Source organism: Peromyscus leucopus, chromosome 2, assembly GCF_004664715.2.
Source record: "Peromyscus leucopus breed LL Stock chromosome 2, UCI_PerLeu_2.1, whole genome shotgun sequence".
Classification (NCBI taxonomy): Eukaryota; Metazoa; Chordata; class Mammalia; order Rodentia; family Cricetidae; genus Peromyscus; species Peromyscus leucopus.
In genome coordinates this window covers 98,950,671-99,022,759 of record NC_051064.1, presented here as the reverse complement: position 1 = coordinate 99,022,759, position 72,089 = coordinate 98,950,671, and the positions used below count along the sequence as shown (strand labels likewise).

The window sequence follows — 72,089 nt, the reverse complement described above, 5'->3', positions numbered from 1 at the left end:
TCAACCCTCTTATTTCACTCAATAGGTCATTTTTCTGGTTTTTGGTGGAAGGGAAAGGGTCCAAGCAGCCTTTATCCCAGACTGTGTCTGTCAGCTTTCTCTCACTGAAACATTATCTGAGATGAACAACTTCTCAGGAGGAAGCTTGGTTTGGCTCATGGTTTCAGAGGTCTCAGTCTGTGGTCATGTGACCTGTGCCTGAGGTGACACAGAGCATTTGTTGAATGTGTGTGGTGAAGAACATGGCTACCTCATAGGGACCAGGAATCAAGGAAAGGATGTCTCCAGATTACAGATATCCCATCAGAAGCACAGCTCAAATGACCTACCTTAGGTACACACCTACTTAATAGTCCACCACTTCCCAATAGTGCCACAGTTGGCAACCAAGTCTGTAGGTAAAACCATTGTCAACAATGAGCAGAAAGTAAACTACATATATTCAGGTTACATGACCTAGCTGAACACTGTCACATCATTCAAGTTTCCCAGCTAAGTGACTGCTATCTCCAAGGAAGGACTAGATATGAGCACAGGCAGTGCATCTTTGAAGAGATGTACACTTCGGTGATACTATGAGAGACAAGTTAGTAAATCCTACCTACAGATTATGTACTCCCCTGGATGGAGGGTGGTGACCATAAAGGAGTAGGTTTTCCCTTCCCAAATTATTATTCCAATAATTCCAATCTTCCTCAGTCATTGAAATTCCCTATCTTAGTTTGCTGTTTGTTACTGTGATAAAAACCATGAGCAAAAGTAACTTGAAGAGGAAATAATTCATTTAGCTTGTACTTCCTGATCACATTCCATCACTGACAAAACCAAGGTAGGTCCTCAAGGCAGGAACCTGGAGACAGAAACTGAAGCACAAGCCATGGACAGGTTAGTTTTATTGGCTTTTCCCCACGGATAACTCAGCTTGCTGTCTTATACCACCTAGGACCATGTGCTCAAGGGTGGAACTTCCCATAGTGAACTGGGCCCTTAGTAGAGATAAATAAGGAATGAGAGAGGGTGGAAAATGGAAAAATGGGAGAAGTGAAGTGGATAACTACTGGTTTTCCAGTTCAAAGACCTGAAAGCCTTGAGATAAGACAAACTTATGATGCAGCCTGTGCCTGAGTAACCAAAAGTCTCTGCAGAGGTGGAGAGAGCTGGAATGTGATGGTCATGAGCAGACACAACAACACAGTCACAGGGGTTCAGGAAGAATCAGGCCTGCCAAGTGGCTAGTGCCAGCCTTCTGGATGCTATCCGCCATGCTCAGGACAGGTCTTTCTTCTCACTTCAATGTCCCACATGCTAGGAATCTCTGAAATGACCTCATAGACAGACCTTGATTTTCTGGGCATCTCTCAGTAAAGATGGTCACTGACTTGGTTACTGTTCTATTGTCGTGAAGACACAGGCCGACTCTAATAAAAGAAAGCACTTAATTGGGGGCTTGCTTATACTTTCAAAGGATTAGTCCATGATCATGATTGCGCAAAGCAGACAGGCATGGCACTGGAGCAGCATCTGAGAGCTTTACATGCTGATGCACTGGCAGAGAAGCACAGAGACAAAGAGACAGAGAGACAGAGACAGAGAGAGTGATGGGGCTGGTATGGTTTTTGAAACCTCAAAGCCCACTTCCAGTGATACACCTCCTCCAAAAAGTCCACACCTCCAAATTCTTCTCAAGAGAGTTTCACTCCCTGGTGACTAAGCATTCAAATATATGAGGTTATAGGGGACATTCTTAATCCAGGTTATAGAGGACACACTAGTCAAGTTTACCTATCACTCAGGCCAAGGTTTAAATCACATGCTCCATGTTGAACAACTAGTTCACACCTGCCCACCCATGCTCAGAGAGAGGGAAGAGGCTGTTTCATATAACTGCCAAAGGAGGAAAGCTTAACTTCATGACAAGGAGTGGTTTAGTCACAGTCACATAGGAGGTTGCAGACGGTCAGGTTATTAACCCTGAGTCCTAATGTTGCATGTCATGGTATGTGGCTCGTTACAGCAGAATTTCAGGAGTTCAATGGGTTGTTAGCCATGCTATTTATGGCAGGCAACAGGAGGAGCATGTGGAGAATATACATGAATGAAACATGATGGCAAAAACCACAGATGTTACATAAGATACTGTTACATAAGATACTGGCATCATCATCATCATCATCATCATCATCATAACACATTTATATTTTCTGTGAACCTTTTTGGGTCTGCTTTTATTTTATTAATAATAGTTCTGTCTAAATACTAGTCTAAGCATCTTTGTTATAGTCTTTATAGATTTCTTTTTCCTGACTTTTTCTTAAACTTATTTTCATTCTAAAAAAAATTTTTTTGGAAGAAAGAAAGCACTTAGTGGTGGGGCAGACAGCTCATTTGGCAAAGTGCTTGCCTTGGAAGCGAAGAAAATAATTTGATCTCCAGAACTCACAGAAAATTTTGGAGCATGGTACCATGTGCTTATAATCCTAGCACTTGAAATGAAGGGTCTCTTGGGACTTATTGCCAGACCTACAGGGCACATAGGACCCTCTATAAATATGGGGGTAGGGGTGGCACTTGAGGATCAACACCCATGGCTGTCCTCTGACATCCACACACAATGAGCACACATATGAACAAACACATCCACACAAGCATGGGCTTAAAGATGAATTGGGGACTGTGTGGTGTCTTGCAGTGCTGTTAGGATATGTGAGAAGGATGTTCACTGAGGAAGAGAACAGTGGAATGCTAGGGTTGTCCTGCATCATCAGAGATCAACCATGTGAACTCAGATATTCAATAGAGAGACTGACATGTAGATTGTAGATAGGCTGGATATAGACACAAGTATATATGTCGATACATGATACACACACATAGATATAAACAACATGTGCATGTGTGTATGGCATGAGGTGACGTAGAGCAATGGCTCCCAGAGTTGTGAGAATGCCTCCTGCCCAGGTCTTAACTTCTACATATTATTCAATGCAAGGGCCAGGATACCTGGGAAAATAGCAGTTTCCTGGACTGGCAAAGTAAAAACACATATCTAAGGTATATTGTTATGCCAAAGGTCAGGATCTATCACCTTGAATGGGACTTTAATGGCCAAATCAGGAAGATGTTAGACATAATCAGCTGGACACAAAGTGCAGGATCAGCTCAGCATTTACAGCATGAAGTTGGGGACACCAGTCCCTTGATGAACCAAAGTCAGTTGAGAAAGTGACTCATCTTTGGCTTTTGTCCTACAGGAAAGAGAGCTTGCCTGGGAGAACAATTGGCCAGAACTGAGCTGTTCATTTTCTTCACTGCTCTCATGCAAAAGTTTACCTTCAAGCCCCCAGTCAATGAGAAGCTGAGCCTGAAGTTCAGAATGGGCCTGACCCTTTCCCCAGTCAGCTACCGCATCTGTGCTGTCCCCAGACTGTGATGCTGGAAAAGGAAAGAGAAAAGAAAAGAAAAGAAAAGAAAAGAGAATGGCTTACACTTTAAACCCACTGATGTGTACACACACAGGAGGACACGGGATGAAGGCAACTGAGGAAAGATGGAAGGAATTGGAGAGAGGAAATTAAATCAGATTCCTAGACTGCTGGACTCCCAAGTTGACGCTGCTTATAGGATTTAGGAGCTCATAAAAGTTGCTAAAGTAATAATGACTATTTCCATTTTTGAATTATATGTAAAATGACATGATGTATTAAAATGCTATTTAAGTCATAACTCAAATCACAAGGGTGTGCCTTCAAGTCTCTTCCTTTCTCCTGTTGTACACATGGATTTACTCCTGGACTTTTGAAAGGGTTCATTTGGAAATGGTACCAAAAGAACATAAAAGTTAGAACTGGGCTTCTGGGAGCAGTTACAGAAATAAGACTTGAAGTCTCTCTTGTTTGGAAGGCCTGTAACTGCCTTATCTTGCTCTGCCTCTGAGTGGTCCTCCTGGAAGTCAGGTAGAAAGGGATGATTCACTCATCTCACACAGACAAAGAAAACTCCATTGAAACAGTTTCTGTGATTTATATATTATAGCTGGATCTTACACTCCGATTCAGGGCCAGAGAGCATGTAGTTACCAATAAGCAAACCATAGAAGCAAGTTTGGGGAGATAATAGGAAAGATTTTCTGTCTTCAGATACATGAGTCAATCTGGGGACCTTGAGGTTGTTGGGAGTTCTCTATCTATTGGTTTTTGATGCTGTTGATCTGGGTGTAAAAACCATGGCTCTCATCTTAAAGGGAATAAGAAATAGTTTATTCTGGATCCATTTTGAGGGACCATGGCCCAGGAACACAGGTTTAGGTTATCACAAAGTCCATGTTCCATCAAAGAAGCAGTTGCATCAAGTTTTATGCTTTTACAAAACAAAAATGCCATGTATCAAGACACATCTAAAATACTCTAGAGGTGCATCAGAGAAGTGATTACAACAAGATGGGAGAGGTTTCTCTATAGGCCTTAGATGTGTCCTAATGACATTCTCCCCTTTTAATTTGGTGGAAGACAGAGGATCTGAAAAGTACATAAATTCCAAATATTTTTATCTATTCATCTCAGGATGTGAAGTCCCACACAAAATTTAGCAAGGAATGGCTGGATGTTCCTGGGGGTTAAAGCTGGTCCAAGATAAGGTAATTAGCCTTGGACCTGTAACATTCCCACCTCTCTCAAAAATACTGAACTTCTAACCAGTCAATCAGTCTTTGCAGATACAGCTTATTTTTAGGAGTTTTTATTCACAGTGCAAATACTAGGAAGTTAAATGACAGGTCACTGGGGCTACCCCCATCACATTGATGGTGTCTATCTTGATATGGTGTCCATGTGATGACATTATACCTCTCCCTTGGTCTCATTTGTCTAGTAAGTTTGGGGCCTGGTTTTCCTGATAAGATTTCAGTATATCCATATGCCCCTACAGTACCAGTTCAGCCCAATGAATTAACAGGGTGACATTCTTTCTGCAAATAGCAAACCACTCATCAGTCTGTGCTGTTTGGGTAGTGATAGTCGGATGGTGCTGCTCATGCAAGTCCACAGTCATCCTCCAGCTTCAAAATAGAGTCAAAAGCTGCTTGTGGAATGAAGTCTTTCTAGGCAACAACAACAACAAAACCATTATTTTACAAGGTATGGAGTGTGAGATCAGAACATAACCTAATCACAACACACTAAATATAATTAATATAAAAATTTTAGGAGCATCAGCCTGATGCCAGAAAGTAATGGAACACAGGACCAAGTATCATGTAATTGAAATGAACCAGAACCTTTGGAAGACATTTTCTGTGACTCCTAATGGAAATTTCTACCCATAAAACATCTCCTATGGGACTGAGCTAAGCCCTCTGCATGAGGAGACAGTTGTGTAGTTTGATCTGCTTGGGGGCCCCTGGCGGTAGGGTCAGAATCCATCCCTGGTGCATGAGTGAGTTTCTTGGAGCCTACTACCTATGATGGAACACCTCCTGCAGCCTTGAGGCAGGAGGAAGGGCTTGGACTTGCCTCTACTAGATGTGCCTCTCCATGGGAGGCCTTGCCTTCTTGTGGCAGGGAATAGGCTGGGGGGCAAGAGGAGGGAAGGGGAAGGTGTGTAAAATGAATGAAAAAAATTCTTAATTAAAAAAAGGACAAAAAAGTCTCCTTTTTCTAAGTTCATTGGATATTCTATAAAGAATAAGTCTTTTTCCCATTCAAGAATTATACAAACATTTTGTGAATGTAATATATAGCCATCATTCCTCACTTATATTTGGACAATATAGTTAGTACCTTTCTGCTCTTCTCTTCTACCTGACACCTAGTGTACAAAGTTGTCTCAAGAAGTGAATCTTCTCACCACCACCCTCCTAGAAAGTGATGTAGACCAACCATGCTGCAGTGAGTATTTAAAATAAGGCAAGACTTTGAAGGTTCTTAGAATAAAGAAGGCAATGTGTCTTACTAGGTGTGGATGGGTTTCTTGTACAAGGCAGCAGTCTAGGAAACCACAGGCTTGAGACAAAGCTGGCCTAGTAATACTGCTTCAAAGAAGGCTTCCTGAGAGGAGAAGTCAAGTAGTTGGGGCAAGGTGCTCCAGAGATCTTCTCCTAGTAGCCAGCCTTCGTCCCCTTGAGTTCATTCAAGCCTGAAGGGTCAACTTATGATCTGAGCACCAAAAGAGCAAGATGAGGAATCTTATCATAGCATGCTCAAAGAATCTCACATCTCCGTCACACAAAAACAGTGCAGTATCTTTTGGAAGTAGAACTGCAGTCACTCCTCCCAGACTTTCACAGACTTCTTCCAACATGCAGCTTTAATTCTCTATGTGCCTCTAAATCCTGGCACTCTAGAGATGCTACAAAGCACATGGAAGTCTCTCACCTGGTGAAAGGATCCATGCCTCTACTCTATACCTACCCTACCTACTCTACACATGAATTGGAAGATAAAAAGTTCCCTCCTGGCATTAAAGTAGTTAGGAGAGGCATAACCCACAAGGAAGCCAGCACCTTCCCAGACTCATTAAAAGCTGGCTGATCCCCCTGATACATGAGGGCTAATATTTACTCCAGAACATTTTTTTGGATGGTAGGTCCCACACAGACAGGCTAAGATTAACCACACAAATTGCAAGAAGGTCCATCAACTTTACAGGATATTACAGTCTTTGTCACTACTGAGGGATGTCAAGAAACATGGAAGAATTCAGTTCTCCATCAATAAGAGGGGTTAGCCCAAAAAGCTTCTCCTTTTCATTGCTCATGAGGGGAGGATGGATAAGGGAAAATCTTCAGAGGGTGCTCTGGAGTGGAAGACAATGTGTTACTGAACTTGTGGGCCACTACCTGTGCTCCAAGCCAGGCCTCACCACCCTACCTAAATAAGCCAATAAAAGAGCTAAGTTAAAGGTGGGAAACATAAAAGGACCATTTATTAAATTTGGTCATATTGGGAAGAGAAACAAAGAGATCCAGAAACCCCCCTGAGTCATCCTCAGGGTCCTGTAGTGAGATGAAAGTGTAACTAGAGAGCCAAGTATATGTAAACACAAGCAGTCTCAGTCAAGGTGTAGTCCCAATCTTCATTTTTGCCAAGTCTATTATAGAAGGAGATATGGAAAAATGTTCCAATATATGTTACTTTAGTCATACAGACAGGAAAAAAGACACCCCTAGATTGAATCAATTTGTCACAAGCTTTAAAAAGGAAATGCATGCTGTTTTACTGCACTGGCTTAATCTCAAACTGGAGGATAAACAGTGCCCTCTAATGGAAAATATCAATTACAGTATTATTTGTCTGAAGCGTGGATGGCACTCACTCATTAAGGTTTCAGACTGTGTTCCTCCACTTGCAAATAGGCTGACTGTGAGTTTAGAGTTTCAAAAGTTGGTCCTCAGCCCCACACTAGTCAGTGATGATCTCAAGTTAGACCTGGATAAAAGAAAATACTTCTATCATTTTGTTCCTCCTTGATTGTGAGTGCCAAATACCACATACTCTTGACCCTATAACATTTAGAAACCACAGAAGGTGATCTGTCAAAATCAATTGTTCTATCTCTAAAACACTCTAAAAAAACAGAAATGCTTTCTATCTCTTGTCAACCCCTGTTCCCAGTACATAACCAGGCAGATGATACTATCCATCTAGACAAACCTATATTGGTTATAGAAGGACAAATAAACAAGGAAAAACTGTAAGTGTAGCTAAAGAAAGCATGATATGCTGGGCGGTGGTGGCGCACGCCTTTAATCCCAGCACTCGGGAGGCAGAGGCAGGCGGATCTCTGTGAGTTCGAGGCCAGCCTGGGCTACCAAGTGAGTTCCAGGAAAGGCGCAAAGCTACACAAGAGAAACCCTGTCTCGGAAAAAAAAAAGAAAAAGAAAAGAAAAAAGGAAAAGAAAAAAAAAAGAAAGCATGATATAAATTGTAATTGGTTTCTGGACTTGTAATATTCTAACCACTCCAAATTCACTGGCAACCTTATCAGATGATCAGCCTTGTAGAAAGTTCAATAAAAGGTTTGGTTCACCTATGCTCTGTGACTCAGTCCAATAAACACATTGATTGGACAAGTTGGGCATTGGTAGATCAGTACTTTGTTCTTTCATTGCTGTCCTATCTGAGGTGAATGGTCATTTGTCTACATCTTCCCAGAAAAAAAAATGTAATATCTTTATTATACTGTGCTTAAATGAAAAATGGATATACAGTTATCTTTATTGCATCCTGAATTTTATTCCTCTAGGTGTATGCCCAGGAGTAGAATAGCTAGATTATACCTAAGTTCTATTTTTAGGTTTTTAAGGATCTTCTATATTTGTGTCCGTGGATTAATTATTTACATTCATTATCACCAACAGTCATTAAAGTTTCTCTAACTGTGGTGACAAGAAGATCATCTAAAGGGTCAAATGTGCACCTGCCACTAGATTGGCTATTAAACTATTGAAATAATTGTCCCCAAGGGATTGGCATTTCCCCAGAAAAGTCATTCTGGCAGAAGGAGAGGGATGAAGAGGAACTTACATCCTGACAACTTGTCAGACTACTTCGTAGGAGACACTGGTCCCCAGACAACTATTTTTAATGATGGGGGATTTTAAACCTTGGCCAGGCATTTCTTGTCTTCCACTTAAACCTCAACCTGATGATAGGAACCAAGATGGGTTTGGGCAATCAATAGACCTCTTTACTCTTCTTCCCAACATGACCACATTGAATGAATCTCCTTTTTCTGTGTGTCTGTTCAATTGTCCTATTGAGGACAGGTGACCACATCTAGAGTCTTAAGGCTGCCAGAGCCTGAGGCTCCAGTGCTAACAAACCCAGAAACAGTTCATTACCAGTATAGGTTGCTTTTGTTTTAGAGATGGTAGACATTCTGACTTGGGTAACACAGCATCTCAGTGGAGTTATCATTTGTATTTTCTGGGACTGAACAAGGTGAAAACCTTTTCATATGTTTATTAAGCATTTGTATTTCTTCTTTTGAGAAACATCTGTTTAGTTTATTTGTGAAATTTATTGGGTTGTTTGTTAGTACTTTATATAGTCTGATCATTAACCACCTGTTAAGAGAAGAATAGAGAAAGTCCTTATTTTTTCCCTATTCTATAGGCAGTCCCTTCACTGGTTACTTATCTCTTTTGTTGTACACTCCACTAGTATGTCTGGCAGTGATTAATATATTCAAAAGAAACACTCATGCCTCTCTCTTTGGATTTCAGATTATTGAAACCATGGACCTCAAGACATTGGAATTAACTGAGGAATCTCCTACTAGAGAAGACAAATGTGAAGCCCTGGGGTTTGGTCAGGGAACAAATTTACCTTCCAGAAAAGGATCTCATCTCCTGGAGAAAGATTTACAACTTTTCAGTTGAACTTGCTAAGAGACTTTAATCTGAGACAATGGTGGGTGGAACCACATCTTGGCTAGATGCTTAGCTAGCCATATCTCTTGCCTCATATTTAAATGTTAGCTTCATTTCAGGACCTCAATAATGGGTGTGGAATAGGAATTATCTAGATCTCTCTGCCCCAGTTTTAATTGTGACCAAATTAAATAAATCTCTTGTTTTCTGCCTTTTACATTTTTTTCTGTTACATGGTTTCTCTGCGTGACAGCCCTGACTGTCCTGGAACTGGATTTTTAGATCAGGCTGGCCTGAACTAACAAGAGATCCATCTGCTTCTGTCTTCCAAGTGCTAGAATTAAAGGTGTGTCCCACCACACCCAGCTTGCTTTTTACTATTAATCGGTTTGTTTAACTGGCTTATCCAGGAAATGTAGCCAACCCTAGCATGTTAGTGCACATGTCATCCTTTGTCTGTAGCAGTGTGGATTTAAGTCTGTGTCCTCTATTCTATTCTATGGTCTATGTATATGTTTTGTGCCAATACAGCCAATACCATGTTTATTTGGTTACTATGGCTCAGTAGTATAATTGTACTATAGTATGTGCAACAAGTGCTCTTCTGTTCAGGATTGTTTTGACTTACTGGCCTTTTGTGCTTCCATAGGATTTTATGATTTTTTCCCTATATCCATATAGGTATTATTGGCACTGTCAAGGAGAGCACACAGATTGATTTTGGTAATACAACAAATTTCAAATACTGATTATTCTAGTCCATGAATATGAAGGGTCCTTCCATTGTCTAGCATCTTCTTTAATTTCTTTCTTCTTGGCTTTGCAACACCTTCACTCCATTCCTTGATGGGGTTATTCCTAGGAACAGGTCTGATTGTTTCTGATGTTAATTTTGGTTGGAATTATTTCCCTAAAGTTAGCACCAGCCTTCCTAGGTTAAGCAATTGCCTTTTGGGGACAAGCAGCCCCTTAGGCTTTCTCCCTTCACAGGTTGGCTGCTTACTAGGTGGGATGTTGCTCTTGGGCACCCTTCCCTTTGTTTCAGTGCAGAGCAACAAGCCTTTGTTTAAGATTGCTAACCTTCTTAACTATGACAGCCTCTTTCAGCACACGCCTTGACTCTACCATTAAGCCTCCTAATGTTCTTTTGCTCTCCAAACTATGCTTTGTACTTATTTCTGGGCTACTTCATCCTTTTCATTGTAGACCTGGATAAGAGTAATCTTTAATAACCACAGACTCAACATCATGCTGTTTTGAAATCTCCTCTGTCATAGTAATGAATCCATTGCTTTTAAATTTAGCTTCATATAAGTTCTGATGACAAGGGCAGATGGCAGCCAGACTCTTTGACAGAATATCATGCAAATGACCTCTAACCCATGTAGTTGCAGACCTTGCTTCCCTTTGAAACTTCATGAGCTGCACCCCCTATTGTATATTATACTCAGTACTTCTGTCTTCTGTGCTCCTACAAGAATAGCTAATTAAGCTCTGATTACAGTAATGAATCATTTTGCTAGTTGCAAGATCCAATTTCTTCCACATTTCTCTAAAAAGAAATGTATGTTCTTCTTATCAAAAAATTAGTTTCAGTATCAATGTAGTAACATTCCCTTGTTGTAACAGAACTATGTGACCAAAGACAACTTAAGAATTAAAGAGTTTATTTTGGCTGTGTTTCCAAAGGGAGACTCCGATATTGCAGAGAAGACATGACAGCAGGGACCAGAGTCAGAAACTGAGAAGTCACAGTTCCATGAACATGAAGGAAGCAAAGGGAGCACACTGGAGTGAACCGAGGCTATAAACACTCAAAGACATCCCCAGAGACATTCTTTTCCTAGCAAACCTCTACCTCCTAAAGGGTTCATAATTCTCCCAATCACCACCATCAACCACAGACCAAGTGTTCAAATATGTATGCCTATGAGGGATATTTTTCATTTAAACCACCACAGATGCCAATAGTGCCCAAGTATTCTCGGTCTGCTGTCCTCCAGTAGTATTTCTGCTCTGCATGTTTCTTCATATGCCAGATGACTGAGAATATCCTTGGGGACTCCTGATCTTCATGGAGTTCAAGAACTGAGTAGTAAGGGAGCCAAGAAAGCTGGGGAGTGGGCTCTGCCTTGCCCAACCATCCAGGTGTCTACACCATCTTACAACCCTCAATTCGGGTTGTCTCAGTGACTGTTACTGGTCAGGTTGGTGATGATAATCTCTGCTAAACAAATTTAGCCTTCAGCCTCTGGGTCCATCTGTGGAACTTAACATTCCCTGATCCCTCTGAATTGAAGTTTGGATGGACACCAGCATAGTCGGAAGTTTTCTCATTTAGAAATTCATCTATACCCCAGTAAGTCCTAACAAGCCCAGCTTGTCCAACCTTCCTCAGTTGGTCACATAAACAAGACTTCAAGAAAAGAAAGAAAAGGATATTTGTTTATTCAATGTAACACATTGTGAAGAGGATCAAAGAGGTCCAGTTTCCCCAGCTCCAAATCCACCTTTAGATTTCTAACATGAGGTTTGAATTAAATATGGGTGTAGCTGGAGTTTTTCTACCTTGCCCACAGTTAGGACCTCTGTCACCCGCCAGTCCCACAGCCGCTCAGACCCAACCAAGTAAACACAGAGACTTATTTTGCTTGCAAACTGTATGGCCATGGCAGGCTTCTTGCTAACTGTTCTTTTATCTTAAATTAACCATTTCCTTTTATCTTAAATTAACCATTTCCTTTTATCTTAAATTAACCATTTCCATAAATCTATTCCTTGCCACATGGCTGGTGGCTTACCGGCGACTTCACATGCTGCTGATCATGGCAGCGGCTGCAGTTTCTCTCCCTTCATGGCGGCGACTGCAGCGTCTCTGGTCATGGCGGCGGCTGCAGCGTCTCTCCTTCTGCCTTTCTGTCCTTTTATTTCTCCTCTCTGCTAGTCCCGCCTATCTTTCCTGCCTAGCCACGGCCGATCAGGTTTTATTTATTGACCAATCAAAACAACTTGACATACAGACCATCCCCCAGCACAGCCAAGTGCAGACCATCTCAAACACCTGCACTCAGGCCCATGGTCCTAATCATCCTCTATACGGACCTGCTGGGTAACGCCACAAAGAACCCAAGAAGGGCTCCCACAGGACTTACAGAACATCCCACAGCATATGGGCCCAGAGATACACATAGCTAGGTAATGATGGGATCCCACTCATGGTCATTGTCTTAGCTCCAGTCTCTGTTCTAAGGTGGCTTGACAAGTTGTCAGTACCAAGTGAAATCCCTTTCTGGGAGACAAACCCTTCCTCTGTTTGGCATTTAGCTCCTAGTCTTTTCCTTCCTCGAGAAGGTTCAGTTCTTACAATGCAAAGTCTCAGTAGTTTGATAATGAAAAGAGGTGCCCAAATGTCTCCTGAATATCTTCATTCCTGCCAAGATGGTTACATTTCCCTACTCTTGGTTTTTCTCACTAAATCTTGTGGTGAAATAGGCCTCACCAACAAATATCACAAATAATACAAGTAAGAACACAGAGCACATTCAGTTAGTGTTAGAGTAATGAATTGGGTTTCCCTGATGCCTAAGGATGGTGAGCAATTCCTTAAATGTCTTTCAGTTATTTGAGATTTTTCTGTTAAGTAATTTTTGTTTAGATCTGTACCCCCTGTTTGTTTTCTAAAGACTTAAAAAAAAAGTGTGGAGTCAGATGGATGGGGGGTGGGGAAGGATCTGGGAGGAGACAGAGAGGGGGAACTGCCTCCAGAGTACATTGTATGGATTTTCAATATAAAAACTGTAAATGTATTTAAAATTACTGAACTGTATCCTCTGAAGTGCTTAAGAAAGTTTATTTCATGCTTCATATATTTCATCAAGCACTTTAAAAAAAGAGGTCATTTATAATACTTTAACATAAGCTAATACTTAAATAAACTTTGACTTTGTCAAATGTCTGAAAAAGTTAATAGTACACAGAGTACTAAATAGTTTTTATTATTTTTAATATACTGAATGATGTGTGTGTATGTGTGTGTTTGTGTGAACCTGTGTATGTGAATAATTTCTAAGACTTGGGTGTCAGGGATCCAATCCAGGTGGACAAGCTTGGAAGTAAGCACCAATACCACTGAGCCAACCTCCCAGCCTCTAAATTCTCTTTTAAAGATAACCCTATTCCCCAGCTGTCAGTCCCCAGTCTGTGAACTCCCACTAGCTCGGGTCAGCTGTCTCTGTGGTTTTCCCCATCATGATCTTGACTTGAACCCCCTTGCTCATAGGATCCACCTTCCCTCTCTTTAATTGCTCTCCAGGAGCTCAGCCCAGTGCTTGACTGAGGAGGATCACTGCATCTGCTTCCATCAGTTAGGTTCTATGATGACAATTAGGGTAGTCACTAATCTGATTACAGGTGAAGGCCAGTTCAGGCACTCGCTCCACAGTTGCTAGGAGTCTTAGTTGGGGTTATCTTTGTGGGATCCTGGGAATTTCCCTAGCACCAGGTTTCTCCCTTACCCATAATGGCTCTCTGGATCAAGACATCTCTTTCATTGCTCTCCCTTTCCATCCCTCCCCCAACTCAGCCATCTTGATCCCTCATATTCCCCTCCTGCAACCCCTCCCTTCTACTCTCCTCCCAGTTTACCCAGTAGATCTTAACTATTTCCCTTTCCTAGGGCTCTCCATGCCTGTCTCTCTTAGGGTCCTCCCTTTTACCTAGCTTCTCTGGGGTTGTGGATTGTATCCTGGTTATCCTTTGCTTTGCATCTATTATCCACTTATGAGTGAGTACATACTGTATTTGTCTTTCTGTGCATGGGTTACCTCACTCAGGATGATTTTTTACTAGTTTCAACCATTTGCCTGCAAATTTCATATTATTGTTTTTTTAATGCTGAGTAATACTTCATTGTGTAGATGTACCTCATTTTCTTTATCCATTCTTCAGATGAAGGGCATCTAGGTGGTTTCCAAGTTCTGACTAGTATGAATAATGCTGCTATGAACATAGTTGAACAAGTGTCCTTGTGGTATGATTGAATATATTTTGGGTATAGGCCCAAAAGTGGTATTGCTGGGTCTTGAGATAGTTTGGTTACCAATGTTCTGATAAACTGCCATACTGGTTTCCAGAGTGGCTGTACAAATTTGCACTCCCACTAGCAGTGGAGAAGTGTTCCTCTTACTCCACATCTTCTCTAACATAAGCTGTCATCAGTGTTTTTGGTCTTAGCCTTTCTGACAAGTGTAACAGCTCAGTGTCTTTTTTATTTGGGTTTCCCTGATGCCTAAGGATGGTGAGCAATTCCTTAAATGTCTTTCAGTTGTTTGAGATTTTTCTGTTAAGTAATTTTTGTTTAGATCTGTACCCCATTTTCTAATTAAATTATTTGGTATTTTGATGTCTAATTTCTTTTTGGAGTTCAGCCCTCTGTCAGATGTGGGGCTGGTGAAGACATTTCCCCGTTCTGTAGGCTGCCATTTTGGAACTGAACTAGGCCCTCTGAATGTAGGCGACAGTTGTGAGGCATGAACTGTTTGTGGGGCCCCTAGCAGTGGGACCAGAATTCATCCCAGTTCATGCACTGGCTTTTTCAAGCCCATTCCCTATGGTGGGATACCTCGCTCAGCTTTGATGCAAGGGGGAGAGGCTAGGCCCTGACTCAACTTGGTGTGCCAGCCTCTGTTAACAACCCAAGGGAGGTCTTACCCCCTCTGAGGAGTGGATGGGGGTTGGGATGGAGGGAGGTGGGGAGGAGGGAGAAAGGGAGAGAGGGAGGAACTGGAGATGGTATATAAAATGAAAAAAAAAACACTTTAATTAAAAAAAATCAGTAGCATGAAAAGTACTATAAAAATCCTAAAAAATAAACAGTACTTTTGTTATACTCAACCTAACTACAGATAATTCTTTTCTTTTAAGATTTATTTCTCTACAAGCCTTATCAATTTCTTTCTATATTCCAGACAAATAGTGAATGGCATTTATAGACACAGCCATTGTGCATTCAGTAGAAACTTATCTAAAAAAATGAAAAGTAAACAGACTTTTTACATTTTGTTATGCTACATCTGTCAGCATTATACAGATTATATGTATGTATGTGTGTATATATATATATATAATCCTGCTGATATTCCAAGAACATTTTCTGTTGCAAATACAAATATTCTTTTTAATAATACAATGAAACAGAGACACTAAAACCTAACACTGCCTTCTTGTGATACTAGTTTTATCTTGATAATTTTATAATTTGTACACCAAGTTAGATATTAAAATGTTGGCTCATAACTTTATTTACAACAATAATATATGATCAATTAACAATTACGTCATGTAGTGCAGGACAAAATACATGTCAGTACAGACAAAATATATGTCCATCTCATATAGAAAAAATTCCCAGAATTCATATAAAGGGAGCTCTACACTCAGGCTGATTCTAAAATTAATCTTTCAAATTTACATATTAAGTTTGCCAAGCAGAAAGCATTTTAGCCATTACATTCCTTCCATTTCTTTTGCTTGGATGTAATACTCTGACCTTCCAAAACATTGATTTAGAGAAGAAAAGGGTTTGTTTTGCCTTATACTTCCAGGGTATAGAGTTTGTCATAATGGTGAGGGCATTGCACAGGGAGTGTGAGGCTCACCCACCAGGCAATGGGGAGGCAGCCAGACCATATTTAGTATTCACATGGGAAGCTGAGAGAGAGAACAGCAAATGGAGTCAAGCTGATCTAACTCAAATCCACCTGGAGTGACTTCTCCTAGTATAAGCATACACCTCCTAAAAGACTCTAAAGGATTTGTATGCAGACACGTAGAAACACACACACACACACACACACACACACACACACACACACACACACACACACATTTTCAATCACCAAAAATCTCAAATTTAACAATATTTTCAAAAGTAAATGCAGAAATGAAGTGGCTAGAGTGTTTGGGTTTTTTTTTTGTTTGTTTGTTTTGTTTTGTTTTGTTTTGTTTTCAGGAACTCTGAGGGACGGTTGTTTTCACCCTAACTATCTTAGAAGCCAGCCTGAGCTTACAAAATCTAATCTGCTATAATTCAGGGGATACAAAAATAGGAAAAAAAACCAGCATTATCTATGATTACACAAATGTCAATAGCAATTTCCTCAAAGTACTCATGAATGGATATTCCTATAAAGAACTTTCCTCAATGCATCTTCTGCAAGGCTGATTAACTGATTGAACTGTAATGACTATGCAGAGGTTGAAGTGCTGCAGGCCCAGGGCCCAATACAGATTATCCTTACTAGTCACTAATAATTGGCTTTGTATATGACCAAATTGCAAACTTTGGGATATATTAATTGATCAGAGGACTGACTTCCACCAACCAAAAGACTGAGATCATCATCAGAGGGTAACAGCCTCTGGGCCTCTATCACAGATTTCTGAGGGAGTCCATCAATGTATTTGAAGAGTCCCATGGTTTATGACTTCCTTTGTCTATTATTATAACACATCATGAAATTGTTACCACATTGGAACATGGAATTTAGGGATAACTGAATCTGTGTTCCTGGACCAGTGTTGCTGGACCATGGTTACTCACACTTATGTCTAGAATAAATTAAATCCTACTCTTTCATGTGAAATTTGTGTTTTATGTCAACAGTTATGGTGCCCAAATGTGGAAACCTCCAAAATAAACCACTTTTCCTTGGATGAGACAGGCACCAATATGGATCCCCTCTATCCAAACTACCAGTATTATCTCTTCAGGTGGATTTTGGTGAATGCTTTCTGTGGCTCCAGTCTCACTTGATTTGGTCAACAGTCAAAGAAAATTAACTATTTTCAGACTCATACCTCAACTATCATCCTCTGACCTTGCCTCATCATACTTTATCTCCAAGGGGAGCAAACTTCCCTTTCAAAAGAGAAGATACTTACAGCTTACTTCAAGATAAAAACAAAAGAAGAGGACAACCTACTCTATGCTTAAAAACCCAAAGGCTGCTTCCCACTGGGAAGCTGTCTCTCACCTCCATTTGGATGTCTTAGTCTCCCTTTGAAGAGCTTTCTTTCTCTTAACTCTCATGCTTAAGCTTTCATTAAAAGTTTTTTTTTTTTTTTTTTTTTTTTTTTTTAACTATACCACAAGTCAAAAATCCTGATAAGGCATAAGTTGGGTCCTGGAAAGTCTAGTGGAATTCTCCAGGTTGCTGTAGATGACAATGTACAGTTATGTATCTGTCCCAACTACGATTTGTAGGTGCTCATACCAGAATCCGTCTTGAAGCATTATGAGTGATTTTGCCTGACCATCACTCAGCATATCCTTCTTGCTAAGCATGATGTGCAAGTTACCTTGGGTTCTCACTTAGTGTTGAAAAGTACCACTATTAGGATACCTGGCCACTCCTCCATTTACATGACCACATATGCACAGTTTAGTAGCCAAGTGAGGGGCCTTGTGTCCTACATAATCCATGTGCTGCATGATCACACAATCTGTGTATTCATGGCGTATGCCCATATATACAGTGCAGGGGAATCCATAAGAAGCAGGACACAGACCCCTCCCCTTCCTCCTCTTCCTTCTCCTTCTCCCTCCTGCTCCCCTCCCCCCACCCACCTCTTTGCACCTGTCTTCCATAGCCTGGTCACTCTCTTTTGTCTCTCCCCTCTCCTAATAAAACTTTTGATAGTTTTGTCATGCCTCATGACCTTTCTCGCACAGTAATTAATATTACCCCTTGTTAAAACCAACAACCACTGGCACCAAAGATAGAAATCTAGACCCATCCAAACCCTATTCCTGAGTAGATGGAATAATATGTGACTTTTCTAGGGACATCTTCATAAAGGTTATGTTCCCAGATGTCCTGAGCCACTCTGGCCTAAAAGAGAGAATCTTGAGACAAGATGGGGGCTGTGCTTTCTCAAATCACATTAGGGTGGTTATGTCTTCCCTAAACTACCCAAGGGACTTTCTGCTCCTTCCTTATTTTCATGTTTTCTATTTTATGGAAGGGTAATTGCTTAGACAAACGAGACTCTGCCTGCTTCCCCACCCCCATGATTTTCTGAGAAGGGACTGAGTCCTATAACTTTTAAGGCCAAAATAGGTGAAATTAAACACAATGTTTTGGTTGTTTTTTTCTTAAGAAGATAAAACTCCAGCTGTCTTTAGACTTTATATTAGATGTGCATTAGGATCTTATCATGGTGGGGAACTTAACATATGTTCCCCAAATTATCAGTGGATGGAATCATTTTCTGATCAATAGGGACACTAGGGATGTCTAGAGGGAAAAGTAGCCACCTAAGCACTAGTGATGACCAAATGTCAGGTAAATATGGGACAGATCATCTTTATGTAGACCAGGATAAACTACAGGCAAGATTGGTACTAAGCAAGTAGCTGATAACCAGTCCAGGATGCTATACTTTCATATAGTTCCCTTCTTTCCTTTAGATATGCAAGCAGGAGTGGGAAATGTAGCTTAGTCCTGCTACAAATTAAAAGAGAATTTTTTTAACCTAAATAACATTAAGTGTGGTTGCTGTGGGATGGTCTGTATGTCAAATTGCTCTGATTGGTCAATAAATAAAACACTAATTGGCCAGTGGCCAGGCAGGAAGTAGGTGGGACAAGGAGAGAGGAGAATTCTGGGAAGCAGAAGGCTGAGGAGAGAGACACAGCCAGCTGCCACCATGACCAGCAGCATGTAAAGATGCCGGTAAGCCACCAGCCACGTGGCAAGGTATAGATTTATGGAAATGGATTAATTTAAGCTATAAGAACAGTTAGCAAGAAGCCTGCCATGACCATACAGTTTGTAAGCAATATAAGTCTCTGTGTTTATTTGGTTGGGTCTGAGCAGCTGTGGAATTGGCGGGTGACAAAGATTTGTCCTGACTGTGGGCCAGGCAGGAAAACTCTAGCTACAAATGGCGCCCAATGAGAGGGCAAGAGTTTCCACCTAAAACCTGAGAAAAGATCCTAAAACGGAGCTAAAAACAGCTTCTTAATTGTCTCTCTCAAATGAGCAGCAGCTGCTGGTTTGAGTTACTGGCGGGTTCCTGGCATGTGTGTTTGACCTGCAGTATGGCGGGAATGAGGCCTCTGCAAGTGGCACATTGAGCTGCATGGTGGATTTAGCCTTTGCTAGTACAAAACAAAAAGAGGTTTCTGGGCTACACGCTGCTTTGATAAGAAGCATAGACCCACTATTTCTGAGAATTGATGGCTCCCAAAGCTGGTGGAAAACGTACCACCGCCATGTTGGGAAGCTGAAGTGGGCGGAGCCAACAGCCACAGCACCGTTTCAGTCTTAGAAGGCTGCAGTTTAAAGCAATAGGCTCAAGGTAATATAAAATATAAGCCACATAAAGATGGCTACCACACAGAGAATCTGGATTATGTTCTCTTTGATATTTGTAACTGAAGAAAAACATTTGATTGCAAAAGCTGTTGAGTTATGCCAAAATGTATATTTTAAAGGTACCTTGACTTTGAAATTTGGCTATAAGGATATGTTGTTTTGGAAAAGAGGCTCTGCTTTTGTTTCTACAGAAAGCCAGAGGCTATGGATTTGTTCCAGATTAAGATACATCAGGTTTGACCAGCCAAGACCACCTGAAAGGTCTCCGATGACACCATGGCCCAGATGATCCAACATCCAGAATCGTTTCAAGGCAACTGGCTCAGACGATACAGACTCATGGACTATTCCATGATCCTAAAATTTTCTTTGTGTCCCCATAGATACAGTGACCCCCTCCAGCAGGAAGTAGTAAGAGAAGCTACGCCCAAATTCCCAAATATACCAAGCTGGCTTTGGAGATGTGTAAATGTTAAAACCTTTTTAAAAAAAGAAAAGGGGAAGTGCTGTGGGATGATCTGTATGTCAAATTGCCCTAATTGGTCAATAAATAAAACACTGATTGGCCAGTGGCCAGGCAGGAAGTAGGTGGGACAAGGAAAGAGGAGAATTCTGGGAAGCGGAAGACTGAGGAGAGAGACACAGCCAGCCGCCACCATGACCAGCAGCATGTAAAGATGCCGGTAAGCCACCAGCCACGTGGCAAGGTACAGATTTATGGAAATGGATTAATTTAAGCTATAAGAACAGTTAGCAAGAAGCCTGCCATGGCCATACAGTTTGTAAGCAATATAAGTCTCTGTGTTTATTTGGTTGGGTCTGAGCAGCTGTGGAATTGGCGGGTGACAAAGATTTGTCCTGACTGTGGGCCAGGCAGGAAAACTCTAGCTACATGTGGTAGTTTTATCTGTAATGACATTTCACCCTCAGATAGTTAGCTCTAATAATAGAAAAGGATGTTATCTTAAGTCCACATGATAAACTTGACCTTTTGATCATTTTACTCAGCCTTCCACATATCATAAAGAGATAGGATATATGAACTTTCTACTTGGTTATTTTACTGGGCACAGCTGGATTGCATGTAATTTTGACTAGTCTAGCTATGATAATTATTGCTACATGTTGTTTTGTGTCCCACATAAAAACTAAGTGACAGATCCTGTGACCACTTTAATTTTTTATTTATTTGCATTGAGTACTGTATATACATATATGCATATATGTAGAATGCTCAATTAAAATGCACAAGTACATATTTATAAATGTGAGTGTTTGGGTTATTTATTAAAAGACTTGATAAATATATACTGCCTTATACAGGTAGACTAAAGTTCTTAAAATTTATTAAAATTGTATTTGGAGGTTGATTAAGTGTTTTATAAAAACCCTAACATGTTGTTTGTATAAAACACCAATCATCGAAATTGTAGGACTAATGTTTCATTAAGCTATAAGAGTTAATGTTATTCACATAGATTTGACAAAGATTTTCTTCCAAAACAGGTTCTAATAAAAAAATTGATTATAATTTTATTTCAATTAAGTAATAGTCATGGGAAAAGTAAGAATTATATGGCACCAAATGTTTTATGTTAATCAAAATGCCTCTTACAAATGTACTTTAAAAACCCTTATTGAAATAGTTTTCAAAATTATTCCTTTTTTATTTAAAGGTTTTTTTTTTTTCATATTACATGTCAACTGCAGTTTCCTCTCCCTCCCTCCCTACCTTCTCCCCATCCACTCCTCAGAGAAAATAAGACCTCCCATGGGGAGTCAATAAAGTCTGGCACATCAAGTTGAGGCAGGACCAACCTCCCCCACACACACACACACAGCCCCTATTGAGGCTGAGCAAAGTATTCCTCCATAAGGAACGGGCTCCAAAAACCTGGTTCATGCACTAGGGAGAAATCCTGGTCCCACTGATAGTGGCCCAAAAAATTGCCCAAGCCACACAACTGTCACCCACATTCAGAGGGCCTAGTTCAGTTCCATGCCAATTCCCAAGCTGTTAGTCCAGAGTCAGTAAGCTCCCATCGGCCTAGGTCAGCTGTCTCTGTAGGTTTCCCCATCATAATCTTGACCCTTTGCTCAGATAATCCCTCCTCCCTCTCTTGGACTGGACTCCTGGGAGCTCAGCCCAGTGCTTAGCTCTGTAAGGAAGGCTCTTACTGAGCTGTAATACATGTAAAAAGGACATATTTTCGAAAATCTTTTTTATTTTAAAATTTTTTTCTTTTCATGATTAGGATTTCAGGAGGGAGATAGAATCCCAACAAATAGTCACATTCAAAACTTTAGTATTTCAAAGTTCTTATCTCATCCAATTTATAGTAAAAGAAAGAAATCATTATTTTAAAATGAAGCTGTCAATGACTGCTCAACCTGCTCAAAGCCTCATCACTGTACAGGCTGAGTTAGGGGTCTTTAAAAATCAAGTTTTCTGCTTAGTATTGACTCACACCTTTAAGAGTATAAACTTGCAATTAACAATTGCTTAAAGCTACCATAAAAAAATCCAAATGGTGTAACTTAAAACTGGCAAGTTACAGATGTAAGTAGAAGCTACAAAATCAGATTTGACAACCAAGAACCCACCTTCAGTTACAGCTATGTGCATCTATGTACTGTCTACACGTGCTTAGGTTTTCTATCATGTACATAGTGCCAAAGTAGTTTATAAGTAAGTGTAAGTTATAATTACTAAATTAAATCCAAATTAGTTCGTAATGTAACTGAAGTTTGAAGGTTAATGTAGTTAAGCTTATGAAGGGGCAGGGCAGAGAGCTCTGAGCTTCCTCTTGGGGGTTGGGTCCTGGGGTAACAGGAAGGAGTGGCTAAGATCTCTGTTTAGAGAGAGAGGGGTGGGGCTGTGAGGACAGGGTGTCTGTGCTGTCTGAGTCAAAGGGCATCAGAGGGAAACGGAAGGGTGTGGTGGAGAGGAGACAGGAATATATTTAGCCGAGAGCCCTGTAAGTCTAGGAGCCCTGAGCCTCAGCTCAGACCCTCAGTCCTCTGGAGTCTGCTGGAATACCAGCCATGCTCGCCGCCGCGGGCTCCCTGGTGGCCACCATCTGGGCAGCGCTCCATCTCCGGACTGTGCTGCTGGCTGCTGTCGTCTTCTTGTTTCTGTCTGACTACTTCAGAAGCCGGCGCCCCAAGAACTTCCCTCCAGGGCCGCGACGCCTGTGCTTAGTAGGCAACATATTCCAGATGGACTTTAAGCAGCCCCACCTGGCGGTCCAACAGGTAGGAAGGGACAGTGCCAGGCTCTGCCATGACCTAATCCTGAACTTCCAGGACTGGGGTGGGGTGGGCGGGGCTCTAAAGCTCATGCTCACAGTGGCTAACCCCAGGCCAAAGAGTTAGCTTCGGTGAGTGCTCATTTAAGAAACACAGAGCTAGGCAGAGCAGTAGTGGCTCAGGCCTTGAATCCCTGCAATCAGGAGACAGAGGCAGGTGGATCTTTGTAAATTCGAGGCCAGCCTGGTACACAGAGCCAGTTCCCAGACAGCTATGGCTACAGACTGAAACCCTATCTCCAAACACCAAAACCAACCAAACAACCACCCACCACCACCACAACAAAACCACGCAGCTAATTTCCAAATAATTGGAGGATTTCTTATCCTTGACATACTTCCAGGGTGATTCCACTGTGGTCAGAGAACACACTGTATGATTTGAATTCTTTAAATATGCCAAGGTCTGTTTGATGACCTAGTAGTAAATTATGATAGAGATATACACCCTGGCACTTTAAGAAATGTGTGTAAAACCCCTGCAACCCTGCAGTTAAAATAAAACGTGTCTGTGTGTGTGTGTGTGTGTGTGTGTGTGTGTGTGTGTGTTCTACTCCTCTTGACTAGAGTTTTGTATAGATGTTAGCTCTCTCTTACTGAGCCTTATTTTTTCTACATCATTACTGACTGCTTACCTACTGATGTTATCAGTTACTAAGAAAGCCACAGCCAAGTCTCTAGCTCCACTGGGAGAGTGTCCCTTCTCCACTCAGTTCTGGAGCTCTCCTTCATTTAATTGGAAAGTCTGTTCTGTGTACACAGTACACATTTAAGATTGGCAGGTCATTTGATGACTTAACCATGTGACCATGTAATGACCCTCTTTATCAGTAGCGTGAAAGGCATATGCTTTTTCAGTCCTTTTATTTTTATCTATTTACAATACTAGAAATGCATTCATCTTGACAACATCTAATTGAGCAATTTTTTATTATTCAAATCTCATCATTAATTGGGGAAGCTAGAACACCTCTGTTTACAGTTTATATATAAACACTTAAACCTAGTGTTCCATTGCTTTGTGGTTTGTCTATTTGCTCTGTTTTCATTCTTGGTTTCCTATCTTCCCTTGAGCTTCTTGGACACTTTCCGATTAGATGCTTTGCCCCACCTCAGAATGCCTTTCCCCTCCATTCCCACACTGTCTTTCCCCTGATTTAGGACACTAGGTTGACAATCTGCTGCACTTAATGTTCCCCTTCTGTTCCCTTGCTGGCCTTGGTGGTTTCACCATAAGTCTTAAAGTTTGTTGTTGTTGTTTTGTCTCTCTGCTTTGAAGAGATTTTGTTTTCCGTTTCCATATTGATTGTGGTGGTTTTGCTTTACATGTGGCTTTATGCTGTTGGGGTCTTCACAGAAGGTTTGTATTTTGCCAGACTAGGAAGTTTCCACCATTCTTCAAGTATGCTCTCATCTACATTTTCTTTATCCTGCTTTTCAGGACATTGGTGCACAGCTGTGACATCTATGGTACTGGGTCTTGCTGTTTGCCCTCTGCTTTCTGTGTGCTGTGCATGGTAGACCTGCTTCTCATCTCTCCACTGCCCAGGCCTGTTCTCACGTTACTTCTCTGCCAAGCTTTCTGTTCACATCTCCACTTGGACCACGGCAGCTGTTGGTCCTCAAATTTACCCCTTTGCTTCTCTTACCTGTATCTTTCATTTCCCTGTTAAGATTTCCCACTATTTGGAATAATTTTGTAATAACTATTCTGAAATATTTATTTCTCCCATCTTCCCAACATGTGTGCCATCTCAATAAAATTGAGGTTCTCTTGAGTCTTAGTGAATGAACTAAGTAATGTCAGACGGGACGTTTTGTGTGGTGTACTGTAAGACTGATGCACACACTAGGGCCATATTTTACTTACCGAGCTTTTGAAGCTCTGGGAACTCACTTTTGTGAGTGGCGATTCAAAGGGAAATTTAAGACTTTGTATATTGATCTGAATAGCCCCAGTTTGTGTTCAGCACTGCTGACTCCTCAGTCTCAGCAGCACGGGCTGGTAAGCAGGAAGATAGCTGCAAACTGCATGGCCCCATCAGGATAATGCAGCTGCACCTCACTACAGGACAAATGCCAGTGGTCATCCCATAAGTGTCCCATAGGGAAGGGATGTCCTTATTACTGCAAAAGAAGAATGTGAGCCATAATTCTTTCTCGGGCTTCTGTGGGAATTCTGTGCATAGCAGTTCAGCTGTAGAAGTCACAGTTCAGCTCATAGACTCAACCCAGGACAGACACATAGGTACACCAAGTGACAAGATGGCAACCATGAACCCCACCATGGTAGCCCCTTGTAGGGTCCCATATTGATGGTGTTCAACTCCAGGACATAGAAGCAGAAAGTTAAAGAGATCTCTGGCCTGTTGAAACTCATTTTTCTTGTATTTTGGCAAAAGAGAGTAAATTTTGGAATTTTGCTCCTGGCAAATGCTGTTATAGTTGCAAGAATAAAAAGACGTGCTTTTATTTTATCTTGTCAGAGTTAAAATATTCGATCTGTATCTTCCTACACAGTCACCTGAGGTTGGGTGATGTGTCCCTTGGTGCAGCAATGGGAAATGATGACACTGAGGCTGGGAACATCATGCCAGCCCAGTAATATTTCATTCCTTTATTTTGTATTTTCTATGGGTTTATGTTTTGATATCTGGTTGTAAAGAAATAGAATTAAATGATACAGTTTAGGCAAATTAAAATTTAATTTTTCCTATTAGGAAACAATCCTCACAAGCTGACCCACGGCCTTCCCTTTGGGTTTTGTGCTCCCCTTCATTCAGACTCCATGATAAGCACACATGGAGTCACGTTAGCAGTCATCTACTAGCATTCCATTTTCCACTGAGTAAACCTGTTGAGGAAAAGGGTGATATGATGCCCCCTTGTTCAGTGAGATAATGACAATACAAGGGCTTGAACCTACATGGTTTGACTCAACACTTACTGTTTTTACATATCCTTCCTACGCAGAAGAAAAATGGCATTTGATAACTAGAAATGTTTATTCCCAGACTTAGCATGACAGGCAAAACACAGAATAGTCTATGGTCAAATGAGTCCTATGGATTCTGGTAATCAATGGTGATATCATATGAAATCTAGATGGACAGGCAGCTCTGGGCCTAACCTTTGATAGAAAGTGAAATCAATTGTGCAGTGCTTAGAAGGAATGTTTAACAAGTGTCTAGTGTAGTAAAGGGATGAGATATTTTAAATCAGTTAAAATGGCATCATTTAAAACAGGATGAGGTCAGTGAAGAAGCTGGGCTGCTTGTTGAGCATGTGTGAACTGTACTTCTCTCCAACTCATAGTTTCTTAGCTTTCTCTGTAGTAGTTCACAGAATTATTATAGGAATGTTACTCAAACAAGAGAAAGTCCTATCATACTGAAGTGGGCATGTGATACACAGGTTAGATATTAGCATGTACTTCAAGCTAGCTGTAACGATGGGACCCCAACATACAATGGTCCTAAGTATACCTTATATGATCGTTGTATGTAGAAAATTACTTAATAAATTCCAAGTCACTGTTAGGATGTCTTATAGGAGTTGATGCTCATTCCATTCTCTTTCTTTCCCTTTTATTCATCTTTAACTTATCAGATCAGACTCCTGAAAACACACTTGGATATTTGCATATTAGGCAAGGATTTTGTGACCTGAATGCTGCATGACCCATCCTCACTGTCTCTGGGCTCTGCTTCTCTGTCTTTCTGTTGCTTCCATTACCAGAGCCCTCCTCTAAATCACATTCTCTTATTTAAATTGCCATTTATTTTGGTATTGCTTCTGCTATCAAAGTTATTTATGCAAGCAAACCATTAAAAGATATTTTTATTTACTGTGAATTCCATGCTTGCAAGCCAGAGAGGTAGCTCAGTGAGTCAGGGCACTTGCTGCAAAACTTGGTAATCTGAATTCAATCACCTGGGCTCACACAGTGAGAGGAGAGAACAGACTCCAGAAAATTGTCCACTGACCTCCACATGCACAACACCACCCATTACACACACACACACACACACACACACACACACACACACACACACACACACTCACACACACACAAACATATGAGACACATACACATACACACAATCACACACACAGGAGACACACATACACACAATCAGTCAATCAATCGATGTAAAAATATTTTTTCTTATTCTGTGCTTGCTATAGCAGACTTGTACAGACAGACCTTGGTCTTTGGCAGGTGGCATACACTGTGTTCTCTGCCTTCCCTAGACTATAGAATGCTGGATGTTAGAGAATTTGCTTATTTATTGAAATATTGTCCTTAAGCCTTCTTCTAGGGATACACATTATAACATCATCCACTCATTGATTCATGTTAATGAATTTGTATTGGTAAATTCCATTCTTGCAGTGAATTTGAGTTTAGTTAGTGGAGTAGCAAAGAAAAGAAATTCAAAACCATTTCCACAAACCAAGGTTGTAGATGAATTTCTAAATGGTCTTATTAAATAAAAATCACAGAGCAAATAAAGGGGGGAAGGCCTCACAGAGATCAGGGAAATAGGGAGAGCCATCAGCCAACCTTACTTCACCAACTCTGCAGCTTCCAAATAAGAGCTACTTCCTGTCTACCCACGCCTTTATCGTCTAGCCTCTATCGTCATTGACTATCTTAGCCCAGCTAACTCACTTCGTTGTCACTGTCTGTCTGTACAGACCTCCAGGTCTCTATGGTTCGTACTGGGATAAAAGGCGTGTGTTACCATGCTTGGCTATGTTCCCTAGTATGGCCTAGAACACAGAGACCCTGCCTGATAAATGATCGGGATTAAGGGCGTGTGCTGCCTGACTTCTTGTTTACTTAAAATGACTGGCCTTTTCCCCTGATCTCCAGGCAAGCTTTATTAAAGCACAAATTAAAATATCACCACATTTCAGCACAAATAAAATATCACCATACAAGGTTTATCATTCACAGGGAAATGAGGATTTGTCAATATGATTAGCATTTGCTACACATGTGCCTACCGTCCTTGGACACATAGGTATGAGCACACTCACCTCTATTGGAATATTTTACAGCTTGTGAAGAAGTATGGGAATGTCATCAGTCTGGATTTTGGAATCATGTCTTCAGTGATTATAAGCAGTCTGCCTTTAATCAAAGAAGCCTTTACTCACCTGGATGAAAACTTTCTAAGTCGCCCTAAATTTCCTATGCAAAAACATATCTTTAATGAAAATGGTAAGTCTTTTATGTGTTGTTGTAAATTTCTAAATGGTCTTATTAATAGAAAACACAGAGCCAGATACAGGAGTGAAAATCTGAGCGAGATCAGAGGAATAGGAACAGCCATATGCTAACCTAACCTCACCACCTCCGCAGCCTCCAAAATCAAGATATTTCCTGTCTACCCACACCTATATGCCTTGCTGTTCTGCCATCTGATTTGCTCTCTCTGTCCAACTACATCACTTCCTCTTCCTGCCTTGCTCTGTCACTTCCTGTCTATCTGTACAGACCTCCAGACCTCCAGACCTCCAGACCTCCATGGTTAACTAGTGTTGGAATTTAAAGCTTGTGCCACCATGCCTGACTCTGTTCCCAGAGTGGCCTTGAACTCATAGCGATCCAGACAGATCCCTGCCTCCCAAGTAATAGGATTAAAGGTGTGTGCTAACATTGCATGACTTTTGTGTTTACTTATAATGGCTGTTTTTTTTCCTCTGATCTCCAGGCAAGCTTTATTTATTAGAGCACAAATAAAATATCACCACATGTTGTAAGATATATTGTAATTTTTATGATACATAAAAGGCACCTATATGCCTTATTTATCCAACACTCCCATAAGCCAATCCCTTCATGAAATGCCATCATTAATGGGAGCTGTATACCACATTTCTTGAATGAAAGCACCCTTAAGATGATTTATAGTGTATCCTAGTAGAGACCAGGTGAACTCACATGTTTATTAAAACTAACTCTTGATGATTTGATAGTAAGTAACCACAGCACCAAACACAGCCAGACACACTGTGCTCTCACTTCCATTTCCCCACTCTAACCCTAGGAAAATGGATGGAAGTCAGCTTCTCCTTTCTACTACATCTTGCTTATAGCTGCTTATACTTTATCATTAAAGTCATGAGAACTCTAGGCTCCTGGCTAATGTTACAATTTATTAGTATGAATACTTTATCTTATCATCAAATAAAGTCATAAGCTGAAAACAGAATTTGAAATCTATTAATCCAAGAAAATAGCATTTTAGATGCTTCTAATTGCTCCTTGAAATAATTCCACATCAATTCACTGTGTTGTCTGCTATAAGAAGATAAGTGCTAGACACATGTCTTAGAGTTACTACTGCTGTGATGAAATACCATGAGCAAAGAAACTTGGGGAGGAAAAGGTTTATTTGGCTTATGCTTCCATATCACTGTCCATCATCAAAGGAAGTCGGGACAGAAACTCAGGGCAAGAACTTAGAGGCAGGAGCTGATGCAGAGGAAATGGAGGAATACTCCTTACTGTCTTGCTCCTCATGACTTTTTCAGCCTGCTTTCTTAGAGAACCCAGGACCACTAGCCTAGACTTGGCACTACCCACATGGGCTGGACCCTCCCACACCAAACACTAATTAAGAAAATGCCCTACAGGCATGCATACAGCCCTATCTTAAGTAGACATTTTCTCAATTGAGACTGTCCACTCTAGAATGAATTTAGCTTGTGTGATGTTAACATAAAACCAGACAGCACAGTATAAGTTAATAACAGGATTTAAATAGTAAAGCACTATCAATTATTACAGCCCAGGGAACCAGTTTCAGGCTGCAGCAGGGCAAAACTAAGACTTTTCTATTGAGCGATTTTTAGGGACTAGGGGGAAAAAACTCATACATTCTCTAGGTGGTTACTTGTCTTAATTTCTCATGTTGCCTTTGCATTGTCTTTGTTCTTCACAGCTATATATACCCAAACAGAATCCTTCAGGCAATATAAAACTTGCATTTGAGGATCACATTTCATTTCTTAAGTAAATGATAAGAAACAGAGTTGTCCTGACAACACACATGTAATAATTCTCAACTTCTTAATTAGTAAGGGTGTAATTGATAGCTGCAATTTCAAAGAAAGAACAAGTTATTTGGAGTTTTTAAAGGAGTTACTAAATTACTGAGAATTCTAAGAAAGATAAAGAAATCAGGCACATATCCTATATTTCTAAGTGTAGTAACATTTTAAACTAACATTTTGTGATTAACAATCATAAAAAGGTCAATGTCTCTTAGCCTGGGAGTGTTTACAGAGAGCCGTGTCTTAAATGCTTTGATTGGAACTCAGGTTTATCTTACTTTTCTTAATATAAACTCACTTTGGCATCCTCCAAGGCACAGTGGCATTAGAATCATTTTAAATCTCAAAGTATATTGCTTTTGTCCTGCGTGTCAGTTCTAATTATCTGAAAAACACCTGCAGCCCTCATTAGGCTCTACAGAGAAGTTATTTTCTATAGCTTAGACTAGTCACAAGATATTTTCACAAATTTTGGTGGGGAATGGGTGCAAAAACTAAATCATTTGCCAGCTAGCAATAATTAGGCTTTTTGTATTTACATCCTAGCCAGATAGCTAAGTGTGCTGTTGTGAACTAAGACGGAATATTTATCTAAAAAAAACATTAGCAAGGGACCTGGTCTAATCTTAAAGTTACTTTGAAGCTTTGAATCAACTCATAGTATGAAAGCTGTCTTAGAGCTGGGGAGATACAACTATTTTCCTATTTCAGCCTGAACTATGATTAAAAAAAAAAAACTCTCAAGTACTTATAATTCCTGACTTGTGTAGCATTACTTTGTATTCAATTATTTATCAAAACTCTGTATAAGCTAACATTATTGATATCAAATGGACAATACAGCTTAAGGAGGAATCATCTTCACAAATAAAGATCCCAGTAGATAGGGCTGCATTCATGAGAGACATTCATTTAATGACCTGAAAGAATATTACTCAAGGGAATATAATATCCTTGAAATGACAAGAAGTAGAGAGTGTTGAAGAACTGAAAGACATCCAGTGTCACAAGTATGGTATTTAAAGGACATAATTAAGTTCACCTGATATTTCTGAGCTTGATAAGAAAGAGAACAAGCAGTGTTTGCTGAATGTTAATTTTTATTCTAACAGCTGGGAAAGATTATGAATGTATTTTAGCAGAGACCTTAGGATATCAGATAGAGATGGGAGAAAAGACATTGGGAAACTTGTTTTCAATATGAAGTTACACATTTCAGTTGCAAAAGCAGACTATGTATTAGATAGTCTATGCCAGGATGATGGCATTGAAGCCTTATCAACACAAGTCCAGGCATGGCAGAAGGAAGCCAACATGACTCTATGATCTAGATACCAGGATGCTGAGTGAACTCCACCAGGAGTTTGATGACTAACCATGATTGTCAACTTAACTGCATTTGGAATCAACTAAAATCCTAGCAACTGAGCACACAATGAGGAATTTTGCTTCACTGGATTATTTGAGATAAGAAGACCCACCCTAAATTTGGACCACATCTTCTGGTATAGATGCATTGGTTGTGGGGAGACTTGAATTTGATCACTTCATTAGCTACCTGGTAACCATGTTCCCTTAAAACTTTTACTTTATCCTTTTATCTAATTTCTCTATCCATTGTAATAAATCTGGAATGTTCTGGTAATCAGCTATAGCTGGAGTTTTCTCTCCAGGTCCCACCAAGTACCAGCAGTCCAACAGCCCACTTATAAAATAAACACAGAGACGCTTATATTATTTAAACTGTTTGGCCTAATAGCTCAGGTTTCTTGCTAGCTGTTCTTATATCTTAAATTAACTCATTTCTATTAGTCTATAAGTTGCCATGTGGCTTGTGGCTTACCGGTACTTTACATCTTGCTTGTCATGGTGGCAGCTGGCTGGCAGCATCTCTCTGCCTCAGCCTTCCTCCTCCCAGAATTCTTCTCCTCCTTGCTCCACCTACCCTATATTTCCTGCCTGGCTACTGGCCAATCAGAGTTTTATTTATTCACAACATAAAGGACATCCCACAGCAATAAGCCTTTGGATTTTCTAAGAGTACTAAATTAAAGTATACATTAGAAATACTGACAAAACTGTGTGATGTTGCAAACCACCAGGAAATGCTAGCCATTATGCTCTCTGCTTTGTGATATTCTGCCTAGACAGCTGACAAGCGTTTTATTGGCCCTTCTCCTTCTATCATACCCATGCCCAGCCAGTTTCTCAGGTAATTTTAGATCAGAATCACAATGTCATAACGCTGAATTTCTTCTTTCCAGGGTTGATCTTCTCCAGAGGCCAGACATGGAAGGAACAAAGAAGGTTCGCCCTGATGACACTGAGGAACTTTGGATTGGGAAAGAAGAGCTTAGAACAGCGCATCCAGGAGGAATCGCGATACCTTGTGGAGGCCATAGGAGAGGAGGGAGGTGGGCATCTCATGGGCAGGTGCTGGAGGTTGTGGCCCTTTCATTCATTGAATAGATTCTCCCTAAGTGTCTATCTAAGTGTTTGTCCTAGGCCCTGCACTGTGCTGAGCACTCAGGATTGAGCAGTGAACATGTAGCTATAACCCTGCCCCAGGAGTTATGCAGCTAAGCAAACAAATGGTCATTAGACACAGGACTGCGCTTAAGGCCTGGTCATCAGTCTGACTTCCCAGATACTGACAGATTCTTTGGTGTATGTTAAACCTCGTAGCAAGCTATACCCATAGCCTCTTACATGGTTCTCTGTTATATGGAATTAAGAAACCAATATCTTTGAAAGATGCATCTTTTTCTTTATCCACCTCCAGGACAACCTTTTGACCCTCACTTCAAGATCAACAATGCTGTTTCCAATATCATTTGCTCCATCACTTTTGGTGAACGTTTTGAGTACCATGACAGTCAATTTCAGGAGCTGCTGAGGTTACTGGATCAGGCCGTGTATTTGGGTTCCTCACTAATGGTCCAAGTAAGCATTCTGGCTTCCTTTGTTTTGGGAGAAAGTTGGACTGGGGCTAATTCAAGTACAGGTAGGTTCTTTTCTTTTTGTTCCCTGGAATTTTTAAAGGGAAAATATAATGTCTTCAAGTTGAGTTTGATACAATGTGATGTAGATGTAACCAACTGTCTTATTAAATAAGAAACACAGAACCAATGCAAAGAAAAAAGCCAAGAGGTCAGAGCTAAGAGCTAAAACCTTACCCTTCCTTCTGCAGTGGTCCTACCTCTCCGAACCAGAGCAACTTCCTGTGTTAAAGTCTTTATATAGAGTTTCTGTTCTGCCTTTTCATTGGTTGTAAGCCCAACCACATGACTGCCTCCTCGCAGCCTGTCTGTATAGACTTCCAGGTCTTCTATGGTTGGTATTGAGATTAAAGGCGTGTGTATCCAATGCTGGCTGTATCCCTGAACACACAGAGACTTACCTAGCTCTGCCTACCAAGTGCTGGGATTACAAGCATACACCACCACTGCCCTGCTTTCCTATGGCTTGCTAATAGCTCTGACCCCTGGGCAACTTTATTTATTAACATACAAATAACATTTTAATACAAATAAAATATCACCATATTTCCCCATTTCTACTTTAATAAAAAGAAAAAAAGGAAAAAGGTTATAACTAACATAAAAAAACTATATACAAAAGCACAATAACTATATACAATATATACAAGTAATAAATACCTAAACAATGTCTAGTTCATTTGTATTTGACAAATTCAGAGAAAATAATTCCATTATCTATCCTATTGTATCTAATTCACTTTCTATCCTAATTAATCTTCAACTATAACAAACTAATCTTCAACTTCCTCAGATGCCCAAGAAGGAAATAATATTAGCTAACAAAAATAAAACCAGGAAGTACATGCAAGCAACTTCCAAAAAATTGTGAGTTGACAGAATCAGCCAGCTGCTTGGACAGTCATCTGAGGTTTCTCCGTAGTGTTGGGGCATCATCTTCAGCCTATAGGCTTAGTGTATCTGACAGACTCATTTGTGAAGTAGGATGTACACAAGGTCAACAGTTCAACCTCACATTGGATGAGAGCAGTCTATATACTAGAAACACCTGAATTCCACTAGTGTCCTGCCATGATTCAGGATTTTAAATTCTGGAAATTGTTGATGTTTTTTAATTCAGCTGTCCATTCTTCTTGGCTATGTGTGTATGTGGCTTCATCTCAGCATCACGTTCTTCTCCACATCCCTCTATTAAATGCCATTCTACTATTGAGAGGTGTGAGCTTAATTACTCTTCAAGAATAACTGTCTCAGCTGCTGTCCCATTGCACATCAGAAGCCATCAGCCCACTGCCTGTTCAGCTGCCTTTGAAGAAAAGGGCACTATACCTTTTCTGGATTGCGATGGCCACTTCAGGGATGCTGTGGGATGTTCTGTATGTCCTCTGGGAGCCTGTTCTTGGGTTCCTCGTGGCTTTACCCAGCAGGTCTGCATAGAGGATAATTAGGACCACGGACCTGAGTGCAGGTGTGTGAGATAGTCTGCACTTGGCTGTGCTGGGGGATGGTCTGTATGTCAAGTTGCTCTGATTGGTTAGTAAATAAAACACTGGTTGGCCCGTGGCTAGGCAGGAATTATAGGCGGGACTAACAGAGAGGAGAAATAAAAGAAGAGGAAGGCAGAAGGAGATGGCCTGAAGCAGCTGCCAGGACAAGGAAGCTATAAAGTACCGGTAAGCCAAGAGCCACACCACATGGCAAGGTATAGATTTATGGAAATGGATTAATTTAAGCTATAAGAACAATTAGCAAGAAGCCTGCCATGCCATACAGTTTGTAAACAAAATAAGTCTCTGTGTTTACTTGGTTGGGTCTGAGTGTCTGTGGGACTGGCAGGTGACAAAGATTTGTCCTGACTGTGGGCAAGGCAGGAAAACTCTAGCTACAAGGGATGGTGCCATATTGTCCTGGCCTCAGAAGATGCCTTTTGATAAGCCATAACCAAACTTGTTTTAGCAAGAATCAGTAGTCCTTCGTTTCGTGTCCTGTCTGTCCTATTTGTCAGCAGTTGATTCGAGGATACTTTGTTTCCAGTGGCTAACTTTTGCCACAATGAAAGTTAACTCCAATTGCAGTTTTTTCAATGCCCATATATTTTCTCTGAAGTAGATTGGTACTGCCAGGAGCCGACATGTCTCATAGTCATAACAAAAAAGAAAAATTTTCTAAGTTATTAAAACATTCTAAATGCCATATTCTGTAGATCTCTGAAGGGTTTGAAGATGATCTGTCTATCTAAAATATATCTGCTCAATCTTGAAAACATACCTAATATGACTACAAGTTCTATTATGATGTCTAACTACTAACTTTCATTTCTTTATATCCTAATATTTGGTAATAACAATATCCAAGGGTCAGAAAATTGCATTACATTGTTAAATGAATGGTATAAGTACAATTAAAAATATGTACATATAGCATTTTCTAACAATATCAATTTCAATATATATAATTTGTATACAATATAAAACAATCCAATCAAATATAAAGTATTTACATTTTTCTTTTCTTTTCTTTTTTTAAAACAAGACCTTAAATCTAATCTCCTTTTCTTAGCCCTTTTCCTAACCCTTAACAACAACTTGTAACCAACCCCCTAATCAATGAAAGTTATCCCAGAACCAAAACCCATTAAAAGACCAAAAACCCACCCACCCCACACCACCTCTTTGGGAATGTGGGTGTCGTATTCTTGAAATTGCTTGCTGCTGGGTATGGGCAAAGGTATCTTTATCCTGAAAAGAAAAAATTTAGGTTAATTGTCAAATTCTAGGAAAGGTAACTATATCCTTCGTTATCCAGTCTGTGTATAATGCCAAAGTTCAGGGTTTATCTCAAGTCCTTATTCAAATAGTCTGTGAGACTGGATCATCTCAGCTAGACCTCTCAAAATTGCTCTGAGCACTTTGTAGTTCAAAGCTGATCTGTAGATGATGTTTGTCAGCTTAGTGATGTTATTATTGTCCACGTGGAATTGTGGTTGTTGTGGGGCCCCATTTTCTTACTGGAGATTTCAGTTGATGTTAGGCCTGGCCGTGATTTCCTGCAGAAAACTGATAAGAGACTCAAACACAAAGACATATATATGCAGCTAATTGAAGCCTTTTTTCTTTTTAGAATTAGTTAGTACTCTATATGACAATTCATATCTTAACAAAGTTTAAAATGTATGTATATATATATATAAATCTTGTAAATTTTGATATAAAATTCATACTTTAAGAAAAGTTTAAAGAATCAGAATAGAATCAAAGAGTTGAGATCTGTAATAGAATAGTCCCTTAATTAATTTGGCATTTTCCTTTTAACAACATGCTTGAGTTTAAAGAAGGAGAGAGCCATTCTTCAACTCCAAAGTCAGCTTTAAATTTTAATTGAACTGGGACTATTAGAAGATCAATAGTGTTAAATCTTTAGAGAAAAGCAGAAACAAACATTTAGGAAGACATAAAATTTTTTAGAGGATATACCCATACGCCATTTCACTCTGTTTCCTAGGATAGATAACTTGTCCCTTTTCTTCAGTTGTCTCATTTTTCCAGTGTTCTTCAAATTCCTTAACCTTCATTCTCCTAAAAGACAAAAACAAAAAACTTTCCCCCAAGACTAATTTTGGGGATGTTCCTTTTTGGCAAGTTATTATCTGATTAAATGAAAAGGCATGTGTTACTGGTATAAGATAGTTTAAATTGGATGTTCATACTAGTTTATGAACTGTCACCTCCTCTAATTAAGAGGTCTCTCTTGTTCAAATCAAACCTTTATCAGTTTTGATGGTACCCACAGCTTTTCTTCTCCTGTAGAAACAAAAGCAAAACCTCATCCCCAATGTAACCCATATTCTGGTTTCCATTCTGAGGTTAGCACATTCTTAAAGTATATAGGCTGATTTAATTCTGTAGTTGTTTCTATTATCCAATGTCTCTGTGCAGCTGTTGTTCCTTTCTCATTGGCATTGAGAAAATTCAAAGTTAATAGAGCATTATGCAGTCTATTTCTGGGGGTTTTGTTACCCTTTTCTGTTTATTTAGCATATCCTTTAGAGTTCTGTTTAATCTTTCTATAACTGCTTGACCTGTAGGATTATGTGGTATGCCTGTAATATGGTTTATATTATAATAAGCAAAAAACTGTTTCATTTTAACAGAGACATATGATGGAGCATTGTCAGTTTTAATTTGTGCAGGTATACCCATGATGGCCATAACTTCTAGCAAATGAGTGATTACAGAATCAGCTTTTCAGAACTCAAAGCAGTTGCCCATTGAAATCTGAATAAGTATCGATGGTGTGGTGTACATATTTCAGTTTTTCAAATTCTGCAAAGTGAAACACGTCCATCTGCCAGATTTCATTCCTCTGAGTATCCTTTGGGTTACATCCTGCTGGTAATGGCGTTTGATTGTAGAAGGAACAAGTAGGACATTTCTTTACTATTTCCTTGGCTTGTTGCCAGGTTATGGAAAAATCCTTTTTTAAACCTTTACTATTGACATGATATTTTTTATGAAATTCTGAGGCCTCCAGCACATTTCCTATCAATAATTTATCAATCTCATCATTGCCTCGTGCTAGAGGGCCTGGCAGACCAGCATGGATCGAATGTGAGTTACATATAAAGGATGACTCCTTTTCCTGATTGTATCTTGTAATTGAATAAATAGTGAAGTTAATTCTGAAGCATCAGGGATAAATTCTGCAGTCTCAATATGTAATACCACTCTTTCAGCATACTGAGAGTCATTTACTATGTTGAGAGGTTCTGAAAAATCCATGAATACCAACAGAAAAGCATAGAATTCTGATTTTTGAACTGAATTATATGGACTTTGAACCACTTTACTTAAATTTTCTGATTTGTAACCTGCCTTTCCTTCTTTGTTGGCATCTGTATAAAATGTACGAACTCCAGATATGGGTTTTTCCCACAAAAATCAAGGCACGATCCAATCAGTTCTCTTTATAAGATCAATTCTATCGCTTTTGGGATATTTGCTGTTAATTTCTCCAAAAAAAATTACTGCAAGCTTTTTGCCAAGGTTTGCTTTCTACCCATAATTTTTCAATGTCCTCCTTAGTTAAAGGTACGACAATTTCTGCTGGGTCTATGCCTGCTAATTGACGAAGTCTCAATTTTATTTCCAAATGAAGTCAGAGATTTTTTTCCATATAAGTTTTTAATTTTTTATTTGGTTTATTTGGTAAAAATATCCATTCCAATATAATATCATCCATTTGCATTAATATTCCTGTTGGAGAATTCCTAGAAGGTAAAATAACCAAAATGTAATCCAGCTTTGGATCAATACGATCTATGTGCCCTTCATGTACTTTCTTTTCTACCAAGGTCAATTCCTTCTCAGCTTCAGGTGATAATTCTCTTGAACTATTTAAGTCATTGTCACCTTCTAAGGTTTTGAACAAATTAGTCAGTTCATCGTTTTTTACCCCAACAATAGTTCGTATATGAGAAATATTTCCAAATAATCTTTGAAAGTCATTAAGAGTCTGTAGTCTGTCTCTCCTAATTTGCACCTTTTGGCGTCTAATTTTTTGTAGTTCTATTTTATATCCTAAAATATAATAGAATCTCCTCTTTGTATCTTTTCAGGAGCAATTTGTAATCCCCAGCAAGGCAAATTTTTCTTTACTTCTTCAAACATTCTTTCTAAAGTAACTGCATTTGAGTCAGCTAGTAAAATATCATCCATATAATAATAAATTATAGATTTAGGAAATTTTTATGTGCCACTTCCAATGGCTGTTGTACAAAATATTGGCACAGAGTTGGGCTATTCAACATTCCCTTTGGGAGGACCGTCCATTGAAATCTTTTAACCGGTTGAGAATTATTATAAGTAGGCACTGTGAAAGCAAATCTTTCTCTGTCTTTTTCTTGTAAGGGTATTGAAAAGAAACTGTCTTTTAAATCAATAACTATGAGAGGCCACCTTTTGGTAACAGAGTAGGCAAAGGAATTCCAGATTGTAGAGAGCCCATTGGCTGAATTACTTTGTTAATTGCTCTAAGGTCTGTTACCATTCTCCATTTACCAGATTTCTTTTTAAAAACAAATACAGGAGAATTCCAAGGGCTGGTTGATTCTTCAATATGCTGAGCATTTAACTGTTCTTCTACCAGCTCTTCTAAAGCCTGGAGTTTCTCTGTTGTTAAGGGCCATTGCTGAACCCATACAGGCTTGTCTGTTAACCATTTTAAAGGCAGAGCTGTTGTTGTCTTTGAAAGATCATCAGTTGTTGTGCCCTGTTCTTGTATAATATGGATGGCTGGTGACCACTCATTAGAATAATATCTTTTAATATTTCTCTCAGTAGCATGTGCTAGCTTATGATTTGTTTCTGAGATTGGAGGGATGTTAATCTGAGTATTCCATTGTTGCAACAAGTCTCGACCCCACAGGTTCATAGCTATGTTAGCCACATATGGTTTTAATTTTCCTCTCTGTCCTCTGGACCTATACATTCAAGCCATCTTGTACTCTGTCTCACCTGAGATAATGTCCCAATTGCTGACAGTTGAACGTTTACCTCCTGAAGAGGCCAAGTTGAATGCCAAAATTCTGGTGCAATTATGATAACGTCCGCACCTGTGTCTACCAGACCAGACAACAAAACACCATTTATTTTTATCGTTAATTTTGGTCTTTGTTCATTAATAGAAGTTTTTCAAAAAATTTTCTTTATGTTTTCTCCTGAATTTTCTATTCTCTCTGTTTCATCATCCTGACCAGCATGATTTATTCCAATAGGCATTTGGTTATTTAATCACTCTCCAGAGCAGGCATTTCCTCTATGGCTGCAGGAAAGGTTTGAACTGGATTTGCTATGGGGGCGTTCATGAGGCCCCTCTGGGAGCTTCACAAAGACCGAGGCAAAGCATTACCCTGTCTGTCCTTTGTTGATCTACATTCGTTGGTCCAGTGTTTTCCCTTACCACACCTTTTCCATACTCCAAAAGGAAGGGGCTTTCTGTTGCCATTGTTCCTTGAAGGAACATTGTTTCTAGGAATGACCTGTTTACAGTCCCTTTTCAAATGTCCTTGCTTTCCACACCCAAAACATCTAACATTCCTCAAACCTTTTGAAATTGCTTCTACCCACATATCATTATGCTCATGAGCCTCAACATTAACCTTGTCTCTTATCCAATCTTCCAAAGGTGCAGATCTTGCCTTTAATGGCCTGATTATTCTTTTGCATGCTGCATTCGCATTCTTGAAGGCCAAAGATTCAATTATTACCTTACTAGCTTCTGAATCCGAGACCATTCTCTTTATTGCTGAAGCCAGTCTTTGTAAAAAATCTGTGAAAGATTCTTTTGGGCCTTGCATAACCTTTGTAAATGACTCAGATTTTTTTCCTGGTTCCTCAACTCTGTCCCATGCATTCAAGGCTGCTGTTCGACATAAAATTAGGGTTTGGACATCATATAAACATTGTGTTTGTACTGAAGCATATTGGCCTTCTCCAATAAGCTGATCCTGGCAAACTTGTATTCCTTTATCCCTCCATTGTATTTCTATGTTTTTAGCTTCATCCTTGAACCACGTTAGAAATTAAAGCCTCTGGCTGGGTTCCAGAACAGCTTGTGCAAGGTCCCGCCAGTCCTGTGGTACAATCCTATTATATGTTGACCAAGAGTTTAACATTTGCTTTACATATGGGGAATGCATGCCATAAGATACAATTGCTTCCTTAAACCTTTTTAAATCCAACATTTCAATTGGAGCCCAAATATTTTGTGTAGTCATTTGATCAGGCATCTGCTGTATGGTTACAGGATAAATTAAGGGTGACTGTGTGAAAACAGGCTTTCATTCTGTAACCTTATGATCCAAACTTGAATCAACTTCGCTGTTAATTTCTTCTGTCTGAATTTTTATAGGTTTAACAAGTTTTTCTAAAGCTGTCATCCTGGAACTTAAATTGACTATGTTTTTAAATTGTAAAATGAAGATAAGCATAGTGATAAACTGCATAATTCCAACAATACTAATCTTCTCATATAGTTGTTCCATTGTCAGACTGCCTAAAATTTCAAACAAAATCCAAATTTCTTCCAATGTACACATATAACCCATTTTCTTTTTTATGTGGAAAAAAAATTCTCTTTTAAATAGTTTCCTTTAAAATATCTGATATGTTATGACTTACCAAATCTGCATAGAACAGTAGAAATCTGAGGAAATTTCAAAACAGCCACCTAGTGTCTGAGGTGTAAATCCAGAGAGACAGGGAGAGAGAGGCAGAGAGAGGGAGCACAAGAAAGCGTAGCTGGCTAAAGCTTAAATCCAGCCACGTGTTCCCTCTTGAGCCGAGTCAAGGCTTGGCTCTGGGTTCCTTAAGCTCCGACCACATGTGTTGGCTTTACAGGCAGGGGCCCTGTTCGGCAGGGCACTCCTGAGTTGTTTGTAGCACCGGCTTTAAGCAAGCAGCTCACAGTTAGTCCGGCCTGAGGCCAAGCAGACCTGGGTCTGGGCTAGGAAGCCACCGCTCGGACTTGGGGGCCGCCCAGCCTCCCGCTCTTGTGGGAAACCAGACCTGCTGCCAAGCCAAGGGTTTTTTTTTGTTTTTTTGTTTTTTGTTTTTTGGTTTTTGGTTTTTTCGAGACATGGCTTCTCTGTGTAGCTTTGCGCCTTTCCTGGAACTCACTTGGTAGCTCAGGCAGACCTCAAACTCACAGAGATGCGCCTGGCTCTGCCTCCTGAGTGCTGCGATTAAAGGCGTGCACCACCACCACCCGGCCGCCAAGTGGTTTTTAATGGATTCTTGTCATGTTGGGTGCCAGATGTAGATGTAACCAACCATCTTATTAAATAAGAAACACAGAACCGCCCGGTGGTGGTGGCACACACCTTTAATCCCAGCACTCGGGAGGCAGAGGCAGATGGATCTCTGTGAGTTCGAGGCCAGCCTGGGCTACCAAGTGAGTTCCAGTAAAGGCGCAAAGCTGCACAAGAGAAACCCTGTCTCGGAACCCCCCCCCCCAAAAAAAAAAAAGAAAAGAAAGAAACACAGAACCAGTGTAAAATAGACAGCTGAGAGGTCAGAGCTCAGAGCTAAAATCTTACCCTTCCTTCTGCGTGCTCCTAGCTTCCTGAAAAAGAGCTATTTCCTGTGTGTATATCTTTTCAAAGTCTTTTGTTCTGCCTTCTCATTGGTTGTAAATCCAAACACGTGACTGTCTTGTCACTGTCTGTATGTACAGACCCCCAGGTCTTAAAGGCATATGTCTCCAATGCTGGCTGTATCCCTGAACACACAGAGATCTACCTAGCTCTTCTACCAAGTGCTGGGATTAAAGGCGTGTGCCACCGCCACCACACTTTTGCTATGGCTCTAATAGCTCTGACCCCCGGGCAACTTTATTTATTAACATACAATCAAAATCACATTTCAGTACAATTAGAATATCACCACACTAAAATTTCAAACAAAGCCCAATTTTCTTCCAATGTACACATAAAGCCCATTTTTTTAATGTAGGAAAAAAAATCTCTTTTAAATTGATGTCTTAATTGACTTACCAAGTCTGCATAGAACAGTAGAAATCCGAGGGAATTTTAAAACAGCCACCTGGTGTCCAAGGTGCAAATCGAGAGAGAGAGAGAGAGAGAGAGAGAAAGAGAGAGAGAGAGAGAGAGAGAGCAAGAAAGCCTAGCCGCTTGAGCTGAGTCAAGCCATGTCTTTACAGGCAGGGGACCTGTTCAGCAGGGCAGGCCTGAGTTGTTTGTAGCAGTGGCTTTAAGCAAGTAGCTGCAGCTGCGGGTCAGTCAGACCTGTGCCAGAGCTAGGGAGCTGGGCTGCCCAGGCTGGAAACCGGACCTGCCTCCAAGCCCAGCAGTTTTTAATTGATTCTTGTCACGTTGGGCACCAAATATAGATGTAACCAACCATGTTATTAAATAAGAAACACAGAACCAATGCAAAGAAGAAAGCCAAGAGGTCAGAGCTAAAAGCTAAAACCTTACCCTTCCTCCTGCGGTGGGTCCGGTGGTCCTACCTCTCCAAACCAGAGCTACTTCCTGTGTTAAAGTTTTTATATAGAGTTTCTGTTCTGCCTTCTCATTGGTTGTAAACCCAACCACATGACTGCCTCCTCACGGCATGTCTGTATAGACCTCCAGGTCTTCTATAGTTGGTATTGAGATTAAAGGCATGTGTATCCAATGCTGGCTGTATCCCTGAACACGCAGAGACTTACCTAGCTCTGCCTACCAAGTGCTGGGATTACAAGCATATGCCACCACTGCCCTGCTTTCCTATGGCTTGCTAATAGCTCTGACCTCTGGGCAACTTTATTAACATACAAATAACAATTTAATACAAATAATATATCACCATAAGCTGATCTGTTGATTTGGAAGTTTTCAGTAGGAAAACTTACTGTGTACAAAATGTTTCTAATATTTTAATGAAGTACCAACATTTATGTGATATTTGTGAATGTCCAAATGCTGCTCTTTTTTAAAGTATGGAGATATTATTGTTGATGTTGCCCCTCTCTCTCCCATACCTCTCTCCTTATATCTTACATGCATACCCCAAGTATACTTTCTAGTTCTCCTCCTGTGTACAATGCTCATTTTTGTTAACCCTTTGTCATTGTTCACTAATCTTTTCTCAATGGTTAGAAATTTAGTTGTTTCTAAGTTAGTTTTTCTTAATAACATTATTGTGAATATTTTAAGTGTTAATGTTGCCATATCCACTCATTTTTCTTATATTTTCATTTAGACATAAAAGATAAGTAAACATTAAAAACTTGTTCCACTATTTAGTTGTCTATTCACTTGAAGCTGTCAATACTGTAATGCCATAAAATGTAGCCTTTTGTGATTCAATCTTTACCCCCATATTGCTGGGCTGTATGTTCCTATGCTTATCTGTATATAAACATTCATCTTAGAATTTCCTTAGCTATCTCTGAAATATCTGATATGTTGAGCTTTCATCTTTATTTGGTTCAAGAAGCTTGGCAATTTTTCCATGTTTTTTCAATGAGCCACTGTTCATTCAAGGATTCATTTTTCAGCCTCTATGTATTTGTGTAGTTACTGTAGTGTTTCTTGCTATTTATTTTAAGTTTTATTACACTATGGTCTATTTGGATATAACAATATTTAATTCTTTTGTATTTAGTAAGACTTGAGTCTTTATTTTAGAGAAAATTTCAGATACAGCTAATAAAATATTTTCTGTTCCATTTGGATGGAAAGAATCCTCTCCAGATGTCTGTTAAGTCCATTAGATCTATGGTGCAGTTTAGCTCTGAAATTTTTCTGTTGGTTTTTACTTGGGATGTCCTCTGCAGGAATAGGAGTGGAGTGCTGATATTACCACAGTTATTGCATGAGAATCTGTCTGGACTTTGTATTCTTTTTGTTTGTTTTATGAAATGAGAGTCCCAAATTTTGGTGCATAAATATTTACAATTGTTCTAATTGATGAATTGTTCCCTTTATGGATGTGTAGTGGCCTTCTTCATCTCTTCTAGTTAATTTTGATTTTACATCAGAATAGCTAGTCTGGCTTGTTTCCAGTTTCTGTTTGCTTCATGGATAAGGTCATCATCGAGAGAGGTTAGCTAGTTATAGCATTCTGTCAAGTTTTTTTTTCCTGGTTGCTTGGATTATTTGTTTTTTTCTTTGCCCTTGATTACTATTAAGGATTGGCTTGTTTACTGTGGTAGACATGATGGATTCCTTCCTTAACTCTTCTAGCTCTTCTTTATTCAGCTGTTCTCATTAAATTTTTCTTTCCTGTGTTCTCAAAATAGAGATTCATCTTTCTTCCTTCTCTGTGTGTAGCACTCAGTTAAGCATCTTCTTCAGTGTTGCCTTGGTGGTCATTTTGGTCATTGCATGTCAGAAGGAATTTTTTAAATTTAATTACATGTGTGTCGAGAAGGTGTACACGTGGGTGTGGGTGCCAGGCTTGTGCAGCCAACACCTTTACTAACTGAGCCATCCCCTGGGATGAACCCTTTAAAACTTTAAATATTGCTTTTTTCCTTTACAATTTAGATTTCCCATGGAGATATTTTTATTTGGTCGTGTTTATTTGGGGATCTAAATGGCTCTTGTATTTGAATGTCTGTTTCTTTGACTTGGGAAATGTTCTGCTGTAATTTCATTGAATTCATTCTCTATCCCTTTACTTTTTATCTCAGCTTCTGAATAAAGTCCTGCACATTCCTGACTTGATCTCTTGATCATATCATGGTTCTTCTACATTCTGGCTGTGGTCATTATTTACATTTTTAGTTACTGCTGTTGGAATGTAGCTTTTCCTCAACAGTATTCTACCTTCTGGATCTTCTCTTTGATGGAGACAGTTGTTGGTGTTTTCTGATGAGGTTTTTTTGCTTGGTGTTTTGTTTTGTCTTATTTTTGTTTTTGATTCAACTTAAAAATGTCCAACACTTCTATTTGTTTGTTGTTTGTTTTTATAAAATCTCCATTTCCTTGCTATATTTTCTTGTATTCTGCCCATTTTTTCATCTTTTTGCTCCCTCTCTCCTCCTTTCCTCTGTATCCTGTGGTTGATATATTGTGCACCACAATAAACTTATCTGGGAGTCAGAGAACAGAACAGCCACTATATTAAACATAGCTTTAGGCAGTGGTAGTACTGCCTGGCTCAGGTTTGTTTTTATTAATAAGATCTTTTAAGATTTATGCTAGTTTCCTCCACTTGGCTGACTTTCACCTCTACAGCACAGACTAGATTCTTCTACCTGTTTGCATCTCCTTCAATCTCTGATCATTTTAATCAGAAAACACTTGAAGACCCAATATTTGACATATTTCAGGGTATTTAAATCAAGTTATAATTTTTAGAGGCATCATCTTACTCTTTTTGTTTCTTGCATTTGTTTTAATATATGCATCTATTGGTTGGGACAGTTCTTCTGGATTCTTTGAAATGATCTTCATATTGAGCAGCCTGTTCTTGAAGGCTAGTACCATTTGCAAGTGGAAAGAAACTGCTATAGTAGCAATGTTAAACTATACAGATATAAAAACACACTTAAAATTATTGATAGTTCACCAACATGTCTCTGTTGAAATGATAATGTGAAGGGTGCTGTGCAATTTACTATGAAGACAAAATTATTTAAGGTACATGTGGAAACATAAATAAGTGAGATAAAGGGAGGAGACCAGAAAAGGGAGAAAAAAAGAGAAGCAAGGTTCAATAATAAGAGAGTAGAGAGAAGTGTTATAAGGGAGAAGAGAAAAATACAAGAGATTTAAGGGGGCATCAAAAATATTGCTCAATAATAAAAAAGTTGAAAAATAAAATTAGATAAATGTAAGAAAATAAGTAAAATATAAAGATATTATTTTTTAAAGTCAATGAAGTAAAGTCAAAATACTGCCAAATGCAAGGCATTTATAAAATACAAGGGGTTATAAAAAATAATTTATGGAAGAGAAATATTACTGTCTCCAAATGGAAAAAAATCATAAATAGCATTAGATGAATTTATGAAGGGAAATAAAAACTAAAAATGTAATAGTAATATATTTTTTTTAAAGTGTCTACATAGCTGGGCGGTGGTGGCACACGCCTTTAATCCCAGCACTTGGGAGGCAGAGGCAGGCGGATCCCTGTGAGTTCGAGGCCAGCCTGGGCTACCAAGTGAGTTCCAGGAAAGGTGCAAAGCTACACAGAGAAGCCCTGTCTCGAAAAACCAAAAAAAAAAAAAAAAAAAAAAAAAAAAAAAAAAAAAAAGTGTCTACTTAAAACTTGCAAATGTAATGAGAAAAAAAGCAGACAAAAGAGAACAATAAAGAAAAGACAACTGACTCAGGAGCATTCTGAGTCAAAAAAAATTGGTTACATGCATGGAGGGGGTGAGCTGAGTCTATGGACTCCTGTCTTTTGCCTTTGGCTTATGCTGTTCCTGAGTCTGTGCTGGAACAAGCAACTGCTATCTTCAGAATTGTCTTCACAGATGCTCTTTTCCTTTTGTGGGTAACAGAAGCCTCTGCAGGTCATAATTAGCTTTGCATTTTGTAATCAGGGCACATCTTCTCACACTATCAAGACTTCCTAGATTAAAACCCCTGGTGAGACTTTCAGGTGGAGGTGTATCCCAAGTGTGTTGGGAGTGAGGGAATCAAGAAGACCTGCCTTCCAGGAACTGACCTACTCTGGTGATGAGATAGCCAAACACCCTGATAGTTGTGCCATAAACCCCATCCAAGGACTGAGGAATCTGGATGCAGACATCCACGGCTGGGCCCCTGGTGGAGCACTGGGAGTCTAATTAATGAGAAAGAGGAGGGTTTATATGAGCGAGAATTGTTGAAGCCAAGGTTGGATAAAGTACAGGGACAAATAACCAAATGAATGGAAGCACATGAACTATGAACCAAAGGCTGAGGGGCCCCCAACTGGATCAGGCCCTCTGAATGGGTGAGACAGTCATTTGGCTTGATCTGTTTGGGAGGCAGCTGTGCGTTGGAGCCGGGTCCTGGGCTCCTTGCATGAGTTGGCTGTTTGAATCCTGGGACTTATGCAGGGACGCTTGGCTCGGTCTGGGAGGCAGGGACTGGACCTGCCTGGACTGAGTCTATCAGGTCGATCCCGGTCTTCGGGGAGACCTTGATCTGGAGGAGGTGGGAATGGGGGGTGGGCTGGGGGAGGGGGAGGGGGACGAGAGGGGGAGAACAGGGGAATCTGTGGCTATTATGTGGAACTGAATGGTGTTGTAAAATAAAAAAAATAAAAATAAAAAAAAAAGAAGACCTGCCTTCACACATTCAGGGCCCCAGAGTACTGATCACCATGCTGCAGGAATGCCCCTCTACACATCATGCACACCCCTGGAATGTTGGAGTGTCTGGATTCTACAGCAATGAACCACAGGAGGTTAGCTCCATAATTTGACCCAGACCATGATCTCAGTCTCAGAAATATCAAATTCCAGTGTTAATTTCAGTTGATAAGATCAATTTGTAACCACTGCAGGTGTGGCTCTCTCCCCTTATATGCTTCCCAGCTGATCTCACTTCTTGACACCTTCATCCTTTGGCCCTTCAGTGTCTTGATGACATGAGGAACAGAATTGGGACAACTACTAAATGCTATGCCAATGTGTGTCCTAGAGTGGAAACAGTTGCACCAGTGCAAAGTAGTCTGAAGGTGATGTGTTTTGCATGGAGTGTTGAAATGCCCACCACTGGATATAAAGGAAACAGCAGTCCAGGTGTTCTAACAGTTCCAGTGTAGAAGATGAAGAGGGAAAGTCAAAACTGTCTTGAAACAGAAAGTGAATTTATGTTGTCTCCATGATCTCCTTCTTCTCCCTAATTAGTTCTATAACATCTTCCCGTGGATAATGAAACATCTTCCTGGACAACACCAAACAGCAATAGCTACCTGGGAAAAACTGAAATTGTTTGTTTCTGATATAGTTGACAATCACCGCAAAGACTGGAACCCTGATGAGCCAAGAGACTTCATTGATGCTTTCCTCAAGGAAATGGCAAAGGTGGGGAAGATGCTGTGTGTGTGTGTGTCTTCTTTCAGAAAGAGAGGTGTAGAATAGCTTCCATTGAGTCAGCAGCAGGCTAACACAAAGGAGGGTTTAGTATAGCAGAGATTTATTCTCTCATAGTTCTAGATCATCTCTGTAATCCTGCTATCCAGGCAAGCTACTTTGGAGACATTAGAAAATTCATAGCCTGTGTCTCCATCTCCTAGGGAACACTGATGTTTGTTTCTGTAGCTTCCTGCTCCATCTTCAATGCCAAGACTGCAACATCTCTATCCTTTCTGATCCTTTTACATCTCATTTCTCCTGTTCTAACCCTGGAGGCCCCTCTCCTAAGGATAATTCTGGATAACCTTTCCTCCTGAAATTAATTATATCTACAAGATCTATTTTGTGCATTGAATAACATGCTATGGTTGCAAAGATGAAAATATGAACATCTTTGTAAATCATTACTTAACACACCCTTGAGAGTAAAACATAGGAAAAGTCATTTATAAATGCATGGTAACATAACCCTGGGTTGTTGAGGTCTTTAGAAATAAAGGGTTTGCTACCATTTATATTGGCTTGAGGTCCTGGTTAAACCCAGATTCTTTCTTGTTATTCTCCTCCTTGGTCCTTTTCCCATATCTGAAGGAGATACACACAAAATAAAAGTAGCAGTTAAATTTCAGAGCTTTATTTGCTATGAGTTGGTCCAGGGCTGGTTACTCTTCCCAACTCAGACACCACTGCAAAGACAAACTTCAGATAAGTAAATGGTAGAGTTTAACTTTCATATGAAGGTGGGACACTTACCTTTCCCTGGACTCCATATCAGCACTATTCAATAATAGATCAAGGCAAGAAGACACTGAGGGAACATATTGCTTAACTTTGCATCATTATGACAACAATATGTGGCAGCAACAACTGAATAAAGCAAAAATGTATTCTGCTCAAGTTTTAGGACATTTTAGTTCATCATGGTGAATGGCAAAGCAGCTCAGCTCATGGGTCAAAAGGGTATGGTGGAGGCTTTCACATCACCGTGCAGCAGGAAGCAACAAGCAAGGAAGGTACCATGGGTTTGGTGTAACTCAAAGAGTTACCCTCCCTCCCTATAGGCATCAAGTTCCTTCAGCTAGATGCTATATCCCTATTTCTAGGAACTTCCCCAAATGCTATCAGTGTAAGGAAACAAGTATTTAATACATGAGCCCGTGGGGGAACATCTTTGGTTCAAGCCATGCTGTAAAATGTAAGGCCTTGATCCTAGTAGACCTCTGGCAAATACGAATCACTGAATTTGTCATAGAAGTTTCAGCTCACTGGATTATGGAATCCTCTGCCTGGAGCACAATGGTAGTGTGTGTGTGTGTGTGTGTGTGTGTGTGTGTGTGATCTTCTCTCTTATTTAATCTTCTTGACATAATATTGATATAAGCAATATGCCCAGAAGAGGAGACAAATCATTTACCATATGAAGTATAGGTATGAGAACAACAACATTAAGAGCAGTATTAGCAAACTGATGCTTCTAGAGGAAGTGAGCAAAGGTGATGTTTTGCCGTGAAGAACTATTGAGGGAATCAGTGAGATTTTGACTTTGCAAGATGATGCAAATTGGAGAATCAATGATTCATATTAATAATGTTTCCAGTATCAGCAAAGTCACCTGTTAAATATCAAAGATAGTATCGCTCTGAATGACTTAATGCAATTCATTCCTCAGGGCGAGAACCGGTGTTATGAGACAATCACAAATCCTCTGAATAAACAAATTCACACTGTCTTTTCTAGTACCCAGACAAGACTACTACAAGTTTCAATGAAGAAAGCCTCATCTGCAGCACCCTGGACCTATTCCTTGCTGGAACAGAGACAACATCCACAACCCTGCGCTGGGCTCTGCTCTACATGGCCCTCTTCCCAGAAGTCCAAGGTGAGCACATTGTGACTGCATTTAACTCAGGCAGGATGGGGTAAGAAGACAGCATGGTGGAGTGAGAAGAGGTGGAGCAGCTGTGAGGCACTGTGCACTTGGGAAAAGGCACATCCTGAACTGATCTCTTAGGACTATAATTGTTCCAGGAGCACAGATATTACAGTCTGTACCATCAGCAGTCTTGGAGTTCAGGAGTAAATAGAGAAGTCAGTTTACATTGTGGTATGTTCCAGCAAAGAGTGGATTTACCACACAGCCTTCATCCACACCCTCCTTCATTTATAACAATCCTTCCCAGTTTGAGTACTGTCCTAATTCTTTTTTCTGGTATTTGACGTCTTGTGATTTGCACCTCTCTGCCTGCTCAGGGATCTGCCTGTCTCTGCCTCACAAGTGCTGGGATGACAAACAAGTGCAGACTTCCACATCTGGCTTTCTTGTCTTTGTTCTGTAATTCCAACTCATGTTCTCATGCTTGTATGGCAATCAATTTACTCTAAGTTATCTACACACAAATGTTATTAATACATATTAGATAGATAGATAGATAGATAGATAGATAGATAGATTATCTGTATTTATATTATGCACATCTGAGCTACTATCTAAAATGACTTTCTTGATGAAGGTTCCATTTTTGAAGACAGCTTAAAGCCTATTGAGTTACAGTTCAGGCTTGCTTTCTGAAAAAGATTCTAGGATATCAGCATATTTTAAAAAGCTTTTTAAATATATTTTTTATTTTGTCTGTGTATGTGTGCACTTGCATGCTGTCTTTCCAAGTGTATGTGTGGAGATTGAATAACAACTTCAGGAAGTTGGTCTTTTTCCATCATGTGGATTCCTGACCTCAATCACATATCATCAGGTTTGGTAATACTAAGCCATCTCACTATCCAGCATATTAATTGATAGAATTTTAATTCATGTTCATTTTGTACTATTAATAGTAGTCAACAGTTGGAAGCATCCAGGATACTCATTAACCATGAGTAAAGTTAAGTACAGAAATTCAGCCCTTAAGGAAAAACATCTTGATGCATACATGAATATGGAAGACAAATATCTTATATATTTAACTATACAAATGTTCTAGAATAGTTATATTTGTAAACATAGAAGGTAGACTATAAGAGGGATAAACAAAGAATTGTGAAGAAGTAGTTTGTTTTGCACAATAAACTGGTCCTGCCACTACTTTCCAACAATATAGATATATTTGTTGTTTCAACTTCGGCACAGTTGGCTGCACCTTAATCTACTGCCTTTTCTGTCAGCAATTGCAATTCCACAGTTACCTGCCTGCTTCTCTAATGGCAGCCTGGCAGGAATTCTGTTCCCTCTGGAACTGGCTCTGCCATTGCTGCTAAAGGTAGCTTTAACTAACCCGCTATCATTCTATTTAGAAGTAAAACTCCAGAGTCAAAGGCTTAAGTGAAAACCTGCTAGCTCAGAGAGGCTGAGTAGCAACTATCTAGCCCTCTCTCATAGCTAGTGTCTCCCAGAAACACGTCTTTCTGCTTCCCCCCTTCCCCCCCAAAAAGCTGCACCACTCAAAACCCCTCCCTACTCCTTCCAGTGCATCTCTCTGTCTCTTCAAGATGCCTTCTGATGATCTATTATTACTTTCTGTCAACTAGATGATAACTCAGCCTCCCAACCCAAGGTTAATTTTATTTAATTAATGAAAATGCAAACTTGGGTTTCCCAGTATGATCAAATATCCCCCAACATATATTTAGTATTATATCATTGTACCCTTAAAAATTGAAAGAAGATCTATGATTAGTGGTCCACATCACTAATATAAATGCTTAAGAGACTGAAGCAAGACTGCTGAAAACTCAAGATGATCATGGACACGAATTGGCCCTACCTCAAAATCATCATAGTGTTTGAGATCTGATTTATGTTAGATGAATATTATTCCCTTGTCACTCTTTTATGTGTATGGTAGTGCCAATGTTAGGCATGTATATATAATCTCTCTCAGGACAAAGGACCATGCAGGACCTTGTAAAGGCCCTCGGGTTCCAAATTCCTTTCACCTTATGGCAGCAATGAGCTCAGCTGAGGCTCACAGACTCTGCAGTGGCTCCTATGAGGACTGCCTTTGCACCCCAGGGAGAAAACTAGAGAAGGAAGTAGATCTATAAGCCTTGTTTCAAGGATGAGACATTGTATCTACTTATGTGTAAACAGAAGTTTCTGTCCTGCTCGCAACTCCCAAATACCCAGCAGCTGCTTATATTACACACAGAGGCTTATATTAATTATAAATGCTTGGTCGATGGCTCAAGCATATATTAACTAGCTCTTGTAACACAAATTGCTAAACGGACTTATTAATAAAAAAAAAAACAACCTGGAGCCAGGTATTGGAGTGAAAGCTGAAAGGTCAGAGAGCAAGCCAGCCATCTCTTACCTCTAGGAAATCCTCAGCCTAAAAGAGAGCCACTTCCTATATACTCATGTCTATATACCTTTCTGTGCCCTGCCATCTTACTTCCTCTCTCTGTCCAACTACATCACTTCCTCTTTCTGCCCAGCTCTATTGCTTCCTATTTGTCTGTCCAGACCTCCAGACCTCTATGGTTAACTAGCACTGGGATTAAAGGCATGTGCCACCATGCCTGGCTCTGTTCCCAGTGTGGCCTTGAACTCATGAGACCCAGATAGATCTTTGCCTCCCAAATGCTAGGATTAAAGGCATGTGCTACCACTGCCTGACCTCTATGTTCAATATAGTGGCTGGTTTTTGCCTCTGATCCCTAGATAAGATTTATTTATTAGAGCACAAATAAAATATCACCACATTTCCCCGTTTTTGTCTAAAATAAAAAAGTTATAACTAATCTGAGAAAACTATATACAGTAATACAATAACTATATACAGTATATACAGGCAATAGATGCATCAACAATGTCTAGTCTATTTGCGTTTGACAAATTCAGAGAAAATATTCCATTATCTATCCTATCTTTGTGAATCCAAAGGATTGTATCTAATTTATCTTCTATCCTAATTTGCATTACCAAAACTATCTTTTGATGTCTTGCAAACTTATATACTTTATACCTCTTTAGTGAGTTTCTTTTCTGAAATTGTTAACAAGGAGAACTATAAGTATAACTATCTAATCTTCAATTCCCTCAGAGACCTGTGAAGGAAATAATATTACCTAGTAAAACAGGAAGTGCTATCAAGCAACTTCCAAAAAATGTGAGTTATGACAGAAACAGCCAACTGCCTAGATAGTCACCCGAATTTTCTCTGCAACACTGGGGCATCATCTTTGGCCTACAGGCTTATCATATCTGACAGACTCATCTATGAAGCAGGATTTTCTAAAGAGCCTTCCCACCTTGTCCTGGCAAGGATCAGCAGTACTTTTTTTGTGTGTGTCCTGCTTATCCATTTTGGACAGCATACTGTCAGCAGTTGACGTAAGGGCACTTTCTTGCTCAGTGGCTAACTTTTGCCACAATGAAATTAAACTCCATATGGAGTTTCTTCAATGCCCATAATCTTCTCTGAAGTAGATTGGTCCTGCCAGGAGCAGATATGTCTCATAGTCATAAAAAAAGAAAAAATTGTTATTAAAACATCTTAAATGCCATATTCTTCAGATCTCTGAAGGGTTTGAAGATGACCTGTCTGCCTAAAATATTTTTCTACTTGACCTTGAAAACATAACTAATATGACTACAAGTTCAATTGTAATGACTATTAACTTACATTTCTTTATATCCTAATTAGTTGGTAATAATAAGGATTAGCAAATTGCATTACATTGTTAAATGAACTGTATAGGTACAAGACCTTGAATAATATTAGAAATATATGTACAGTATTTTCTAACAAAATCAATCTCAAATTTGTATCAATATACATAATTTGTATATAACATACAAAAAATCCATTCCAATGTAATATATTTAAAACTAGTAGTTGCCTTTTAAAAATAGATTCAATAATCTACCTTCTAATCTTATCATATCTATATAAAACAATCTCAAATTTGTAGCAATATACATAATTTGTATACAATATACAAAAATCCAATCCAATGTAAAATATTTAAAATTAGTAGTTGTGGTGATATTGTGTTCCCTGAAATATTGTGCACCCTAATAAACTTATGTGTGGCCAGAGACAGAACAGCCACAATATTAAACATAGAGGATAGGCAGTGGTAGCACACGCCTCTAATCCTAGCATTCCAGAGGCAGAAATCCATGTGTTCAAGGATACAGCCAAGCATGGTGACTCATGCCTTTAATCCCAGAAAGCAAGCCTTTAATCCCAGGGAGTGGTGGCTGAAAGCAGAAAGGTATATAAGGCGTGAGGACCAGAAACTAGAAGTTTTCGAGCAGCAATTCAGCTGAGACCCATTCTGGATGAGGACTCAGATGCCTCCAGTCTGAGGAAACAAGACCAGCTGAGGATCTGGCGAGGTGAGGTAGCTGTGGCTTGTTCTGGCTCTCTGGTTCACCCCAATACCTGGCTCAGGTTTGATTTTATTAATAAGTACCTTTAAGATTCCTTCTACAAGTAGTTGACTTTTAAAAGTAGATTCTATAATCTACCTTTTTATCCTATCATACCCATATTCTCTCTTTTTTCTTTTCAGAGTAGATTCAATAATCTAGTCTATTATCCTATTATTTCTGTATCTCTTTTTTTTCAGAGTAGATTCAATAATCTACCTCTTATCTATATCCTCTTTTTTCTTTTTCTTTCTTTTTTTTCAAACAAAAATGCTGAATCTAATCTCCTTGTTTAGCTTTTTCCTGACCATTATCAATTAACAACTTGTAAACAACCATCCTAAACAATGTCACTTATCCATAACCCATTGAATGACCAAAAACCACCCACCCCACCTCTTGGGAATATGGGTGTCATGTTCTTAAAATTACTTCCTGCTGTCTGGGGGCAAAGGCATCTTTAAGGGATCCTGAAAAGAAAAATTTGGTGGTTAATTGTCAAGTTCTGCGAGAGCTAGCTCTATCATTTATTGGCTATAATGTGCAAATGCAGGGATTGTCTCCAGTCCTTGCTTGAGTAGTCTGTGAGGCTGGATCATCTCAGCTAGCCAACTTGAAATTGTCCTGAGCAGTTTGTAGTCAAAAGCTCATATTTGGATGATGTTTGTCAGATTAGTGATATTATCATCGTCCTGATGGAATCATCATTGTGGGGCCTCATCATCTTTTTGGAGGCTTTAAAGTTGCTGTTAGGCACAGTCATGGTTCCCTGCAGAAAAGTGATAGAGACTCAAACATGAAAACATGTGTAAGAGACTAGAGAAGCCTTTTTTCTAGGATTAGTTAGTATTCTATATGACCATTAATACCATGACAAAAGTTTAATATATATATATAAATCTTATAAATTTTGATATAAAAGTCATACCTTAAGAAAAGTTTTAAAGAATCAAAATAGAACTAAATAATTATGAGATTAGTGGCAGCAGAATAGTCCCTTAAGTTTGGCTTTCATCTGTCCCATATCAGAAGGCTCTTCTGACATGATACAGAGATTTTGCATTTTATTTTGACAAGCATGCTTGAGTTTAGAGAAGGAGAGAACCACACTACAACTCCAAAGCTAGCTTTAATTTTTAATTGAACTGAGATTACATAAAGACTATCTGCATTAAGTATCTATAAAGAACAGCAGAAACAAACATTTAGGAAGACTTATTGTAGATGTAACCAACCATGTTATTAAATAAGAAACACAGAACCAATGCAAAGAAGAAAGCCAAGAGGTCAGAGCTAAGAGCTAAAACCTTACCCTTCCTCCTGCGGTGGTCCTACCTCTCCAAACCAGAGTTACTTCCTGTGTTAAAGTCTTTATATAGAGTTTCTGTTCTGCCTTCTCATTGGTTGTAAACCCAACCACATGACTGCCTTCTCACGGCCTGTCTGTATAGACCTCCAGGTCTTCTATGGTTGGTATTGAGATTAAAGGAGTGTGTATTCATTGCTGGCTGTATCCCTGAACACAGTGAGACTTACCTAGCTCTGCCTACCAAGTGCTGGGATTACAAGCGTACGCCACCACTGCCCTGCTTTCCTATGGCTTGCTAATAGCTCTGAACCCTGGGCAACTTTATTTATTAACATACAAATAACTAACATTTAATACAAATAAATATCACAACTTATGAAATTTTATATGTGATATACCAACAGACCAATTCATTCTTCTTTTTGAGACATCTTTTCTGGATGATTTGTCCTTTTTCTTCAGATGTCTCATTTGTCCAGTGTTCTTCAGATTCCTTAGCCTTCATTCTCCTTAAAGACAAAAACAAAAAGCCTTCCCCAAGCCTAACTTTGGGGAGGTTCCCTTTTGGCAAGTTCTATCTGATTAAATGAAAAGCATTTGTTAGTGGTATAAGTTAGTTTAAATTGAATGGTCATGCTGGTTAATGAACTATTACCTCTTCCAATTAAGAGGTCTCTCTTGTTCAAATCGAACCTGTGTCAATGTTGATGGTATCCATAGCTTTTCTTCTCTTGTAGAAACAAAAGCAAAACCTCGCCCTCAACATAATAAGCTTTTACTTTTAAGTTAACTGATTTTTATTAATCTATGTATTGCCATGTGGTCCCTGGATTACCGATCCTCTGACATCTTGCTTCTTCACTGGCTTCTTGTGTCTCTGTAGACTCCTCTCCTCTTCCTCTGAGTTCTTCATTTGAATGTTTTGCTTAACCTTATCCTGCCTTGACATAGGCCAAAACAGCTTTATTATCAATCAATGAGAGAAAAAACTATTTACAGCTTTTAGAAGGACCATCCAACAGCAGTTATGTTAACTTGCAAAATTAAGTCACATTTCCTCTTTAAAGAATCTGGGAAATTAGATCTTTACCTTGAAAAGCAGGTTAACAGCTGAATCTCTACTGTTCTATAATAGTGAAGATATTAAGAGGAATATCTACCATTGGTTTTAATGTTTATGCAGAATCAGGAAATCTCAAAATGCCCTTATGATAAAGCTGACTTATTCTCAATAATCAGATGAAGAAACTGAAGCTCATAAAATATTACTAGTTTCACTATCAACCTTGCCCTGAAATGCATTACAATTCACTGACCATGATGACATATACCCTTGAGAAATTAGTCGGTGGATATGCTGTGGTCTCAATATTTGTGGCTTCCCTATAAACTCATTGAAGCTTATTTACCAATGGGATGATATGAGGAGGTGATTCGCTGTTATGAAAGAAGTTTGTTCTTTAGGAAGAGGAATTAGATGGGTTCTTTCCACCTTATGGCATGATGATACAACAAGGATTTCTCAACTATGACAAAGAAATTGGTCCTTACCAGACAAGAAATCTGTTAATGTCCTAATCTTAGAACTCACAGACTCTACAAGTAAAAAAAAAAAGCAAAAGTATACTGATGATAATCTTTTCAGTAAAAAGTATTTTTTGTAGATGTCTGAATAGACACTGATATGAGCTCAGCCATAGCCATCCTGATTATTAACTTCAGGATATATATAAATTCATAGTTATGCTGTAGGCTTGAAGAAAGGTATAGAGTTTGCAGTTTTCTAAATCGGGCTTTTTAGAGGGTAGAGAACTTTTATTTCCTCACAATCAGGACACCAGATAAAATAAAAGCAAATAAGTTTTAGAAGACAGCTTTCTCTATCTTAAGAAGAAAGCAATGAAGTTTAAAACTTAATGCAGCCTCTTGTTTCCCTGAAGAAAAAGTACAGGCTGAAATTGACAGAGTGATTGGCCAGGAGAAGCAGCCCAGCCTGGCTGACCGAGACTCCATGCCCTACACCACTGCTGTTGTCCATGAGGTGCTGAGAATGGGAAATATCATCCCTCTAAATGTTCCCAGGGAAGTGACAGTTGACACTACATTGGCTGGATTCCACCTGCCAAAGGTAAGTAGGCTCAGGCATGGAAGATTGATAACCACCAGCCATCTGTCTGTGTCTTGTCCATACATTGTTTTGAGTCTTTACTACCTTCCCTAGGGTACGATACTCCATACCAATTTGACTGCACTGCACATGGACCCCAAAGAATGGGCCACGCCAGACATCTTCAATCCAGAGCACTTTTTGGAGAATGGACAGTTTAAGAAGAGAGAATCTTTCCTGCCTTTCTCAATGGGTGAGTTGTGATGCACAGAAGAGAGTTCAGAGTTCCACCTCATCCCTTCCCTTCTTTCTGGGATCCTTACAGATGAGCCTTCCCAGTAGATCTCCATTTTACAAATGGTTTCAGTTCAGCACCCCCACACATACATTATCAATGCTTCCTTACTTCTGATGAAGATTTCAACTTTGTTTTGTTTTCTACAGCACTGACAGCAGAGACCTAATCTCTGCCTCTTGCTGAGCAGCAAAGTTGGATACTTCCATTGTTTAGGCAGTTTGAGTGCCACAAGTTCTTTTTAAGGGAATGCATCCTTAGAAGGAAGAGAGCTGAGTTTTAATGTTTTTAACTTGTCTTGTTAAATAGTTTTAACTGGCATTTGCTTAAGTGAATTGGCTCTATCCCATAAACACTGTCTAAATAGGTCTTATCTTTGTAAATTACAATCCTCTTTGTTAAATATAGTTAGTACATGCATTTGCTATACCACCTGATAAGCAAGAAAGGAAATGCAGTGATGACTTTTTTTCCCTTGTGTTTTCTGCCAGGCAAGTTACTAAAGATTGTAGTAGTAGTGTTGCTAAATCTATAACCAAATGTTCTAGTATATTCCAAATATTGGCTTATATATGTTGCATATGTTTTTCAAGCAATCTTACAATTCTTTAATTTGATAAATATGTTCTAAGCAATTATTAGCTATCAAACATCCACCCTGAGGGCAGGAAAGTAGTGGGATAGAAGATGGAGCAGAGATGCCCCTTGGAGCATGCCTCCCCCTGCAGCCTTTCCAGTTGAAATTAGTTATCACTGCAGAGGTAAGGACACAGGTCTAGCAAGTGTGCTGCAGCTAGAGCTCAGTGTCCACCAGATTTTCTCCCACTGAAGCTTGTGTTTCCAAACACTGTCTCAGAAGGTGACTAAATGCTGCCCAGAAGCCACACTGGAATGCTGGACATGTTGTTGAGTTTTTCAGATTATCTGAGGCAGTGTCACTTCTCATGACACTAAGGCTCAGGCCGAGGGGAGCCTGCATTTGCCTGCATGCTAGTGTTTGCATGCAGATCCAGAGCCAGATCCAGATCCAGTGTTTCTTGGGACTGGGCTGCCCTGGGTATGTCTTTCAGGGGCTGCTTCTGACCTCTTTGTCTTTCCATCTGGGACTATCTGTTCCTTTGTTCACTGTTCTCAACTCACTTTAGTAGGAAAGCTGATGATATACAGGGACTCTTTCCACTCTTCCAGTTTATAAAAAATTTTAAAGTTTTAAATTATAGTACAAAACCTCAGCTACATGTTTCACTTATTCAATTATTCTGTTAATCAATCAGATCCATGAAATATGGAAAGTCTAGGAATATGATCCTTTTTATTTTCCAAGTAAATGCTTTGTGTTATAATTCCTAGGAGTGTGGTGAGAAGAATGTGAGTAGCTCCCCATCATGGCTTCCACAGGAAGATGTTCCTCCAGGCCCATTGCTGCCCTTGAACATGCCTTCTCCTCACTATAAAAATCCTCTTCCAGTAGGGGACTCAGGCTTCACCCAGTTTAAACAATTCTCCCATCTGCACCAGCTGTAAAATAAAAGTGGCAACACGCAGAGACACTGGTGCTACCATTAAGATTGCTATCATTTACTCTAAATTATACACTTCACTTAACAGACCAATTGTGTCACATAATTACCACAGCAGCATAGTTATTAATAATCAGGTAAGAAATATAAATGTTTACTATCACCCCATAAGCAAACTCCAAACAAGGAGAGATAAGAAGAGGGTTCTTTCTTATTCAAGATCACGTGCCCAAAGAATTGACAGAGCAGGGTACAAGGCTTATGTTTTAACTTGAAGTTTAGTTCTCTTTATATTATATCCAGACTGTAACTTGCCACCTCAGTTATGGGCCCATCCATTTTAAGATTTGTCAAGTTCATGTCCTATGTATTAGTCAACATCTTTCTGTATAATAAGCAGTCACAAGCTGTATTACTTCATAAGAACCTGTTACTGCTCACTGCTTTCCACATGGGGTCAGTAGCTTAGATAATCTTGGTTCTCCTGCTTTACATCTTATCCTGGATGCTCATACGGTTGTGATAAATATCTCTACAGACAAAACAGAAGTACAAAGACCTATCGAGTCCAATTTGGGAACTGTCACTCCATGACTGACACTGTCAGCTTCATGACCAGGTTTTTCATGTTATATTGTACATATTATTGTTTGATAAAAAAGAAGCAGAACTTCTGGAAAATGACAAAATTCAATCCCGGAGAAGGAAAAACTATAAGTTTTGAATACACTGTTATCCAAAAATCAGAAAATGCCAGCTTGAATGGTCAAGTCAGAAATGTTTGGGGTTTTAAAACAAGTACTGGTTAGTAACAGGTTGTAACACTTACTGATATTCATGAGTGATTAAATAGAGAGAGAGCATGACCAATGTTAGAATGTCACCACAGGGCCTGGAGATGTAGGTGTCTCAGTGGGTAAGAGCACTCTTTGCTCTTCCAGAGGACCCAGATTCGATTCCCAGTACCCACATGGCAGCTCACAACCATCTCTAGTTCCAGTCTCAGGGGATCTGACCCCCTTCTTCTGGCCACAATGTGTACTACACACATGTGGTGCAAAGACATACATGCAGACAAAACACCAACATACATAAAATAAAAATAAAGATTAGTTTTTGTAAGAATGGCAATATATATAAAAGATGTGATAGAATTTTAATGTCACAATTTTTCAGGTGCATGCAAAATTTGGAAGAGAAATACCAATGGAAACATGCAGATGAAGATTGGTTTATTAACAGTCACAAAATATGTTCACTTACAAAAATTAAAATGCTGTTTAAGGAAGAACGTGGTAGACACCATCATCACCAAGTGTTCCACAATGATAAAATCTCAAAACCAACTGCCAGCAGAGGTTAGATGAGAACACCATGTAACAGGAGTCATGTCTTCCCAACAGGGCAGATGCATATGGCTCCAGTCTGCCCATTTGGTAGATAAGGAGATAATTAGAAAAATACCTTCTATCATCTTTAAGAAAACAAACACTTGAAAGTTATGCAAAGGTTGAGGATGCATGCCCCATGTGAAGAGGACAAAAAGATACACAGCATCTGCAATCAATGGGTGTCATGTCATGTGTTAACCATCCATATCATAGAGGTGCCTAAAATGAAAGATGATGTAACCAGAACCCTAAACCAGGAAGTGATTTGTGGCATAAGATAGTCCCACTAATGTTTTCTCCAGAAATTAAGCAAACTATAATGAAGAAAGAGAGGCAATAATTTTATATTTTCTATGATACAGGGGAAGTAGAGAAACACACAGCTGCCTAACATGTCTTCAAGTCTGTGGACATGAGTGCTCAGATTATACCAGAAGGGTGGGAAGAACCATGTGTACTCTGAGGCCACCTTGGCCTTTGTCACATTGAACCTTGCTGATTATTATTACCTCAGTTCTGGTCACACGGGACATTAGTCTTCAGAAAGCAGCCACTTCTAGGAGCAATTTGTGTTTGGTGCTGAGCAAACCTCCACTGCTCATGCAGATAGTGAGCAGCATTCTTCATTTTCTCCCCCCCTCCAGACAGGGTTTCTCTGTGTATCTTTGCACCTTTCTCGAAACTTGTTTTGGAGACCAGGCTGGCCTTGAACTTACAGAGATCTGCCTGTCTCTCAAGTGCTGGGATTAAAGGCGTGCTCCACCAACGCCCGGCTCACTCTTCATTTTCTTTGCAGGATGTGGTCCTGTCAGAACAGAGGTTCTTAAGGGAAGCCGAGCAGTTGTCCTCTATGAGATGACAGGTCCTGCTTAGGGGACAGTCTCACCAAACAAGGCTCTACTACTCCTGAGTTATATTAAGAGAATGAGTGAAGACTTCTGGGTGCCACGCTAGGCTCTTCCGGAGAAGCATATTGTCAATTTGATAGCCACATCTTAGATCCTCCTGTCTTGGTATTTTCATCCTCAAAAGGGATGATGGCCAAGTTTGCATGTGCACTTACTAAATGATGGACATGCCTTTCTGTAGAGTTGAGGAGGGATCTGACTCAATGTTTGAGACAGGAGACAGGTACAAAATGAATGCAGAGATGTCAGCCTTGATCTGTTTCTAGTTGCCCCAGGCTTCATCTGTTTCTAGCTGCCCCACATTTCATCTGTTTCTAGTTGCCCCACATTTCATCTGTTTCTAGTTGCCTGCCATTTACAAGCTAGAACCTCTGCAAGGACAACCTGTATGACTCTGGCTTTCACGTTAGGGATTCAGCTCTAGGACCTGCTTATATATTTCATTCTCCAAGATTTATTTTATTTTATTTACGTATGTGGGAATGTGTCTTTGTGTGCATATATTACATGTATGTGTGTGATGGTGCCCATGGAGGCCAGAAAGGGGCATCGAATCTCTTGGATCTTGCGTTGCAGGGGTTTGTGCACCTCCTGATGTGAGTGCTGAGATATGACCTCCAGTCCTCTGACAGAGTAGTAAATAACTTTAATCATTAAGCTATCTATCCTCAAAAGGGTTCTATAGCAGTCCATGATTTTATTGTTCAGCCTTTGTGTGCTACATCATATATGTTTGTTAAGTGAATTTGAAAAGCCTTGAGACTAGTCATACATTCTCTCAGCCAGATCAGCATCTCATTTCTATTGTCCCACATGAAGACTGTGATCCTGGAGTTCCACGTTCAGTGGAACATTCCACATTCAGACACATATGAGACATAAATAAACAGCTGGACACAAAACCCAGGGACAGTTCAGGATTTGCAGGAGGAAAATGGAAACACCAGTCCCTGCATGCATCAATGGCAGCTGAGAAAGTATCTCATCTTGTTTTATTTCCTGCAGGAAAGCGAGCTTGCCCTGGAGAACAACTGGCAAGATCTGAGCTTTTTATTTTCTTCACTGCTCTTGTGCAAAAGTTTACCTTCAAGCCGCCAGTCAATGAGAAGCTGAGCCTGAAATTCAGAATGGGTATCACCCTTTCCCCGGTCAGTCACCGCCTCTGTGCTGTCCCCAGACTGTGATGTCAGACACAGAAAGAGAAAGAAGAGCAGGAAGAAGTGAGGAATGCTCTGAGCCACTGGGGCAACACATATGTAAAGGGAGAAAAGGAAGGTGACTGGGGAAAGATAAGAAGAAGAGGAATTAGGCTAAGGTTATTTGATCCATGTCCTGGACTGCTGTGATCTCCAAATTGATGGTGGATAAATCACTTACAAATCTTTTCATCTGAGAGTTGCAATGAGAATGATGGTTCCTCCTGTAAAGAAAGTTTTTGGAAACATGAAATGATGGGTTAGAAACAGCATGGAAATTGTTAAGTCATATCATAAAATTATACCTTCAGTTTGCTTCGTGCCTCCATCATAAATGTGCATTTGCTTCTGGATGCTAAATTGATTCATTTGAAAGCGGTAGAGATCTTCTGATAAACAACTATGTCTGGAAGGCTATGGTGTGAGGTCATTTTTCTGGCAGTAAGTGGAGACTCCAAATCTAAAGAAAGCACAAGGCTCTTCTGAAAATTAAAGGTGTTTATTCTCAAGATGAGACTAAATTTTACTTGAGCAAAAGACATGCTTCTGTATACAAAGTGAAAATGTATTTCCCAATATGTTCTAATATACCCATGTGCCCCTACAAATACCAGTTTATGCCAATAAATTTCTGGGGTGGTTTTCTTTCTACAATCTAGAATAAATAGTCATTTATCAATCATTGCTCCATGAGTGGTGACAGAAAGGTGGCTTCATTCATACGTTCACCCAGGTACACAGTTATTTTCTATACTCAAAGTGGAGCCAAAACTTACTTGTAAAATGAAGGTTATCAGGGCAAATCACAGGCTGAAAAACCTCTGTTCTGCGCTGTATGGAGTAACTGAGAGCAGGGCACAGCATGATCTCAACACACCAGATATTTTTTTTACAAGACCAAGTATCTTATTACCACAATGAGCCAGAAATATTGGGAGTAGCTGACTGTGATTCCTAATAGAAATGTCTACCCATGAAATTTGCATCCCTGTTTTAAATGTTCATAGAAAATTATATAAACTTAGTCTCCTCCTATTCAAGAATTATACAAAGATTTGGTGGTTGCAATTACAACCATCATTTCTCAGTGATTCTGGATGCTCCAGTACTCCTTCTCATCATGATATTCTAATATTCCTTCCAATCTTTATTTCTGCCTGATACCTTGAATACAAGCCATATGGCAGGAAAAGAAATTATTATATTAAAGGCATCTCAGAAAGTGAATCTTCTCTCAACACTCCTACAAAGAGACGTAGAAGTCAGTGTGCAACAGTGAACATTTAAAGTCATACAAGACTTTAAGAGACTTAGAACAGAGAAGGAGAAGGATGCAAAATACCCTGTTCTTATGGAGGTATGTAAAGCATGATCCTAATTAGTCTTATCAAAAAACCAAGAGTCAGATATTGTGGTAAAAGCTGAAAGGTCAGAGAAGCAGAGCAGCAGCTGTGAATGACTATTTACCTCTCCAAATCCTCAGACCAAAAGGGCCAGGATCTTGTTTCTACCCCATCATATCACTTCCTGTCTCCATTCAGCCTAATCATTTCCTGTCTCCTGTCTGTAATGACCTCTAGACTTCTATGGTTAACTAGTGGCTAGCTCTGCCCTCTGATCTCCAGGAAATCTTTATTTGTCAGAACACAAACAAAATATCACACATTCTCCCCCTTTTTGTCTAAATAAAAAGCAAAGATTTTTAACTAACATAGAAAAACTATATACAATAAGCACAATAACTATGTACAAATATATACAGTCAATAATTATATTCACAATATTTAGTTCACTAGCATTTAACAAATTCAGAGAAAATACTCCATTATCTCTCCTATCTTGGTGAGTCCAGTGTAGTGCCTAATTCACTTTCTATCCCAACTTGCATTACCAACCCCAAACTATCTTTTTATGCCTCTTAATATTATACACTTTACACCTCTTTAGTGAGTTTCTTTTCTGAGTCTGGTAACAAGGAAAACTATAACTATCTGATCTTCAACTCCATCATAGACCTGAGAAGGATATAATATTACCTGAGTAAACAGCAAGTGTAGAGCAAACCACTGCCCAAAACAAGAAATGACAGAAATAGCTGGCTGCCTAGACAATCACTCGAGGTTCTTCTGCAATGTTGAGACATCTATCTTCGGCCTACAGGCCTAGAATATCTGAACTGTGAAGCAGGATTTTTGAAGGACTGTCCCACCTTGTCTTGAAAAGTTCTGCAGTCACTTTCTTTTGTGTCCTACTTGTCCAGTTTGGACAGCATACTGTCAGCAGTCAAGCCAAGGGCACTTCCTTACCCAGCAGCTAACTTTTACAACAAGGAAAGTAAACTCCATAAGGAATTTCTTTGATGCCCATCATCTTCTCTGAAGTCGATTGGTGCTGCCAAGAGCAGACATGTTTCATTGTCATGAAAAAATGGACTTTGTGTTATTAAAATATCTTAAATGCCATATTCTGTAGATCTCTGAAGTGTCTGAGACCACCTGTCTATCTAAAATATGTTTCTGTTTGACCTTGAAAACATACCTAACCTGGCTACAAGTTTGATTATAATAGGTTACTAGCTACTAATACACATTTCTTTATTTTTCTAAATAGTTTCTAATAATGATTCTCAATGGCTAGAAGTTTACATAACATTGTTAGATGAGCTGTATAGGCACAATACCTTGAAAAAGAGGAAAAACATGTATAATATGTTCTAACAAAAATAACCTTAAATTTGTATCAATGTACAAAAATCCATATCAGTGCAAAATATTTAAAACTAGTAGTTGCTGTTTTGGTTTAAAAGTAGATTCAACAATCTACCTTTTTATGCTATCATTTCTATAACATAAATACAGTATGACAAAAATAACCTCAAATTTGTATCAGTATACAAAAATCTAAGCCAATATAAAATATTTAAGAATAATAGTTGCTTTTTTGTATTAAAAGTAGAATCATTAATCTACCTTTTTATCCTATTTCTATATCCTCACCTTTTTCTTTTTAGAACAAGATTCCTGAATCTAATCTCCTTTGGTCAGCTTTTTTCCTGGCCATTACCAATAACAACTTGTAACCAACCATTCCAAACAATGGCAATATTCATAACACACTAAATGACCAGAAAGCACCCACCCTACCTCTTGGGAATGTGGACATTGTGTTCTTAAAATTACTTCCTGCTACCTGGGGGGGCAATGGCATTTCTAGGGGAACCTTAAAAAAACTGGTATAATTGTTAAATCCTGGGAAAGCTAACTATATCATGTCCAGTCTCTGTATAATAGGAAAGTGTCAGGCTTGTCTCAAGTCCTGGCTAGAGCAGTCTGTGAGGCTGAATCATCTCAGCCAGCCACCTTGAAATTGTCCTGAGCAATTTGTAGTCCAAAGCTGATCTTTAAGTGGTGTTCGTCAACTTATTGACATTACTATAGTTCAAGTGGAATCATTGTTTTGGGGCCCCATCCTCCAATTGGAGCCTTCAAAGGTTGCTGTTAGGCATGATCATGGTTCATTGCATAAAACTTAAACATTTTAAATGTCATATACAGCAGATCTCAAAGAGGTTAAAGGACCATAATTTGTTATATACATCCAGAGTACAGAAACTTAATTCCTAGTTACCTGATAGAGACTCAAACCCAAAATCATGTACAGGAAGTTAGATGAAGCCCTTCTCTAGAATTAGTTAGTACTATATATGCCCATTAATATCATGACAAAAAGTTTAATATGTATGTGTCTTATAAATTTTGATATAATATTCATACCTATGCTGGTATTTTATTTGTACTGAAAAGTGATTTTAATTATATGTTAATAAATAAAGTTGCCCTGGGGTCAGAGCTATTAGAGTCATAGCAAGAGCGTGGTGGTGGTGGTGGTGGTGGCAGCGGCGGTGGCAGTGGCGGTGGCGGCACATGCCTTTAATCCCAGCACTTGGTAGAAGATAGATTTCTGTGTGTTCAGGGATACAGCCAGCATTGGAGACATACGCCTTTAAGACCTGGAGGGTGGTACTTACAGGCAGTGACGAGGCAGTCATGTGTTTGGGTTTACAACCAATGAGAAGGCAGAACAGAAAGACTATTTAAAGACAGACACACAGGAAGTAGCTCTCTTTCGGGGAAGCTAGGAGCACTGCAGGAGGTAAGATTTTAGCTCTGAGCTCTGATGTCTCGGCTTTCTCTTTTACATTGGTTCTGTGTTTCTTATTTTAATAAGACAGTTGGTTACATCTACACATACCTCAAGAAAAGTTTTAAAGAGTCAAAATAAGACCAAAGGATAATGAGATTAGTAACAATAGAACAGTCCATTAATTTTGGTTTTTCTTCTGTCTCATATCATTTGGCTCTTCTGACATAAGACAGAGATTTTGGATTTTCTTTTTAACAAGAATGCTTGGGTTTAGAGAAAGAGAGAGCCATGATCTATCTCCAAAGCCAGCTTTAATTTTTAATTGAATTGGGACTAAAAAGACCATTTGTATTATGTGTCTGTAGAGGGCAGCAGAAACAAACATTTATGAAAACTTATAAAATGCTATCCTGCTTTATATGCAATATAACAATAGGCCAATATACTCTTTTTCTTGAGACATTTTCTCTGAATGATTCATCCTTTTTCTTCAGATGTCTCATTTCTCCAGTGATTTTCAGATTCCTTTGCTGATTGCCTTCATTCTCCTGGAAAGACAAAAAACACTGCCCCAACTCTAACTTTGGGAGTTTCCCTTTTGGCAAGTTGTATCTGAACAAATGAAAAACATTTGTTAGTCTTAAAAGTTAGTTTAGATTGAATGGTCACTCTGGATGATCAACTATCACCTCTTCTAATCTAGAGGCCTTTCTTGTCAGAATCTAATCTTTATAATGTTTGCTTCATTTTTTCTCCTGAAATTTTCATCCACAGCACTATGGTTTTTGATAATAGGCATTAGTTCATTTAATTGCTCTGGGGAGGAGTTTCTCCCCCAGTGACATGGAATGACTGAACCAAATTCCACATGGGGGACTGTGAGAGGCAGCTCAAGAAGTTTCCAGATAGCAAAAGGTTACCCTCTATGTCACTTGTTGATTCACATTCATTGATCCAAGGTCAGCCTTTGCTACACCATCTGTGTACTTCAGAAGGCAGGGCCTTCTGTTCAGATTATTCTTAGACAAAAACATTGTTTCTAGGAACTCCCTGTCTATAATCCCTTTTTAGGTGATCTTGTTTGCCACAATTAAAACACCTGACATTTTTAATTTTTTTCAAGCCTTTAGGAATCATTTCTTCTATCCAAGCACCATCATGGTTATGAAATTCAGTACTGAATGAATCTCAGATCCATTTCTGTATGAGTGCCAATCTTGCCTTTAAATGTCTACTTACCCTTTTGCATTGTGAAATACCATTTTCAAAAGCCAAAGATTCAATTATTATCTGTCTACTTTCTGAATTTTGTATCATTCTATTTACAGCTGAAGTCAATCTTTGTAAAAAGTCAGTGGTTTCCTTTGGATACTGTATAACTTTAGCAAATGACTCAGTTCTCTTTCCAACTTCTTCAATTCTGTCCCAAGCATTCAAAGCTGCTGTACAGCATAGAGCCAGGGTGTGGTCATCATAGAGACTGTCTTTGTACATCAGCATAATAGCCCTCTGCAAGAAGTTGGTCTTGGGAGGTTTCAATGCCTCTAGCCCTAATTTGTTGTTAAATGGTCCTAGATTCATCTTTCCACCAGGTCCTCCACTGTAATTGAGGACCATGTTCCAATACTGCTGTAACCAAGTTTCTGCAGTCTTGAGGGACAATTCTGTTACTGATTAGCCATGAATTTAACATCTACAACACAAAAGGTGAATGCATATCATATGATATTGCTTCCTTATATTTCCTCAAATCTAACTTTTCCACAGGAGTCCAGTCAGCTCTTGCATAGCCTTGGGGATACTCGTCATTTGGTAGTTGTTTCCATAAGATGACTGGTTAAAATAAGGTTGGTTGTTTGATAACTTTGGGCTGTTCCTCTCTAATTTTATAATGTAGTGGTGAGGTTGGTTCTCCTTTAAATTCCTCTGCTGGGTCTGAATATCTCTATGATCTATTTTAATAAGTTTTTCTAAGGCTTTTTTTTATCTTGGCACTCAACTTTTTTTTTAATCAACCAACTTTTATAGGGATAAAACAAGAATTATCAAAATAATAATTAACATTATGTCAATCCCAGCTAAGTTGATTATCTTTTCAATTAATTGTTCCATATTTAGAACATCCATTGTGTAATCATACAGAGACCTAACTTTCTCCATTGTAATAGTGTTTCCCATTTTTTAGTGTAGGAAAAAACTCTCTCTTTTTTTAACTAATTCCCCCTAATTTTCAATTGTCTCACCAATTTCCAATTGTCTCACCAAATCTGCTGATGGTGATTGTGGTGATATATTGTGTGCCCTAATAAACTTGCCTGAGGATCAGAGGACAGAGCCAACCACTAGATTAGATACAGAGGTCAATACTGGTGGCACACACCTTTAGTCCTATCACTTGGGAGGCAGAGATCTGTCTGGATCTCTGTGAGTTCAAAGACACACTGGGCTACATGAGATTAATCCAGTATAGGTGAGAAACAGAGCCAGGTAGTGGTGGCACACACCTTTAATCCCAGCACTTGAGATCTCATGCCTTTGCTTGGGAAACACATGCCTTTAATCCCAGGAAGCAATATGGCTGAGCAGAGAAAGGTATATAAGGTATGAGGAAACAGAAACTAACTCTCTTTAGGCTAAAAATTTTATAGAGGTAAGAACTAATGGCTGGCTGCTCTGCTCCTTTGATCTTTCAGCTTTCACCCTAGTATATGCCTCTGGGATTTTTATTAAAAGACCATCTAAGATTTGAACAACAGATGATGGTAAAAATGATGGTGAAGTGTTAGGCTGACTGCTACTGTACAGAACAGTAGAAGCCTGAGCAGTGTCAAGACAGCTACCTAGTATGGCAGCAACCCAGGAGGAGGTCCAGGAAAAGCCCACAACGCACTTGGAGAGGGAGCCAGCTGTCTGAAAACCGCACGCAGGGGGTTATGGGGGAAGAAGCATGTATGGTAGAAGCTGCCTAAAGGCAGAGCTGGCCAGCAGTGAGGGGCTAACACTCTGCCTCAAAGAGACATGTGGGTGTGCTACAGTGAAAAATGAAAATCAGACAGAACTTTGAGTGATTTAAGCAGAGAAAAAGAAGGACACAAAATACTCTGAGTCTTAAGGAGGTCTGGCTAGAAAAAGCTGGACTGCATGTACTGGAGCAGGTGTGGAGGACAGATAGATACTAAGGACATATATGAGGCAATATCTGGCTTAATAACTAAGTGGCAAAGGTGGCTTCCTGGTGTAGGAAGCAGCTTAGTCAGAACAGAAAGGAACAAAATGTCCAGTCTTTGTCCCCTTGTCCAAACCCAAGCCTGCTGATCCTGCTGTGGGATGGTTATATGTCAAATGCTCTGATTGGTTAATAAAACACTGATTGGCCAGTGGCCAGGCAGCAAGTATAGGCAGGACTAACAGAGAGGAGAATTGAGAGAACAGGAAGGTGGGAGGAGACACTGCCAGCCGCCACCATGACAAGCAGCATGTGAAGATGCTGGTAAGCCACAAGCCATGTGGCAAGGTATAGATTTATAAAAATGGATTAATTTAAGATGTAAGAACTGGATGGCTAGAAGCCTGAGCCATTAGCCCAAACAATTTAAACAATATAAGTCTCTATGTGTTTACTCAGTTGGGTCAAAGTGGCTGTGGGACTGGTGGGTGAGAGAGATTTGTCCTGACTGTGGACCACGCAGGACTGGAGAAAACTCCAGCTAGATGATCCCACTACTGTGCTAAGTGTCAAAGGAAAAATTGGAAAAATATTAGGATGAAGGGCTTGAGGACAGAAAATGGGTCATGTGACTTCATGAAGCCATTTAAACCTGTAATCTTGTGTTTTCTTCCTTTAAAATGGGGTACAAGGGGTTGAAGAGATGGTTCAGAGGTAAAAGGTATTGGGAAAATTATTAAGGCCACTCCATGTAGTTAAAAGATTTATTTAATGGCATAACTTACAAAAGAAGGGATGGGTAGGTTGAGGGTCTGGGAAAGATGCAGCATAGTCCGGCAGTGTTCTCTGGAGAACTCTCCTCGGTCCACCACTAGCGTCCAGGCTCCCAGCAGCAAGAGAGCGCAGTGCATCCTGATCTCAGGTCTTCAGGGCCCTCCCTTGGCCCCACCTTGTAGGCGTGATAGTTATCAAAGCCTCAAT

At 39.6% G+C, this 72,089-nt stretch overlaps 2 protein-coding genes across 3 annotated transcripts in view; both read left to right on the top strand.

The window, feature by feature from the left end:
• LOC114693764 (cytochrome P450 2J3-like) overlaps window positions 1-3,732 on the top strand; it is a 35,977-nt gene extending 32,245 nt beyond the window's left edge. The window contains 1 exon segment of the mRNA XM_037202719.1: window positions 3,252-3,732. Coding sequence (XP_037058614.1) covers window positions 3,252-3,430 — 179 coding nt within the window. The 3' untranslated portion in view covers window positions 3,431-3,732.
• An 18,915-nt stretch (window positions 3,733-22,647) lies between these two features.
• On the top strand, window positions 22,648-64,483 carry LOC114693760 (cytochrome P450 2J3-like). Of its 2 annotated transcripts, XM_028870294.2 has the most exons (9): window positions 22,649-23,001; window positions 28,122-28,284; window positions 32,387-32,536; window positions 32,905-33,065; window positions 48,473-48,649; window positions 50,438-50,579; window positions 58,323-58,510; window positions 58,604-58,742; window positions 63,609-64,483. In XM_028870294.2, the coding sequence occupies exons 1-9, from the start codon at window positions 22,792-22,794 to the stop codon at window positions 63,785-63,787; spliced, it is 1,509 nt and encodes a 502-aa protein (XP_028726127.1). In that variant the 5' UTR covers window positions 22,649-22,791; the 3' UTR covers window positions 63,788-64,483. The 2 variants fall into 2 exon arrangements, with proteins under 2 accessions (XP_028726128.1, XP_028726127.1); XM_028870295.2 differs by lacking the exon at window positions 58,604-58,742 and having other exon boundaries at window positions 22,648-23,001; window positions 63,609-63,716.
• The last annotated feature ends 7,606 nt before the right edge of the window (window positions 64,484-72,089 follow it).

Bases quoted from the DNA above. Each gene is read 5' to 3' on its own strand.
- LOC114693760 (XM_028870294.2), top strand. From the start codon at position 22,792: ATGCTCGCCGCCGCGGGCTCCCTGGTGGCCACCATCTGGGCAGCGCTC. The intron at 28,285-32,386 runs GTAAGTCTTTTA...TCTTCTTTCCAG, and splicing joins ACATATCTTTAATGAAAATG to GGTTGATCTTCTCCAGAGGC. The intron at 58,743-63,608 runs GTGAGTTGTGAT...TATTTCCTGCAG, and splicing joins TTTCCTGCCTTTCTCAATGG to GAAAGCGAGCTTGCCCTGGA.